The 60948-nt window shown below is 43.9% G+C and overlaps 1 protein-coding gene and 1 long non-coding RNA gene across 9 annotated transcripts; one reads left to right on the plus strand and one right to left on the minus strand.

Moving 5' to 3' along the window:
• Positions 1-11822: 11822 nt before the first annotated feature.
• On the minus strand, positions 11823-29368 carry LOC128331676 (uncharacterized). 5 transcript variants are annotated; one of them, XR_008310394.1, is made up of 8 exons: positions 29024-29368; positions 26927-27081; positions 22987-23080; positions 22765-22898; positions 22023-22103; positions 21745-21872; positions 19036-19210; positions 11823-17220 (listed from the first exon to the last, which is right to left on the minus strand). It is a non-coding gene; the product is annotated as an uncharacterized LOC128331676 (long non-coding RNA). The 5 variants fall into 5 exon arrangements; XR_008310392.1 differs by lacking the exon at positions 29024-29368 and adding an exon at positions 28745-28892 and having other exon boundaries at positions 26927-27064; XR_008310395.1 differs by lacking the exon at positions 29024-29368 and adding an exon at positions 28745-28890 and having other exon boundaries at positions 19084-19210; positions 26927-27064.
• On the plus strand, positions 28329-59941 carry PIK3R4 (phosphoinositide-3-kinase regulatory subunit 4). 4 transcript variants are annotated; one of them, XM_053265382.1, is made up of 21 exons: positions 28329-28400; positions 30988-31750; positions 34566-34589; positions 35243-35376; positions 35488-36070; positions 37246-37380; positions 38021-38242; positions 40151-40324; positions 41694-41839; positions 42329-42532; positions 45214-45415; positions 46227-46426; positions 47047-47257; positions 50576-50741; positions 51962-52126; positions 53162-53373; positions 54690-54821; positions 55573-55673; positions 56972-57060; positions 58544-58646; positions 59293-59941. In XM_053265382.1, exons 2-21 carry the CDS (start codon positions 31021-31023, stop codon positions 59461-59463), a joined length of 4104 nt encoding a protein of 1367 aa, XP_053121357.1. In that variant the 5' UTR covers positions 28329-28400; positions 30988-31020; the 3' UTR covers positions 59464-59941. The 4 variants fall into 4 exon arrangements, with proteins under 4 accessions (XP_053121357.1, XP_053121359.1, XP_053121356.1 ...); XM_053265381.1 differs by lacking the exon at positions 28329-28400 and adding an exon at positions 28840-29123; XM_053265384.1 differs by lacking the exons at positions 28329-28400; positions 51962-52126 and adding an exon at positions 28836-29123.
• Positions 59942-60948: the final 1007 nt, after the last annotated feature.

Genomic DNA, 60948 nt, shown 5'->3' on the forward strand with positions numbered 1-60948 from the left:
TCATGGAGTCGGCGGGGGGCTGAGGGGATTGGGGGCCGTTGGCCCCCCGGAAGTTACAGGATGCCCTGCGCGAATGTTCAGGGCATGCTGGAGAGACCCCCAAGCCTGGGAGCAGCCTCCCAGTGGGGGTCTCTTCGTGTGTCGCCATGTCACGGAGCCCTGCCGTGGCAGCACACAATCAGAAAACCTGGGTTAGCGGAGTGCTTGCTCCGCTAACCTGGGCTAAGAGGAGGGCTACTTTGGCGGACTAGCTGCCAGAGAACCACCGGCTGCCCGCGAGCCTGCTGGTTCTCACATTGGGGAGAAACAGGGCTGGGCTTCTTTAGCCTGGTTTTCCCCCATCATGAGAATAGCCTCAAAGAATACCAAAAAGAGAGCATTATGTGTTTTATTGACTACAGAAAAGCCTTTGATTGCATTGACCATGTCAAGTTGTGGAATATCCTTAGGAAAATGGGTGTCCCAGAACATCTCATTGTTCTCATGAGAAACCTATATACAGGACAGGAAGCCACAGTCCAGACAGAACTTGGTGAAACAGACTGGTTCCAGATCGGCAAAGGAGTAAGAGAAGGCTGTATACTTTCTCCTTATTTATTCAACTTATATGCTGAACATATACTGAGAGAAGCTGGATTGGAAGAAGATGAGCATGGTTTTAAATCCTGGAGCACAGTGAAAATCAAGGAACACAGTGAAAAAATGGGACTACGACTAAAGGTAAAGAAGACTAAACTAATGACACCAGATACAGCAACCAGCCTCAGAATTTATAATGAAGACATTGAAGTAGTGGATAGCTTCTGCCTTTTAGGATTGACCATCAACAGTAAAGGATCCAGCAGTCAAGAAATACGCCGCAGACTAGCACTTGCTGGGTTGCAATGAAGGCCTTTGAAAGGATATTTAGATGCTGTGACGAGTCTATACCTACAAAGAGAAGAATCGTTCGGACAGTGGTTTTTCCCGTGACACTCAATGGATGCGAAAGCTGGACTTTGAAGAAGCAAGACAGAAAAAGCATTGACGCTTTTGAACTTTGGTGCTGGAGAAGGCTTTTGAGGATACCATGGACAGCCAGGAAAACAAACAAATGGATCATAGAACAAATCAATCCAGGATTTTCACTCGAGGCACAAATTACCAGGCTCAACCTATCATACTTCAGACACATTATGCGAAAACCCAACTCCCTTGATGTCTCGGTCCATAATACTGGGAAAAGTTGGAGGAAAGAGGAGAAGAGGATGACCAGCAGCAAGGAGAATGGACTAGATTACGACAGCAATGAATGCACCACTGAGAGACCTTAAAGGCCAAGTTGAAAACAGATCATCCTGCAGAGAATCTATCTATGTGGTTGCTTAGAGTCGACACCGACTTGATGGCACTTAATCAATCAATCAATCAATCATTGTGTATTTATTGAACGTTCAGCTGCACCTCTCTACTGATGCTGGCTCCTCCTGCAAAATACCCTTTATCTCCATGGAGAAGCTAGAGTGGAGAGGATTGGGTTGTTTCTGTACCTTCCTGGTTTGATTTCTGGTGCTTCCTGCAGGAAAGAACTCACAAGAGATAGACCAGTTCTCTTTCTTCCCACTACCAATTTTCTATAGATTAAGCATTTATGCTACTAATTTTTTCAAAGCATATTAAATTAAGAGTTTTCCCCCTTTATTGTTATCTATATGATTAATAGAAGTACGTAATGCACATTGTGTTAAACCATATTTTACTCTTATCCATGTTTTACAGAAATTCAAGTAGTATTTCTTTTAGCCATTCAAGATTAATATGTGATAGATGCTGTATATATGCAGTTGTTCCATTAATTATTCTCTGTTCTTCCAATTCAATAAAAAGTTATGTTAGGAAAAAGTGATGGTTTCCCTTTTCTATCATCCTCAAGGTGACAAATTGTGTAGTGCTGGTGGCAGTTTGTTACGTATATATTGTTACCAATATAATTTATAACCTTATTACCAAACATGTATTCTAGTACACAAGCCATTAAAGCTGTTGTGCAACAGACCACAGTATCAATTAGGACTGCATCTTTTGCTATCTCATTTCCTCTGGGCCTTCGCAAGACCATGCCCTTGCAGGAGGAGAGGTCTTGAAGTGCTCCAGTGGCATACAATTTGATGCTAACACATCAGCATTGACAACACTGCAACACTCCCTGCTTTCTTTGGTTTACTTCCATTCAGGCCAGCCATGCCATGGAGCTGCTGGAAAGCCATACATGGCTTGCTTCCTGAAACAATGTCACATCATTGCAGAGAAAGAGACTGTCAGGGTGAAAGGGTCCGGTGAGGAGCTAGTAAGGTGAGAATAGGACTTCCATGGCAAAAAGGAGTTTGGATTTGAAAAGGCTTGGCCAAGGCTTTTGGACTTGGGAAGACTGGACATGAAAGCCTGTCAGGGTCCCACCCTGATGCCCCTCTCAATTCCAGAGAGGTGACTTGTTTTTATTTTCTATGTCAGTTTACTCTCCAGGTTCTGGGAATTCATTCAGTTTTTACTTTCCCTCACTGCCACCATATACATTCTTGTTACCCTGCTCTCAGTACTCAACACCTTTGGCTGCGTAGCCTCATGAGCGCAGGTAGGCGTATATGTTCAGGATATAAAATGAAATGAAACTTGAGGTATAAACTGAAAACAAGAATAAGTTTATTATTTACAGATTAGAATAAAGATCTCTGCAAAGCAGGGCACACAAGTTTCTTTACCAAGTTACATCAGCTGTTCTGGATAAAATGTAACATATAGGAAGGTGAGATAACTGGGACAGAAGTAATTAAACTTGGGCTTGTAAACCCAGTGAATTCCTCCTTCTTGTCTGTTATTATGAGCTGCCCAGAACACTGCTGGTTCTCCAGCCTCCACACATTCACCCTTCAAGTTCCATACAACCTGCCCCCCGAACAATCACACCAACTGATCTCTCAACCCTCCTCAGCTCAAAAACACCTCCTACTCTCACACAACTAAATCCAACTCTCTCTCTCTGACTCCACTGCCTTTCTTAAATCCCTCCCCTTCTGGACCTTTTGTGCCTGGTTACTAGAGTAACCCACACTCATGCACTCACTCACCAGCTCCTATTTACGTTTCATCAGAGCCATTTTGTGGGATAGCCTTCATTGCTCTCTCAGAGTCAGAGATTTGTGAATGGTGATCATTTAAGACCTCTCAAATAGCTTAGATTCAAGATGGGGTCAGCAACTTGATTCACACATTGCTGACAGTGAAACATTTACAAAAAGGTCTACTGTGACCCTTATTGCTCAAAGCAGGTTTCTGCATAGACATGGTGGACATATCATGAGAATGGATGATTAGCCTGAACAGCTTCGAAATGTCTTTAAAAGATCTTAAAGCCTACCAGCTGAATTTTAAAATAAGTTTTCAAACATTCTGTCACAAAGGCTCTGAATGTATTTCTTACCCTTCACCTTGCTTGGTTACTATGCAAGTATAGGATGTGATCAAAAGGCAAGAGTTTGCCTGTTGGCACAGGAGCTGACAAGAAAGAATATGGAGATTGTCCTGGTGCATTGGAGAAGCCTCTTCATGGCTAGGAGTGCTCACTCATGGTTTATTTGGGAGAGTGTTAGTGAGGTCACAATGTTGAGGCCACCAGGATAGGTCTTCGGTCAGGGCAGAGTGGAGGTTCAAGCAGGAGTATTGACGAAGGCTGACACTGGGCAAGACAGGGTATGGAGCCTGGTAATGGGTGGAGACAGGAGTGAGACTGCAATTTTTAAACAGCTTGAGAATGTGAGCAAAATTGTATGTGGACCAAATTCATAATGCATATTAACAGTTGACATGACCCTTTACAGGCCTGTGCAGCAATGAATAATGTATAAGGAAGACCTGCATGGGTTGGATCTTGTGTCCTGATGAACTGCATGTTTGCTTTGCAGCACATTGTGCCATTGGCTTCTTCACCGATACAAGAGGTATTTCTGAGATGTGCAAGGTTTTGTACTGTGAGAGCACAGTGCATTAAATCCTCAAAGGGCATCACTTTCAACATGCTGTTGAAACTCACACTTCTTGCACTACAAGATTATTACCCAGAGAGGTGTTTTGTTTTGTTTTTGAGAAATACACAATGTGCAGGATGCAGTTTTACAGAAGGTTCCAGATCTGCAAGCTGTCAGAATCTCTCCTGACTCAGACTCTGAGTCAAGCTACTCCAAAGAAGGGGAGGAGGAGGATACATCAGAGGAAGAAGTGGCATCAGAGCCCAGCCCTCCAGTAACCCTGGAACAGGGAACCCCAGGGGAAACCCCATTATGCAGCCCTCTGGAGGAGGACATGGTACTCCCAGAGCCCACAGACTTCAGAGACACCTTACCACCAGGTTCCTCCACCCCAGCTGACAAGGAGGTGCCAGTGGACCAGCCTCTTCCCACCTTCATGCCATACTTCTAGGCCAGGCTTTCTTAACCTTGGGCCCCCAGATGTTGTTGAACTACAACTCCCATCATCCCCAGATATGGCCTCTGTGGCTCAGGATGATGGGAGTTATAGTCCAAAAACATCTGGGTGGCCCAAGGTTAAGAAAGCCTGCTCTAGGCTGAGACTCCAGCCTTCCTCAGGGGATGATTTTCAGAGCCTATTGAACCCCTAGGCTTACTCCCTAGCCCCCAGGAGAGAAGACGCCAGCATGAGGGAAGAAGTTCAATGCAGATGAAGGCGTGCATGACTGAAAGTTCATCAATTGTCCTCAGAGCATCTACTCAGGAGGAAGGTAAGCTTGTTCCTCAAGAGTAAAACAGGCCTGGGTTGGAAGAGTGTGTCTGCCTGAGCTATATAAACTGCAATTTTAGAGCTGTACCCTGCTGGTTCAACAGCTCTCTCTGAGGGACTCTCCCATCTGCTACCTTGTTCCTGATCTACCTCCTATGACCCGACACCTTGCTGTTATCAGAGTGCTGCCTTGCTGCTCTATGATCACATCAGAGCCCTTCAAGCCCAGCTGTGCCTCACCTGCTAACCTGTGTGCCCGTTCCCTTTGGTCTGCTGCAGTGCCAGAAACCCAGATACCCTTGGGGAAGTGAGGCTTGTGTCATCCAGCCTCATCTGAGGTAGGTGTGTGTGTGTGCGCGCCCTAGAGCAAGGCACAAGTTCACGTTCATTCATCTAGTGTCTGTGACACTGTGACTTTTTGGCTGCAATGGAAGTATGGAACAATACAATCTGTACAACTAATGGAACAATTTGACTTACTGGAACAAGAAGGGAAGCCAGTGTTCCGAGTGGTCTGCCAATACATGAAAATGGTTGAGCGTTTGTTCCTGTTTATTAGGTCTGTCAGCACTGGTGATTGAAATTTACACATTGGTTCTGTAGAACAACTGCTAGTGTACATCTTTGCATTATATTTGATAAATTACTCCAGTATGTTAATCTGGTATCTTGTTGAACTGAAAGCACTGACAGAGTCTCACCTGACAGCCTGGGATAATTTTGAAAAAGAAAACTGGCTGATCAAACCAAGAGTTCTCTTTTGTGCACTTGGTGTCAGGGAAGCTCTAGAGCAGGCCTGCTCAACTTAGGCCCTCCAGCTGTTTTTGGATGACAACTCCCATAATCCCCAGCCACAGTGGTCAATAGCCAGGGATTATGGGAGCTGTAGGCCAACATCTGCAGGAGGGCCAAAGTTGAGCAGCCCTGCTCTAGAGCAGGGATTCTCAACGTTGGGTTCCCAGATGTTATTGGACTTCAGCTCCCATAATCCCCAGCCCCAGGGGCCTTTGGTGGGGATTATGGGAGTTGAATTGGACTTCAACTCCCATAATTCCCAACCAAAGGCCACTGAGGCTGGGGATTATGGAAGCTGAAGTCCAATTACATCTGGGGACCCATACGTTGAGAAACCATGCTCTTCTAGAGCACCAAAGGTTGCTAGTCGATTAGGAGACATTGCCCAATAGCCTAATGCTCTTGCCCAGAGTTTCTTAACCTTGGGCCACCAAATGTTGTTGGACTACAACTCCCAGAATCCCCAGCCACAAAGGCCATGCCTGGGGATTCTGGGAGCTGTAGTCCAACAACATCTGGCAGCCCAAGGTTAAGAAACCCTGCTCTTGCCCATTTCTTTCCGCATTGCCCTAGAGTTGCAACAAACAGAGCACCATCTCAACTCCTCGGCTTCAGTCAATAGCCAAGGAAAAGCAATTTCAAAGTTCTATTTGGAACTGAAACAGCTTAGCAACCTGTTCACATACTGGGGTCCTGGCCTTATTAACTTGTTGGCAAAGGCAGTTTTTAGTGATGACGTTACAAGAGATATCCATGGAAAGGAAGATCTTAGAAAAACATTGTATGAAGACCTTAAAACAATATGTAATGAAACCATCAACCTATGGGCACCATACAAGAAGAACTTGAATACCATTTCAGTGTTCAGTGCCAAGAAGAAAGCTAAAGTATTAGTAAAGGTGGCAGGGACCGTTACAGAGTTAATTACAGGCCATTCACTACTTGCATATCATCTTCTTGTGACAAGACGGCAGTATGATGTCAACTTTTGGGAAATGTTGAGCCATTAAGAGCTATGTGTTGTACCAGGATTAATGTTTCAAGCAGAAGGAACAATGCATCAACGTCAATCAAAAAGTCAGTTGATTAAAATCTCAAAGTCTCTTCCATCAGTAGACAACACAATCAATAATTTGATACATCTTTCTGAGTAGTTGTCTTAGTATGGAAGAACATCAGCTATTGAAAAAACAAAGACTGTTCAAACTTGTGAGAATATGGCTGAGGTCTTCAAATCTACAGTGAATACTGGAAACTGCAGAAAATATTGGAAATATGATGTTCACTTGGTCCTTGATACATACACTACAGAGTCCATAAGGAATATTACTAGAGATAAGAGTCCAGAGTGTTTAATTACTTCATTACAAAATCAGTGAAAGTACCAATATCTCAGACATTACAATGAAGAAGCTTTCACCACACATGTACATTAAAGATGAGCTGAGTATTTAGAATACAAGATGTTATCATTTGTCCATAATTATAGAAAGGGCTTTATTACTGCATGACATAATGGCGGCTGCCTCACACTATTGCTTTGACTCAATTCAGAGTATACAAGGAGAGGATACTAAGATAATCCTGCATGCTATCATTGCAAAGGAGAAAGATGCTACAGTTCTTATACTTTGTACAACACAGGTATTTTAATCCTTACTGTGAGATGGTAAATCAAACTTCCTCCTTTCTCCTCTGCCAGAACTCTGCCCATATACTGCTGAGGATCTTGTCCACATCCTCAGGCTGTACTAACTGAAAAGAATCCAACACAATAGAACCAGATTGTACCTGAGGCACATCTGCCAGAACTGCCAAAACTCTGGAGTCCAAATCAGCCAGTGTTTGATCGGATTTGTCACAACACTTCCTCCAGCATCGTTCCAGCCATTGCCCAGGTTGTTTAATCACCCTAAGCTCCAAGGAAAACCAAGGGGCAATACAGTCTCCACCAAACCGGAGAAGGTGTTTAGGAGCAACCATGTCAACAGCCTGGGCTGTTGCCCGTTCCACAGATTCACCAGAGCCTCAACAGATTCACCAGCTCTGGACACTGGAAACTTATCGAGGGCTGTCTGGAAACTGAGCTAATCCATAAGCCTCTGGGGGTGGACCATTCTAATTGGTCTATCACCCCAGCAGAGGTCAGATGGAGCAATCAAACTAAACCCCACCAGATGGTGATCTGTCCATGACAAGGGAGTTGCCTTAAATCTCCCCACCTCCAGTTAATTTATTCCCCAGCTGGCAAAAACCAGCTCCAGAGTATGTCCTGCAATGTGGTAGAGCCAGATACCAACTGAGATACCATGGAGGCCATGAAATCCTGAGCTGCTCCTACTGGGGTGGGTGGGTTCAACATGGACATTGAAATCCTTTAAGACAATAAGCTTGGGGGTATCAGCAATCTGGCCACCCAGAAGGGAAGTCCAGGAAGATAGTCTGCAATACAAACTGGGCTGCAGAAACAAAACACAGCTCGGAACACTTCTTTATATCAGGCTCGGGCTGAAAGCTGTCAACACGAGGATTGACAAATGTTGCCTTCCAGCAGCTAACAGAAAGCTGCTGACGTACTTTATAGTCCAAGCTGATAACTCTCAGCCGGCAGGGATTCAAGGCTTATCAGCCCTCTGCAAGAGGCATTTACTCCTCCTGATAGTTTCCAGCTGTGCTCTCCGCCTTGTGATATGCCGTTGTTGTGGAGTCAGTGGGGGTTGTCTGCACTGCGCATCTTCTAGTCTGTCCGTCGCTGTCTCTGCTGCCTCAGACTGCTGTGCCTGCTCTGAAACACCAGCTGGACCTTCCTCAGCCGTCTCTTGGGAACTGACAGCTGGGCTCTGCCCCTCAGGCACCCCTGCATCGGCTGAAAAGCTGTCAGTTTCCCCTTCCTCCTCGCTATCTGAGATCGAGGGCGTGACAGGGGGAACCCAAAGCCACCTCAGAGACCACCTCCACCAGCTCAGGTAGGGAGACTGAAGTACAGTGGGGTGGTTGGTACATCAACAGAATCTTCAGCCTCTCTCCAAAGCCCACCCTCAAGGACAAACACTCAAAATTCTGAGGTTGCCTAACCAAAATGGGAAAGATCTCACAATAGATTACTGCAATACCTCCTCCTACAGCAGGTGGGGCTGCTCAAGGATCAGGAAACCTGGAGGACAAAGCTGAGAGAGACCAACCCCACCTAGCTATCCAACCAGGTCTCCGTCACACATACTATGTCAGCATGCTCATCCACAATCAAATTGTGGATGAGATATGTCTTGGTATTTACCAAGACCTGGAATTCCACCAGCAACACCCTAATCCTTGAGGGAGTTTTCTCAGAGCTATCTGGAGCTGCAGGATTGGGAGAAGAGATGGAAAAAGGCACAGGCCTCAGTTGCCTGGACCTTTCCCCCCTGTAACGGCCTGCCCAACTCCCACTGCCATACCTCCCTCTGCCCACTACCTGTGATATCCCTGCCCCCAGACCATCCCCATTCTTCTGCTCTCCCAGACATTTCCCCAGCCCAACCAACCACAGCTCCTCAGTTTTGATAAAAACGAGGCCCAAGGCTTGTTCTGTCATACAGCTCTCAATGAGCTGGGTGGGGTTTGTCTCTCTCAGCTTTGTCCTCCTTGATGGAAAAATGGAGGTCTTCTGAGGCCCCAGGCCACTCACCCCAAGGCTGAGAGCCACAAGAGCCCTTGTGCTCTCACCAAGAGGCTTGCATCCCTGGCACAGCCTGATTTTCATAGCAGCAGCAGTGATGGTAGCACCAGGGGCGTAGCAAGGTTGGAGTGGGCCCAGAGACAAGATTTTAAAATGGGCCCCCAGCGCCTCAAAGTCCAGGGCCTCCGCACACCCCAGGCCCCCAAGGATTTAAGTCTGATATTCCAAAATAAGTATGCTGCCTGCAAATACATTTCACTGAATACACACACACATGTCACAATATATAGTGATATACATTGAGTACTATACATTTGTATTACTTTTAATGCCTAGAACACACTAGAAAGATGAATTATTAAAATGGGCCCCTCGCTGCAGATTAGCAAAGGAGACTTTCAACCATGCAGGGTGAACCTATGTTTGTTTTCCCAGAATTCTGAACAAATTCAGTCAAGTTTGATTGCAGGAGGTTTTTCACAGGAGGCTTTTAAAGCCCTTTAAGACACATCTCCTCTGGAATGGAGGTGCTGCATTCACATGTTGGCCAGATTGACCCTGAAGTCCCTGCAAGTTATTGGGGAGCAGTTCACACACAAGAAAAATAAAATAAAAGCACCACACATGCTTCACAGTTCTCACTCAGACTTTCTGGGTTACAAAACAACTTGAACATAAGTGCATTTATAAATGAATGAATGAATAAATAAAATTAATAAAATACTGTTCCAGAAGTTTTTGCAATTTTCTGCCATGAAACAAGCCACTTATAGGACTTTTTAGATAGTTTTTTTTAAGTCAGCAAATTTTCCAAGCTGTTTCAAAATAAATATTCAGAGACTTCTCGGTCCCTCCCCCCACCCATATCCAAGCCCTATGGCAAGCAGATCCCTATATATGGGGGGGGGGGGCGGGAAAGGTAACCACAAAAAGGAGTTCACACTCTACCTGGCAAATGCTGGTCTGGGTTAAGCAGGGCCGCAAGGGGTCTTCTGCTGCAGAGAACACTCTGGCTGCCTCCTCCTTCCTGGCTGGCTTGGGCCCTACTGGAGTTCAGGCGTCACTGCGGCCTACACAGAGGCCTCCGTGGAAGCCCCGCCCACCCGCCGATCAGCTGAGAGGCGGGAGAAAAGGAGCTCTTTGCAGCTTGCCTGCTGCTTCGATTGCGGGCCAGCAGAACAAGCAGGAGAGACGGCGAAGAGGGCAAGTGGCTGAGGAGCCTTGGGGCAGGGCAGGGGGCAATGGGGAGTCACATGAGGTGCCTCTGGGGTGCCCCTCCAGGCAGTGGGGCCCCCAGACAACTGTCTCCCCTTGCCCTATCATTGTTACGCACCTGGGTAGCACATCTAGAGGTGGGTGGGGCAGAGGCAAGCAGATGGGCAGAGCCCCACCCAGCTGACTCTCTTCCTTCCCCCAGTCCCTGGCTCAGGCTGATTTTTATAGCAGCAGTAGTAATAGTCACACACCTGGAGCAAGGTGGGGCAGAGGCAAACAGACAGAGCCCCACCCAAGCTGACATTCTTCCTTCCTTACTGAGATGAGGCTTATTACCTAGGAGATGGTGGCCATCTTAATATCATCACAGAAATGCACCACTCATGTCAGAGTGGCACTATGGAAATTATTCTTCTAAAGAGGTTTTTGAATCAGACAAAACCATCTGTATTAGCTTATCATTAACTTGCCACAAAAAGTCCACATTCCCCGATTAAATCATTGGACAAACATGCAACCATGAATAATTGTTGACAAAAGGGTTGGACAAACAACATAATTTAGCATTACTTTAAAATCTGCAGTGATCTATTTGGTGTAGATACTTCAATAGCATATTAATCATTTCTTGAGACTTGCTTGGCTGTAGCATAACCTTTTAGCCCCTTTTCTGAAGGGAACACTTAGGAGACCACCATGTCTGTGTGTCTCCCCTCTAATAACATTTGTGTTTACATGATGTTTGGTTTGAATCAAATCAAATTCACAGCACATGTGAGGAGGTCCTATAGGACCCAGATGGGGATATTTTTTGCCAATCCACCATGTGGTTTCAAGATGGCAGCCACTCAAAGTATAGGCAACACCCCTTTCTGATCCACATGCTGACAGTTGGATACAAACCAAATTTATGGAACATGGGAGGGGATCCCAGAAATGATTTACCATGCCAGGAAAATAGCCTCAATTAATCATACTTAGAACTCCTTGTCCTTCAGGATGCAATATAAATTCAAGATCAAGAGGTAATGCATGGTTTTGAAACTCTTGGCATAACCATCTGTAACTGCTGCTCTTGATTCAGTTCATATATTTGTATTATTTCTCCTCCACCTTTTAACTGAGATCAGTTCTCATGCAAGAAGGAATTTTATCCAGTGAATTTGAAGGGACCTGTAGACTGTGACAATTTTTGGATGTCTATGCTGCATTAGCTGACCAAAGCCATAGCACCTTTATTTTAAGATCCAAACCACTATATTGAAGTTCGAGTCTGGTAACTTTTGCTCACAACATGAAGTTTTAGTTGAGAGGGTTCCAACTTCCTCTTACTGCATCTGAACCTCAAATAAGAGACAACAAGATACATTGTATGTATCACAACTTGGAACACAATATTTAATTAAACATATTTTTATACCGCCCCAAACTTACATCTCTGTGTGGCTTACAACAAAGCAAAATAAATAACAGAAAAGTTAAAACAGTTAAAATAAAATAAGTGATAACCAAAAAGGTTAAAACATTAAAACAGTTTAAAATTTTAAAACTATTTTAAAACAATGTTAAAACTATTAAAACAACAACTACTACTACTACTTATATACTGCTTTTCAACAAAAGTTTCCAAAGCACTTTACATAGAGAAATAATAAATAAGAAGATGGCTTCCTCTCTGTCCCCAAAGGGCTCACAAGCTAAAAAGAAACGTTAGATAGACACCAGCAACAGTCACTGGAGGTACTGTACTGGGGGTGGATAGGGCACAGTTACTCTCCCCCTGCTAAATAAAGAGAATCACCATGTTTAAAAGGTGCTTCTTTGCCCAGTTAGCATGGGTCAATTAAATTAAATTATTTAATTAAAACAATATTTAATTAAAAGCTTGGGTGAACAGATGTGTCTTTAAAGACTTTTTAAAAGTTGTCAGAGATGGGGAGGCTCTTATTTCATCAGGGAGCATATTCCAAAGCTTCGGGGAAGCAGTGGAGAAGGCCCGTCCCGTAGTAGCCACCAGACAAGCAGGTGGCAACTGTAGATGGACCTCTCCTGATGATCTCAATGGGCGGTGGGGTTCATGACGAAGAAGACATTCTCTTAAATACCCAGGGCCCAAGCCATATAAGGCTTTATAGGTTATAAGCAGTACCTTGTATTTTGCCCGGAAGCTTAGCTGCAGTCACTGTAGCTCTTTCAATATGGGAGTAACATGGTCTCTCCGAGATGACCCAAGAGACCAACCTGGCTGCCGCATTCTGGACCAACTGTAGTTTCCGGACTACATACAAGGGTAGCCCCACATAGAGCACATTGCAATAATCCAGTCTGGAGGTTACCAGCACATGTACCACTGTTCTGAGGTCGTTTATCTCAAGAAACGGGTGCAGCTGGCGTATCAGCCAAAGCTGATAGAAAGCACTTCTGGCCACTGCCTCAAGCTGGGACACCAGAGAGAGGCCTGGATCCAGCAGCACCCCCAGACTGTGTACCTGTTCTTTCCGCGGAAGTGTGACACCGTCCAGAACAGGCAGTTCATACTCATCTCTCGAGGTTTGACCCCGCACAATGAGTACCTCCGTCTTATTTGGATTCAGCCTGAATTTGTTATCCCTCATCCAGCCCATCACCACCTCCAAGCAAGCATTTAGGGAGGATATGCCCTCTCCCAATGATGTTGACATGGAGAAATAGATTTGAGTGTCATCAGCATACTGATAGCACACTGCACCAAATCTCCGGATGATATCTCCCAGCAGTTTTGTGTTTTATGTTAAACATCGGAGACAATAAGGAACCCTGAGGGACGCCATAGGAAAGTTCAGATTTTGAAGAACAATGGTCTCCAAGGGACACCATATGGAACCTACCCGAGAGGTAGGAGCGGAACCATCGCAAAGCAGTGCCTCCCACTTCCAACCCCCTCAGATGTTCCAGGATACTATGGTTGTTAATACTGAAAGCCGCCAAGAGGTCCAAAAGGACCAATAGAGTCCCACTTTGTCAATTGCCAATTGGAGATCATTTATCAGGCCGACCAAGGCAGTCTCCACCCCATAGCCTGCCCAAAAGTCAGTCTGAAATGGGTCTAGATAATCAGTTTCCTCCAAGACTTCCTGCAATTGGGAGACTACCACCCGCTCAATTACCTTGCCCAACCACGGTAGGTTGGAGACAGGCCTGTAGTTGCTAAACTCTGAGGGATCTGAGGTAGGCTTCTTCAGAAGTGGTCTATTAATTGCCTCCTTAAGATAAGGAGGCATCTTGCCTTCCCTCAGAGAAGCATTTATAATCTCTACCAGGCCTTCTACAACAACCCCCCTGCCAGATTGTATAAGCCATGTTGGGCAAGAGTCAAGAGAACAGGTGGAAGGCCACACCATTCCAATCAGCTTGTTCACATCCTCAGGAGTCACAAACTGGAATTGATCCAACCTAACCACACAAGAGAAGTCGCTGGACACCTCCACATCAGACACTGAAGTAATTGTGGAGACATAATCTAAGTCGGCCCGAATACGAGAGATTTCCCCCACAAAGAATTCATTAAACATGTCAGTGGTTAATCGATGGTTCCTGATTCTGATTCAAGGGAGGAGGGGCACATACTAGTCCTCTCACAACCTTGAACAACTCTGCTTGACATGAACTTGAGGATGCAATATGGGCAGAAAAGAACCGCATTGCCACACGTATTGCCTGAGCATAGATCTTCAAATGCACTCTGTTGCAATCTATCAGATTCAAGTTGAATCTTTCTTCACTTGCGCTCCAGTCGTCTACTTCACTGCTTCAGCCCCCATAGTTCTTCTGTATACCAAGGGGCCAGTTTTGAAATGGGTCAGAGGATGCTTAGGAGCAATCATCTCTACTGCCCCGGTGTGTTTGCTGTTCCAGTTCTCCACCAGGGCATCAACAAGATTGCCAGCAGAGCCAACACTAAAACCCTCCCAAGCTTCTTGAAATCCTATTGGATCCGATAACCTTCTCGGGAGGATCATTCTAATAGGTCCCTCACCCCTGCGAAGGTGGGAAGTGATTGTGAGTCCAACCTTAGCCAGATGGTGGTTCATCCATGACAATGAGGAAATCATAGAGTCCCCACCCACGGAACACCATGCTGATCAGAGTGAAAAACCAAATCAAGCATGTGACCAGCAATTTGCGTTGGTCTCGAGACCACTTGGGATAGGCCCATAGTTGTCATGGCCGCTATGAACTCCTGAACTGCCCTGGACATATTGGTTCCGAAATGAAGCCCCCCGCCTCACCACCAAAAGCCACAAGCCCAAAACCAAGTCCATCAGCTCAGTTAGTGACTCCATTGAGCAGCGGGGCGATCAGTACACCAACAGAAGACCCAGTCTATCCCTGGTCTCCAAACTTAAGTACACATATTCAATACGGTCTGACACTTCAACAGGGATCCTGGTAAGGGAGATGTTATTCTATAACAGCCACTCTGCCTCCCTGCCCACCGTCCCTCACCCACTCCTCAACAGAGTACCCTGGAGTGAGAAGCTGGGACTAGACCAGGCCACCAGCCTCCCCCAGCCAAGTCTCTGTAATACATTCCAGGTTGGCACCTTCATCCAGAATCAGATCATGGATGCAATGGTAGATTAAGGCATAGGCAGTGTTCCCTCTAGCAGGGATTCCCAGATGTTGTTGACTACAACTCCCATAATTCCCATGCAAAAGCTATTGCAGCTGGGAATTCTGGCAGTTGTCGTCAACAACAGCTGGGAATCCCTGTTAGAGGGAACACTGGGCATAGGCAGAGGAGGCATCTGCCTGTAGTGGCAAAATCTGAGGAGCAAAGTCGTTGCCCCTTAAATTTTGCCATGCCTCTCTGGGGGCTGCGTGTGGTAGCTGTGGTGTATGTGTGTGTCGAAACCCCACCCCTTTTGTCTATAAAAATCATCACTGTCGTGGAGGGATGTGGTGTGTTGTCAGTGGCTGACTGCAGGGAGGGTGTACAGGGTCGAGGAGGGAAGGGTACCCCCCCCTTACCTTTTAACGTGCCGCCCATCCATGATTTCTCCCAGCAGCGGCACCTCCCCTCCAGTAACACTCGCCCCTTGCAAAGGGGGCGTGACCTGGCTTGTGCACCGCTCGGCTCTGGAGAGCCCGAGCAAGCTCTTTCCCCCTCATTTCAGGCTGCGTTTGCTGCCTGAACAACATTTATTTCGCTTTCTCTCCCTCCAACAAGCAGAACTAATTAAAACTAATTAATTCTATAGCAGGACTAATTAAAACAGAATCACCCAGGACTAACTGAAACAGAATCCACACTATTAAATACCCACCCATATGTAAATTCTTGGGCCAGGAAACCCGGCTCTCACTTCCGCTGTCCCCCGAAGTGGCTCCCCCAAAGGGGCAACCCCTTTTGGTGTCACCCCACTGCCACAAGCAGCATCACTTTATAGGCCCGGAGATGGCCACTCTGGTCAGATGGTATGCAGGGATTGCTGAGTCACTCCAGGGTCCCGATCCTGCACAGACTCCCCGCAGAGCAGCCACAACCAGAGGCCACAGTCCCACAGGTCAAGCAGGGGCTGGCAGGTGGTCTCACCCACTCCCTCTCCTCTCCCAGGGGCTGGCAGGTGGTCTCACCCACTCCCTCTCCTGCAGGCCGGCACTCAATAGCAGCAGCAAGAGACACAACTCCAGCCTCTCACCCTGGGGGCTGTCTGGGAAGCACTTGGTCTCTCCCTCCGCTGCAGGGCTTCTCTGCAGATAGATGTTTAAACATATATCTGAAAAGTCAGTTAATCTACAGTGCAGATACCATTCTATGGCTGAGACAAGATCTGCCTTACAATTACTACCCCTTTCTTGGGTGAGCAAACTAGGCCCAAGAACAGCAGCAATTGTCCTTCTGCTGACCTAATCCAGTTGGTATTAAGGGAGACTTATAGGCAGTATCCCCACCCCTCTCCCAGCCTTGCAACTCTGAGTGGGTGAGACAAGCACAACTCTAAAAGGATCTGGCTCTGCAGGAATTTGCCATCTTTCAATCTCACCCATGTTCCACACGCACACACACATAGATAAGGGGAGAGAAATGGGGGGGGGGATTTTGTCTTCCTAATGTCACTGTGCTCTGTTTCCTCTTATCGCTGAAGTTGCTCTCAATTTTGCCTTGGTGACATGTTTGAAGCCGAGGAAGCTGTGTGATGGGAGCCATAGAGAGGGAAGAAGTGCTTACAACACAATAGAAGAATTGCAGTCACCATGAGATGATTGCAATCACCAGTGAGATAATTAACAGAGTGTGTTTGCTTTTCTTTCCCACATGATGATCACAAAAAAACCTACAGATGCCTCTGAATACCAATTGCAGGGCAGCAACAGCAGGAGAAGGGGCATACCTTCATCTCCTACTTGTGGCCTTCCCAGAGGCATCTGGTGGGTGTTAAGAATGACTCCCCTTTTGCAGCCCAAACTTTATGCTTATGGGTCTCCCAAGCAGGTCTCATAACACAAAAAATGAAGTACCTGGTAGATGTCAAGATATCTATAATATCAATAGTAAGGGAATATATACAGGTAAAGAATGAGCATACAATGTAAAGTGACCCAGTGGTCAATAACACAATAATCAGAATGCTGAAACAAATAAATGGCTGAGCAATGTAAAATAACTCAATGAGTGATGACACAATTATCAGAATACAAGTTAGACAAATGGCTGAGACCTGCAGTGCTCATGCAAGGTTTCGAATGCTTCTTCAGTGAAAAATGGTGCCTCTCAATCTTCAAAGGCTTTCAAATAGGTTCTTGAAATAAAGGATACAGAATGATAATGTAACCATTTAAAATCCCAAAGAGCAAATACAAATCGATCTTTTTGCCAACACCTACTCAGTTATCTATTCAGGGAGCAGAGCTCAGTGATGCCTTGTGCCTCCAATGGCTCTCATTAATCTGATACTAGGAAACAAAATGCATATACTGGAAAAGCCATTTCTGCTATATTACCCCTAGCAATTGTATAACATTATTTGTTACTTCTTAACAGAAGCAAGCTTACAGCTCCACCACAAGAACTAAGTTGTCTCCAAGTTCCTTATTGTCCAAAGCAATGCTGCTCCCAGTAAGTTGAGTGAATGCAACTACTTGTGGCAGTATCAGCCATGGTGTTTGTGGGAGCAAGAGGCTATACAAACTGGCTCTCTGCCCATTTTGGCTCCTTTCCAGGCTTCTAGCATACTCAGCTTACCATGAATCCTGACTCCTATCACCTCTCTCTTCTCTCCCCCGTTCCAGAACACACATTTACATAAATATTGTGTGTGTGTGCGCCTTTCATTTCAGAGTTTAACCCCCCCGCCACACACAAACACTCTACTTTGTGTACAGCCACTTCCAATCTAATCCACTTGGTTCACTTGAAATATAGCTGCATTGATGCATTTAGACTATCCCCTCCTTTTCTAACCCATCTATTCCTCTAACTCACCATTCTGTGTCAATTAACCCTCCACCTGTATTAGAACCATCCCAGCAGAGCATGGCTATGTTAAGAACACTTAGGAGACTCGCTCAGAGTTACGCTCCCAGTAACTCTGTAGATGCCCCATTTGTCCCTATGAGTGTAAATGAATGCATTGCTTTTCTTTAACATTTTTACATTCAAGAAGGTTTAGTCTATTGAAATTCCCCACATTAACAAATGGATTTGCTAGCATTACAATTAGGTACCTATTGCATTGATTCCACAAATGAGAATGTATATGTTGATTATTAGTTAATGAATATCTGTTACTTTGAACCAGAAACATGTGGTCTCCTCTTTGTATTGTATGGTCTCCTCCGGCAAGCCCTGGCTGTAAAGATCCCATGACACACACATGCGAGCAAGCAGGAATCTTCTAATCATTCCCTGTCAGCCAGCAGGAATCTCCTCTATTGGCAAGCAACGATCTCCTATTGTTCCCTATTGGCATGCTGTGATGTCCCTTACTGGCAAGCAGTCTGAAACTCATAAGTGCTGTTCATGAGATCTGGAATATTGGGCCCCTGGTCTAAAACAACAGCAGCAGCAATGTGGTTGTGTGGTGTTGACACCAAACAACATACATTGTTTTTTGTAAAATAAGAGATTTGGGGAGTCATGCTTCCTAGGTTCACCAAGGTGTATCAAGTCAGAGCATGGGCAGGACTGTGAAAATGGCTGTTCAGGCAAGACTAGGATAAGGCAGTTGACAGATTGCAATATGCCACTGCCAAATCTGGGGAAAGGGATTGCATGGGTTTCCAAGGAACTCGTCATTCTTGGTCACTTGGGATTGTGTAGCTTCTGCCTTCCCTTTAGGAACATAGGAAACTGCCATATACTGAGTCAGACCATTGGTCTATCTAGCTCAGTATTGTTTTCACAGACTGGCAGCGGCTTCTCTAAGGTTGCAGGCAGGAATTTCTCTCAGCCCTATCTTGGAGAAGCCAGGGAGGGAACGTGAAACCTTATGCTCTTCCCAGAGCGGCTCCATCCCCTGAGGGGAATATCTTGCAGTGCTCACACTTCTAGTCTCCCATTCAAATGCAACCAGGGTAGACCCTGCTTAGCTAAGGGGAGAAGTCATGCTTCCTACCACAAGACCAGCTCTCCTTTGCCTTCCATCTGGCAGTCTTGTTCTCACCCGTCATCTGAGGAAGGCTGACGGCTCTCCTGTGACTTCTTGTGGGAGAGAAGAAGACCAGAAGTGTGCAAGTAGGGCTCGGGAATTTTGGCACTTTTTGCACTTCTAAAAGGGCATCCAAGTGTTGCTGCAGAAAAAGGAGCAAATATTATTTCCACCTGCGTTAGGTTGGAGCATTCTGTGTTGGGGACACCCTGACCCCAACATTAAACCCAGAGTTACCAAGAGCCAGCATGGTGTAGTGGTTAGAGTGCTGGACTAGGACCGGGGAGACCTGAGTTCAAATCCCCATTCAGCCATGAAACTAGCTGGGTGACTCTGGGCCAGTCACTTCTCTCTCAGCCTAACCTACTTCACAGGGTTGTTGTGAATGAGAAACTCAAGTATGTAGTACACCGCTCTGGGCTCCTTGGAGGAAGAGTGGGATATAAATGTAATAATAATAATAATAATAATATGGAATCCAGGCCTGTGTCTGGTTCCATTTTATTAAGGAATCAATTGATGCCTGAATTCAGATGAACTGACCAGTACATGACACCCAGGTCTCATGACTGCCTCTGGTAATTGATTTCTGAAGGCAGGGGTAATCTAGCATTGTTCTCAGTGTTTGTGAAACTCACAAGAGACATAATGGCCAGGCTCGATTACCTGTCTCACACATATCCAAATGCTAAAATTGACTTGCTCTCAAGTAATCCCTTACCTCCACTGACAGGATGCTTCTGCCTTAGTCAAATGTATTGATTAACTAGCCTCAAACAATGCACCCCTTTGCCGTGACTTTAAACATTCTTTTGTCATAATTACACACTAGGTAGATGAACACAACAAGTAATTTAACTGCTGTCTCACACAGATAGATCTGATTCTTTCACTAACTCCTCTGACTTTAACATTCTTGGGACTAAGAGAGGCAAATTTTGCTTTGGAAATGACAACAGAACAATACTCTGCTAACAGGAGATGGAACTCAAATCCTGTTTTGACTTAATATCCTGAGCTAATTTTGATAATTAAAAGACAATGGAGATCAAAGGACGAAGCAACTATAAGAATTGAACTCACTGAACAGAGAGCAGCAAGCTTTGCCTAACCAGCAGATCTTTGCTCAAGAATGATCCTAGAGTTTGCTGCTCAAAGCCGTGGGACTAAACCAGGAACTCTTTCCAGGGAGAAGGGACTGTCTGTGACCTCTGCTGCGCAGTGAGAAGTCAAGACTTCCTCCAGCCATGATGCTCTTGCTCCCCTCTTTACTCTGAGCATCTGCCACTAGCCTGCTTGAAGCTTGCATCGCTCCCCAGGCTCCTGTTCTCCAGCACCCACGTTTCTCCTTCATTTGAAGCCTCACTGCTCTCAAGCCTCAGACCCTGGTAATATGCTGCCTCTACAGCCTTGGATCCCTCTTTCCTTCCCCCTTCTTCCCCTCCACTAACTCCTGATTCCCCAAACCATCTCAATCCTGTGCCTTCCTTACCTCCCCCCCCCCGCCCCTTCTCTTCCATCTATATCTGAATTGTGTTAGGCTTTAGGAAGATTTAATGCTGATCTCACCAATCCACACACATGATAGTTAGGAACACTGTTTTAATGCTATTACTAGCCAAGATTGAAATATTGCTAGCAGTCAGATGGACTGTTCTGCTCAGTTAGATGAATGCTGTTCTCTTTCAATACTCAATAAAGCCCACTGAATTATTTAAGAGTGTTTTTTGTCTTCTTTCTGCCTTCGTGCCCAGACTATAGATGGTCACCAAATAAAGAACTGGCCACTTTGTGACACTGGTGGAACAAGTCTAATTTCATATGCTAGCTCTGGAGCATACAGTGGTCCCTCTACTTACGAAATTAATCCGTTCCGAATGCACATTTGTAAGTCGAAAAGTTCGTAAGTCAAAAAGCGGTTTCCCATAGGAATGCATTGGGAACGGATTAATGCGTTCCGGAGCCTAGAAAAAAGACCCAGACCCCCAGTAAGGCTTGCAAACTGCACAGGAACATTTCTTTTCAAGAATAAACAGGCAGTAAACAGGCAGGCAAGTCAAGGAAACCGCATGTAAAATTCGTAAGTCGAGGAAACCCCATCTAAAAATTTGTAAGTCGAAAAAACCACATCTAAAACCGGATCTAAAACTGCCGTTTGTAACTCGAAAAATACTTATGTCGAGTAGTTCGTAAGTCGAGGGACCACTGTATCTAGTATACAAATCAGGCTTGGTTGACTTCTTGTGGGAGAGAAGCAGAGGCCAGAAGTGAGCAAGTAGGAAGTCAGCAAGTAGGGGTTGGGAATTTTGGCACTTTTTACACTTCTGAGAGGGTATCCATGCATTGCTGCAGCAAAAAGAACAAATATTATTCCCACCTGTGTTAGGTTGGAGCATTCTGCTGCTAACATGTTCTGCTGTAAGACAGGCTTTCTCCACTTAAGATGCTGGAGGTGCTTTTCCATCTGGCACCCTCGTTCTCACTCTAAATTTTCCTGCTCAAGCTGAAACTTGTCCAACTAACCATTGCTGCCTGTATTAGGTCAAAGCATTCTGCCACTAGCATGTTCTATAACTAAGGGCCTCTACCCTGCACAGCCATGAAAAAGGGCTCCATATGACAAAGTTCCTGTTTGGTGAGGAATGTAAACTACCGAATTTGGTGAAAGGGAGTTACCTGTGTTTCCAAGAAACCCATCCTTCTTGGTAGCTGCAGATCGTGAGGTCTCTGCCTTCCTTTTGCTTTCCATCAGGCAACCTCGTTCTAACTTGTCTGATTAAGCCTGGCAGTTTTTCTGTGACTTCCTGTGGGACAAAAGGCAGGAAGTGTGTTAAGACAGCAAGTATGGGTCAAGACTGAAAGAGTGGGGCAGAACTACCAAATTCCCCACTGCTCAAGATGCTGGAGGAGTGTTTGGAGCAAGATGGTGGGCCTCTCCCTGCTGCAAGACTTACTTTGGTAGCCAATTGGGGTTTCCCTGGAGATGGCTAAGGATCCCAGGTTCTGCAAGGTCCTGAGGGCACAGGCCCTACCACCTAGAGTGGAGCAGAGATGGGTTAGACTGCCGCAGAAACAGCAGATATTCCCACCTGCCTTAGACTGGAGCATATAGCTGACTGCATGCTATATAGTCTATATGGACTATATACTATGTGTTAATATAGAAGATATATAATCAACATATAGAAGAGTAGATACCAGACTATTCCCTTTCCAGGTGCTGGATATCTAGTCTTGCAAATGGCCCACCAGATGCCTCCGAGAAGCACACAGAGGTGGTTTCAATGTGGGCTTCTAAGAGGCAACAGTGTGTCTCCCCACCACATTCTGAGGAGAGATACACACACACACACGTATATAGTATACACATATGTGTGCATGCACACTCACGTGCACCTGCCCACACACACTCACTGTTCCTACTCTAGTGGGAACTTGGCCCAGCACATATACACACGTGTACATATATATATCTAAGGGGGGTGCAAGGAAAATATATCTATTTCCCCACAATTTTATTTATTTATTTACATCCCAAACACACACATATATGCAAGCTAGCATTTCAAGAAATTTAGTTCCTTCCATGGGGCTGAAGTGTCAATAACAGGGGCATTTGCAAGTGAATTGCTCTCAGAACAGGAGCCTCCTAAGAGGCATCTCAGCAGACCAGCAGCCGTCAGGTTGGCACCATACCCTACTTGTTCCATTTAGGATAAGCCCCTCAGCACAGTGGAAGGGACACGCTGATTCATAGTTGAAGAGGCTCCAAGGATGGAAGCTGTTCATCTCCATATATTCCAGGATGCCCAGGTGGGGACACTTTATGGCTGCAAGGGCAACAAAAAAAAGGGGGAAACCCTAAACCTCAGCTTAAGACACAGTGCCCCAACCCGGCCTGCAACGGAATAAACCTACTTGGGGAGCTTGATCTTTCTGCTGTTGATTGACATCCTCCTTGATCTCATCCTTTCTGCTTCATGCCTATGAACCCCGCAGCTCATGACTCAATCTATAAATACAGAGATTCAATTAGCTGTTTCTTTAAACACATCCACAGTAACATAGACCTTTTGTGCTTTTCCATATGTACAGCTCTTTGTAAACTAGATGGCTCAGAGGAATAATCATAAGACCACAGTCGATCAGTTCAGTACTTTGAAGATCCAAGGAAGTAGCAACTGTGGTAGCGGGTCTGGATTCAGACCTCCAGTACGTCGTTTGTTCATTCGTGCCATACAGCTACAATGCCCCAACCCATCCCAGTGCCCCTACCCATCATGGCCTTCTTCTAGAAAGCACCTACAAAAATGAGTTCGTTTTTCACCAAGAGGGGGAGATATGTATATAATATCATGAACTCTAGAGTCCATACATAAACATTCTTTAAAAACATTTGTCACCTGTTTCTATATGTGGGTCTTAAATAAATAGAAAGATAGAAGCTGAAACTGATCCCTCTTGTACCCCTTAGAATGGGGCTTTATCCCAGCCAACAAACCATGCCTCCCAATTCATGAACTGTTCACATACAGGTGAAACTCAAAAAATTAGAATATCGTGCAAAAGTTCATTAATTTCAGTAATGCAAATTAAAAGGTGAAACTGATATATGAGATAAGACGCATTACATGCAAAGCGAGATAAGTCAAGCCTTAATTTGTTATAATTGTGATGATCATGGCGTACAGCTCATGAGAACCCCAAATCCACAATCCCAGAAAATTAGAATATTACATGAAACCAATAAAACAAGGATTGTAAATAGAACAACATCGGACCTCTGAAAAGTATAAGCATGCATATGTATTCAGTACTTGGTTTGGGCCCCTTTTGCAGCAATTTCTGCCACAATGTGGCGTGGCATGGATGCTATCAGCCTGTGGCACTGCTGAGGTGTTATGGAAGACCAGGATGCTTCAATAGCGGCCTTCAGCTCTTCTGCATTGTTTAGTCTCATGTCTCTCATCCTTCTCTTGGCAATGCCCCATAGATTCTCTATGGGGTTCAGGTCAGGCGAGTTTGCTGGCCAATCAAGCACAGTAATCCCATGGTCATTGAACCAGGTTTTGGTACTTTTGGCAGTGTGGGCAGGTGCCAAGTCCTGCTGGAAAATGAAGTCAGCATCCCCATACAGCTCATCTGTGGAAGGAAGCATGAAGTGCTCCAAAATCTCCTGATAGACGGCTGCGTTGACCCTGGACTTAATGAAGCACAGTGGACCAACACCAGCAGATGACATGGCTCCCCAAATCAACACAGACTGTGGAAACTTCACACTGGACTTCAAGCATCTTGCATTGTGTGCCTCTCCATTCTTCCTCCAGACTCTGGGTCCTTGGTTTCCAAATGAGATGCAAAAGTTGTTCTCATCAGAAAAGAGGACTTTGGACCACTGAGCAACAGACCAGTTCTTTTTTTTCTTGAGCCCAGGTAAGACGCTTCTGACGTTGTTTGTTGTTCAGGAGCGGCTTGACAAGAGGAATACGACATTTGAAGCCCATGTCCAGGATCCGTCTGTGTGTGGTGGCTCTTGATGCACTAACTCCAGCCTCAGTCCACTCCTTGTGAAAGTCCCCAACACTTTTGAATGGCCTTTTCCTGACAATCCTCTCCAGGCTGCGGTCATCCCTGCTGCTTGTGCACCTTTTTCTTCCACACTTTCCCCTTCCACATAACTTTCTATTAATGTGCTTTGATACAGCACTTTGGGAACATCCAACTTCTTTTGCAATTACCTTTTGAGGCTTTCCCTCCTTATGGAGGATGTCAATGATGATTTTCTGCACAACTGTCAAGTCAGCAGTCTTTCCCATGATTGTGATTCCTAATGAACCAGACTGAGAGACCATTTAAAGGCTCAGGAACCCTTTGCAGGTGTTATGGATTGATTAGCTGATTGGAGTGGGACACCTGGAGCCTACTGTTGAACCTTTTCAAAATATTCTAATTTTCTGGGATTGTGGATTTGGGGTTCTCATGAGCTGTACGCCATGATCATCACAATTATAACAAATTAAGGCTTGACTTATCTCGCTTTGCATGTAATGCATCTATCTCATATATCAGTTTCACCTTTTAATTTGCATTACTGAAATTAATGAACTTTTGCACGATATTCTAATTTTTCGAGTTTCACCTGTACGTTTGTGAGGTGCTGGCTGGATATCAACAACTGGCAGCTGCTTTGGCAGTGTCAGGAGTGTGACAATGGCTTTTGAACACCAAGGCTGGTCCAAGTCTCCCGGAAGGCAGGCAACAGAGGTTTGGGCTGAATTGAAGGTTTGGAAGCTACTAGGCTACATTGTTGGGGTGTCACTGAAGATCCATTTGCTGGGGAACAAAATGAGACTGTAGTGAAATAGAAATGCTCTTCCAAAAAGTATTAAAGTCACTGTCCCTCTCTAACCTAGACTTATATTACCATGAAGGTGACAAGTAATCACACAGCTCATTAAAGTGACAACATTTACCTTCGAAGTACTGGTGGGTGGACGGGGTGGTGGAGAGAACCCAAAAAAGCAATTCCATCAAATCAAGGGGGTTGTATAACAGAGTACAAAATGTGCCTTAAGGCTTGGCAAAAACTTGAGGTTTTGCTTATGATTAAACCTATTTTAAACACGCGCACACAAAACAGCTCTACATATTTATTTTTTAAACTAAGAAGGCAACCGTCTCTTACATTTAAGGGGTTGCATTAGCATGTTGGTGTCCTTGAAAGACGGAGGAGCAGAACCAGCTGCCCTGCACTACCATTTTCCAGAGAGAAGCTGACAGAGAGTAGCGCCCAAGGGGGTAGTCATGAAGTATCAAAGGTTTCAGTCATGCTCAGTGCACCCAAGGTTTCCTCTTTAACTAGAGATGCCCACGACTTAATTTATCCAAATTACAGGCACCTTGGTGCAAGACATTCAATGCAGGAGCCTACTTATCGAATATTTCCCCAGTCTTTATTTATACTATCTGCACGAGGAAGAGAAGAATAGCCAAGAGGACAGATTCAGGGACGCATTTATTTCTGTAGAAGTAAATTAAATAACTATAATTTTAAGAACTGGGGGATGTAAAGACTGGGAGTGAACAACACTTCCATGTAAGAGTGGCAATATGAGTAATGGGGAAAGGAACTCTCTGGGTTGCAATGTAAGAGACACAAAATTACAGGAGAATTTAACACTGCAGAATTAGTTCCATACACCCACGTTTTGTACTTGTGTTTCTTAATTAGTTGAGCCCCTTAAGCTATATGGCAAGCTCTTTTTGCAACTGAGCAGGCTTTTAAAAGCAGTTTTCGATCAGGCGCAGAGACTTGATACTGTTCCCTCGCACACACCAACCTCCAGGCCCCCACGCAGCAGTTTCTGGCAGGTGCACAGTCTCTGCTGTGCCCTCCACCACCGCCCAACTGCCTGGTACTCTGTTTCCCCCTCTGCCCAGCTGGGAAACATTGCCTCGTTTCCCCCTCTCCCTGACTGGGTTGTCACCACGCCTCCTCCTCTTCCCTCCTCCAATGGGTGGGCCTCTTCCACCTCCAGTTACTGCTCTTCCACCACAAGATGGAAGAAGAGAGGCAGCTCCCCCCAGCAGCCCAGAGCTGGGGTGCAGGAAGGTAAAAAAATGTTGTAAGAAGTGGGCCCTATCCCAGTTTAACATGTGCTGCCAATATCTGACTGGCGTGCGCTTATTATTGGAAATCCCCCCTCCCTTATAGCTTTTCTTATGGCTGAGATGTTTTTCCTTTTCTTGAAAACGAGTATGAAAATGTTCGTATTGGTGCTTTAACCTCCCCACCCCCACCCAATACCAAAAAACCAACTACCACCACTTGCAAAGCACATGATTAAAGAAATTTGACCTTCGGAAGCAGACTTGGAGTGAAGCAAAAAGTCTGGAATCAGCCATGGGGAATGAATGAATTCTTTCGGCAAAGTGTACCGTTGACTTATTCTGCATAAGTTATTCTGATTTCAAGATTCAAGCTTTTAAATAATGCCTTTATCGAGGAAAGGACTGGAGAGAAATAGGAAGGGAAATGAGAGAAGTTATGGCACAGCAACATCTGTGCTGTATTGCAACTTAAAATGGCTGACAATCTATAGGCCAAACTAGACAAGCAACAGCCTTTAGATCTAATTAGATGAGGTCACGGGAGATTCAGTCCCAGATCTCCTGTGCAGGTATGTTGTTTTTGTTTTAAATACTTTAGAGTGGCCACAGGGGAGGGGGCACGGCATCGAGTCAATTCTACAGAAGAAGAGGTTAATGATGTTCTTGATACAATTCCCCTGGAAACAGCTATTTGCTTTGAGAAGGAAACATGTACACTATGCCAGCATGTGGTGGTTAGAGTGTTGGACTAGGACTGGGAAGACCAGAGTTTGAATCCTCATTCAACCATGAAACTCACTGGTTGACTCTGAGCCAGTCATGTATCTGTCAGCCTAACCTACCCCACAGGGCTGTTGTGAGGATAAGAATAATCACGTACACCACTCTAAGCTCCTTGGAGGAAGAGCAGGATATAAATATGTTAAAAAATACCTCTTCTTAAGAACAGACGACACTATCTTCTGATGGATTTTTGATCTGAATCAACAAGGCACTTTCTCACATACCAAGTTCGACTTAAATTTAAGCCTCACTTATTTAAGGACCTTTTAAGTTCCATTTGGTTCAAGTAAACATGCTTAGTTGTAACTCAAGAACATATATTAACCAAGAGTAAGCAGAAGAGAGGACGTCTCCGGTTCAAAGTTCCCCTTAAGCCACCAAGGAAATTTAGGGCTTAAGACAAGCCACTCTCCTGGGACCAGAATCCATAGTGCCTCCAGTCCCTAAAGCTCCTTAAGGACCTTCAGTTATGCACTCTCAGCGTAACCTAATACAGAGGTTTTGCTAAGAGGAAGATTTATTTATTTATTTATTTGATTCGATTTCTATACCACCCTTCCAAAAATGACTCAGGGCGGTTTACACAGAGAGATAATAAATAAATAAGATGGATCCCTGTCCCCAAAGGGCTCACAATCTAAAAAGGAACATAAGATAGAAACCAGCAACAGTCACTGGAAGTACTGTGCTGGGGGTGGGTAGGGCCAGTTACTCTCCCCCTGCTAAATAAAGAGAATCACCACACTAAAAGGTGCCTCTGCCCAGTCAGCAGGGATCACGTTTATTTAAACAAATTGTAATAAATAAGGTAATTAAACCACCACCCCACCCTCTCCCCTTGAGCCGCTTCTGCCCCCTGCACGCAGCTACGGGGCTCGGCGACGCCAGGCTCTCCAGCCTCCCTCCAGGGCACTCTCCAGTGGACTCGGGACTGCCAGGTAAGCGCTCCCTCCCGCACTACCTCGCATTACCCCATTCCCCACTTGAGACGGGGATCCCCCCGGAATCCATCCGGCAGCCGGCATCATTACACAAACAAACACACGTGTGCTTCTTGACAACGCCCCACCTAGCATGTCCCCGAAAAGCGCCCATTACACCAGCAAAAAAGCTTTTCTACTCCGCATGCGCTTTAGCTCCTGACATAGACCTACAATCAACAGACTCACACTCATTTTTGCCAGGTGTAGTAACAGTCGCTGCTATTTGTCAACGTCTCTTTTCCCGGAGCCTTTCCCTTTTTGTATGTTTCGGCGTTATTTCGATGCAAAATAATACCTACCACAATATCTGATGTTTTTTTGAAGAATTTGGATATCCTTTATTCGACATTCTAATAAAGTATGAAAATTCTATAAGATTTGTGGGCAGAAAACAGAAAGGAGCTTCCTTCGAGCATACTGAGCATGCTTCAAAGCTTTTGAGCATGCTCAGATGCACAGAGAAGGAGGCGTTAACAAATAGCAGGAACTGTTCTTCCACCTGGCTTCTTTCTCCTCCCCTTGCCTGGATGTGAGCTCACAACAACACCGCCGCCGCCTTCCTCTTGTGCAATGATTACCGGTTCCGTGCAGTAGAGAAACCGAGACTTCTTGAACGATCCTGGCCCTTCTCCCCTGCTCGGGACTCCCTCCAAGACAGGAAAGGAGGGAAGAGAGGTGGTGAGTTATTACCGGGGGGCGCAGAGGCTGCTCGGCTCCACTCGCCGTCGAGAACTGTTGGCTGGTGTTTGCGTGTCTTCAGTGTTAGGAGGCTGTAGACGCCGTCTCCTGTGTGGGGGTTCCCCCTGCTGCGTGCCTAGAGCGATGTGCTATGTGGCAAAACCTTGCAGCTCCACTGGGTATCTTTTCTTCATGCGACGCTTCACTAAGCCCCGCAAACATAGCTGTCACCCTCTCCCTCATACCTCGGCTTCGATGGCTATTATTTTGATGTGTGTGCAGATTGCACGCAGCTGGTGCTGAATCTTTGCAGTAGGGGCATGCTGCAGAATAAATGTGTGACGCCGCACACGGTATACTCGCGCTGTGCCTCACATTTTGAAATGGGAGAAGTGGGCCTCCAAACACACACCCTTTCAGTCCAGAATGACGACAGTCGCAATCGCAAAGGATGCAGTGTCGGGGCAGAAAGCAAGCGAGAACTGTTTTTCAGTCATGTATGGATTTTTTGCAAGAAAGAAGAGAAGTTTATCTCCCCACCCCACCCCCAGCAGTTTTATGACATATGTAAACTGCCTTAGAGAGCAAAGGCAGGATAGAAATTGGCCAAGAAAATGATAAATACATTCGATCCAGTGCAGGATTTGTATCTGAGTGAAACTGGTTATTGCATTTTCTGTATACTGTATCACTTGTGTTGGAGGCCTCCCATACTTTTTGTTTCCCCCATTCTCGAAAAGCCTTTGAAAACTAGTGAGTGAGAGTTCATGCAGCTACTTTGATGTGCAGAAATGATGGAGGCATTTCAGTGCCTGAAGGAGTGGCTTTATAAACCCATTGAGCTTGCTTAGTTTTGTGACTCAATGCAGGTAGGATTTTGGTTGTAGCATTCGTAAGTTTTAGTTCTGTGAACCTACTTGTGGCATGTAGTCCTACTGATTTTAGTTGGACAGCGCAGATGAAAACATCAGAACCTTGTGGCATTGTGTAAAAAGAGAGGGAGTTCTCAGTTTCAAGGATGGCCACTTATTGAAGGAGCCAAGTGGTACTTGGTGATTAACCAGAATATTTCTTTTAAAGTCAGTGTTTTATTATCATAGAAATTCAGCCTAGTATAGGGGATAATTTAAGGCCAATCAATTATCATAATGTGTACAGTGGCAATGATTCTAATTTTGTTTTTGTCTTTTGGCACTAGCAGTGGTGTAAAAATTGAAGGCCTACCAAAAAGCCCGTCCCCATTAATGGAAATTACTTTCTTCCTTAAAGATAGAGATTAAATGGGCTTTTATAATCACTGTGGAATCATGGTCTATTTTTATTGCTTAATTGTTGACATCTATAAATAAACTTGAGGCTAACGGGCCACAACTAGGAGCTTATGCAAAATAGTCTTATGAGATGGGATTTGTCTTCTGGGCTGTGTACGAGTTCCCTTGGGGTAAAAAAATCTAGTTTTTAAAATCAGTATTTGAAATCACATTAGTACAAAGATGGGCTCAGTCTGGTAGTATTGATAAAATAACAAGGGATTCATAAACTGATAGCTGCTCTTTATCAAGAGCCACATTTGATAGCATTTTGTGTAGCTTGAAATGAAATGTTTCATTGTGTGTCATTAGTAAGCAACATGTTGATACTTTGAAAAGTGAAGACTGCCCTTTTTTATTCATACTTTTGACCAATGAGCCAAAATGAGCCCTTGCCATTTTAAAGTTTTAGCAGCATTTGTTCTGTTTTAATGTTTTTATTGAATTTTTCAATAAGAGGGGTCTTAAGATGAATGGTACTCAAATATAAATATATGTAAATAAAAGAGCAATGCAGTCAAGATAAATAAATAACTGTTTAAATTGTGTTTTAGGTGGAGTTGTGACATAGAAGCAAAGGTGCTGCTATGGGGAATCAGCTGGCTGGTATTGCCCCCTCTCAGATCCTTTCTGTGGACAGCTATTTCTCCGATATACATGACTTTGAATATGACAAAAGCCTGGGCAGTACTCGTTTTTTCAAAGTTGCTCGAGCCAAGCACAGAGAAGGCCTGGTGGTTGTAAAGGTGTTTGCCATTCAAGATCCAACGTTGCCCTTAACTAGTTACAAGCAGGAACTGGAAGAACTGAAAATAAGGTTGCATTCTGCACAGAACTGCCTTCCCTTTCAGAAGGCCACATTGTCTGAAAAAGCGGCCATGCTCTTCAGGCAGTATGTACGGGATAATCTCTATGACCGCATTAGTACTCGGCCATTCCTAAACAATATTGAGAAGAGGTGGATAGCCTTCCAAATCTTGACTGCCGTGGACCAAGCGCACAGATCTGGAGTCCGCCATGGAGACATCAAAACTGAAAACGTCATGGTCACCAGCTGGAACTGGGTCCTCCTAACAGATTTTGCAAGTTTTAAACCGACCTACCTCCCTGAAGACAACCCTGCTGACTTCAATTATTTCTTTGATACATCGCGAAGGAGGACTTGTTACATTGCTCCAGAGCGTTTTGTTGATGGCAGCATGTTTGCCACAGAACTGGAGAATATGAGAGATCCTTCCACTCCGCTGGTGGACTTGGCCAACAGTAATCAACGAAGCAGGGGAGAATTGAAACGTGCAATGGACATATTTTCCGCAGGTACTGTACTTGGAATGATCAACTGGAGACCGTGTATGATCTATGTATGATTATCCGAATGCAAAAAAATGGGTGCTGAAAATTTCAGCTTTTGAGTATTAATCTTAAAAAGTGTTGCTCTTGGATTTGGGGCAGAAGAGAAACCTTTTAGAGATTTGTTTGTACATTATAACTGAGCTCCCTTGGAATCAGCTGCAACCATCTTTCTTCAACATCTGTACACAACCCGTATGGAAATTATGGATGTTTCATTCCAGAGTACTTTATTCACAGGCCATTTCCCTAATGCTAGATCAGGGGTAAGCAACCTTGGCTCTCCAGCTACTATTGAAATACCATCATTTCCAGAAGAGTAAATTTTGGTTGGGGATGATGGGAAGTATAGTTCAACATCTGGAGAGCCAAGGCTGCCTGCCCAGTATCAGTGTTCCCTCTAACAGGGATTCCCAGATGTTGTTGACTACAGCTCCCAGAATCCCCAGCTACAATGGCTTTTGCTTGGGGATTCTGGGAGTTGTAGTCAACAACATCTGAGAATCAGTTAGAGGGAACATTGCCCTGTACTAGAAGAAAATTACAATCACCCGTGAATCCCCAGGCCATTCTGTGATATGATCAATGAAGTATAATGTCTAGCTGTCTCCCACATGAGCCCTCAGCCAAATTATATATTTCCAAATTGTGTGGTATGTCATAGAGTCACAAGAGAGATGCACACTTTTAGAATGTACAGGAGCAGATATTATGTTTGGATGCTTCTTTGTGTGGAAAATAGCAAGTAAAAATAGAAAGTAGCAAGTAAAATAAAGTACTCTATATATTTCTCCCTTATATCTTATCTTTCCGCATGTAGGCAGTTCTTTTATATGGGGAACAATTCCACCATCTTTATTCTAAAATGGTGCAGTCCCCGTAAGGTTATGCTATATGGTATTTATGAACATGTAATTAGTCTTGAGTCCTATATATATTTAATAAAAGTAGCATTTCATTATTCATACTAGCCTAACTTGCTAGCTGTCTGAAAGCTGATTTCACAGAGGCCTAGTTCAGATGTCACATGGAGTCAGGTCAGAATTCTGATTCTTTGGAGGTGATATCCCATCCCCTTGGGCATGCATGCTCTCCCCTCCCCTTCGTGCATGAGCGGAGAAAGAATTCTGCTTCTGATCCTGGCTTATTCTAGCCAGAGTTTGTAAATAAAACAGTAAATGAAGCTGGGATACAAACCAACCTTCAGATGTATGTTTGTAAACATTTAAGTTATGATCGCCTGGTTCAGACATCACAGCAGGTCCTGGCTTGTTCTAAGACAGGTTCAGATGTAGAATCCTTCCTCTTTCACACACACACAAGGGGAAGAGGGGAGCATATGTACCCTAGGTGGGGACATCATACAGTAACTGGATTCAGTCCTAGCTCTGAGTGACATCTAAATCAAGCTATTCTCAGTCTTCCCCATTTGGATCCATACAGATTTTCCAATGGGTCTCCCGCAGGCCGCAGTGGGAAGATTGGTGATGTGAAGCAGCTCTAAATACATAGATGGTAGAAATACACTCACATTAAGACTGACATGTCTTAATCATGATCCACAAATATGGGGTTCAGTGCCTTCTCATTGTTTACTTTTTATATGGAGATCAGACAGTAGGGATGTTCACGAATCTGTTCGGAGGCCCTTTTACGGGCCTCCAAACAGGTTCAAACATGGGGCCAGTTCAAAGTTCGACAGGGGAGCACTTTAAGGGTGGGGAGGGTGCACTTACTCCTCCTGCTACTTCCCCCCCGCCAGCACTCATTGCTGTTAAAAGCCTTTGGGGCAGCAGCATACGTCCCTGTCACCCCATTGCCCTCTTCGGCCAGAAGTGGCCAGAAGTACCAGGAGCATGTGCGCCCATCGTGTGTGTGTGCACCTGTCTGCCATGCACACGCATGTGATGGGCGCGCATGTGCCTGGTACTTCCGGCCAAGGAGGGCAACGGGGCGGCAGGGACATATGCTGCCGCCCCGAAGGCTTTTAACAGCAACGAGCACTGGCGGGAGGAAAGTGGCAGGAGGGGTGAGTGCACACTTCCCCTCCCTTTAAGACTGCACCCCCGCTGCCTTCAAACCACCCAGCCGGGGTTCCATGTGCATCCTTACCAGACAGCTTGCTCAAATGGGAAAATTGTGGTTTCATATAAGCACTGTGAGCTTGGTTGTTGGGCAGTCTTTGGTTACTTTGCCTTAGGCAAGCAATGGTGTTTGCTTATGCCTTAATTAACTGATGAAAACAGGCAGGATCTCCAATATGTATTGAGAGGAACACCTTATTTAACCTTCTTGACTCTACTTGGTGGCACATTTTTCTTCTCCAGTTGCCAGAGAATGATGTGGGTGATTGTGCTCCAGATGTTGTCAGGTGGCAATGATGAGCTAGCTCATAGGGGTGTTGAACATTTCCATTGCAATTGGAAGAAATGTGCATGCAAACAAGCGCTGCATGTGCCCGTACCCAATCCACAAACTTGGGGCTGTGTGGAACTTTGGTCAAATTGTGTTCATTATTACTGATCACACTGGGCAATGGAATGCAATCTCCAGTTGCGGGCTTTTTGCTTGCACTACCTCTTATTGGTGGAGATCACTACTTCCAAGATTCTTTGGATACTAAAGGAAAAGGATATGGTTCTCACCCCTCACTCCTTATATTTGGATGGGTTTGTGGGGGGTTCTTTAAGAGCTACAAGGTTAAGGAAGAACTTGTTATGCTACACTTCAGACTGAAGTCTTCACTAATCATCTCCCTTTTGCTTGCCTGGCTGCGGGAAAGGATTCTGGTTCTACATTGCAACAGGTAGATGGCCCACTGAGGAGTTAAGCCTGAACTATGGGGTGGGAGAAAGTGGCTTCTCTTTCTTCTGTCTTGAATTCCATCAAATAAATGTCTGTCTTGTCAGAAGATTTCAGTCTTCGAGTCAGGCTAGCCTGACCAGGATAATTTTGTGTCCACTTCAGGTGAGAGGGAGGGTCATATGGTTGGAGGCTCCCTCACATATAAACTTACTACATGTAAAAAACAAAGATTCTAGCTGAGCCATCTCCCTGACATGCTGCTTCTCTATGTGCAGAGTGTTTTTTTCAAATGAGCATTCAAACATGCAATACCCTCATCAACAGTCTGAAGTAGAGTAACACAAGCTGCAAAGCTTGACTACCCTGTGTGTGAAAGTTGGCCCCTAGACATGGAGAAGTCTTGGTTTTAAATCCCTGTATTTATCAAAGTTTCTTCAGATGGGGGCAAGGAGTGGAGAACAATTTTTCATGATAAAAAATAAAGTTATGTTGCTTTGTCTAAAGTCACATCTGTCACACCCCGTGCTAATTAAACTGAACCCATATCTGTTAAGCTCCTATATTTTATTCTGTTTTATAATATGGTTGATTTTGGTTATGTGTGCTCAAGATAAGAGATTCATCATTCTCAGCCATTTGTTTTGTATTTTCCAGGCTGCGTAATAGCTGAGCTCTTTACTGAAGGTGTACCTCTCTTTGACTTGTCACAGCTTTTGGCATATAGGAATGGCCTCTTTGCCCCGGAACAAGTGCTGAACAAAATTGAAGATCGTAGTATCAGAGAACTGGTAAACAAATCTAATGTCTTTGCAGTGCAATTTTCAGACTGGCTTAATAAGTTACTTTGCATTCTCATTTTTCTCCTTCACTCTGTTCTTTTTGCTCCCTTCTGTCCTAAGGTAACTCAAATGATCCACTGCGACCCAGAAAAACGTTTAGCAGCTGAAGACTACTTGAAACAACAACGTAACAATGCATTTCCTGAAATATTCTACACTTTTCTTCAGCCTTATATGGCTCAGTTTGCCAAGGAAACCTTTGTATCGGCAGATGAGCGCATCCTTGTCATACGTAAAGATCTGGAGAATATCATTCACAATCTGTGTGGTCATGACCAAACAGAAAAAGCAGAGGGAGAGACGAAGGAAAATGGTCTGGTCATTTTGGTGTCTGTGATTACTTCATGCCTACAAACTCTCAAATACTGTGATTCAAAGCTGGCTGCCTTGGAACTGATTCTCCAGTTGGCACCCAGGTTAAGCGTGGAAATCCTCCTGGATCGTATCACGCCTTATCTTTTGCATTTCAGCAATGACTCTGTGCCAAGAGTGAGGGCGGAAGCCGTTAGGACGCTAACTAAAGTCCTTGCTCTTGTCAAGGAGGTACCACGCAATGATATCAATATTTACCCAGAGTACATCCTGCCAGGTATAGCGCACTTGGCCCAAGATGAAGCTACCATTGTCCGACTAGCATATGCTGGTAAGCTATTGGTGTGTGTCCGTGTGTAACAGGGCAAGTTTGAATGGCTGTTTGAAGTCATTTGAATTTCTCTTCAAAAACATAAAATAAGTTATATTCACCCCCTGGAGGCTTGTGTAGTATCATCCTTTGTGCTCTTCCTGTATCTGGCAAAAGCTTGTCTGTTCCATTGGACTTTGAGGATTAAATGAAACTGGGGCATTGTTGCTTCTGATCTTTTCTTACTGTGTTTGAACTATTTTTGTTGTCCTATGGCGATTTGTAACTTCTGTTCTAACTACATTGTAAGCCTCTTCGGGGCCATTGCAAAAACCAGGATACAAATCAGATGTAATAAAAGATGACCGTTAAGTGTATCCAAATATAGATTTGGAGAGTTGCTGTAGTATAGTGGTTAAGAGACTGAACTGCGCATCAGGACTTCCTGGATCACCCCTGCCATAAACTCACTAGGTTGATTTAGGCAAGCCACTCCCTCTCAGCTTCACAGCATCAACTGGGAGAGAATATTTACTTATAGGATTGTTGTATGGATTACAAGCAGATAATGCATATGAAGTGGTTTGTATTCTTAAAAAGCACTATGAAAATACTGAATATGATATGGTGCTGGATTTGATTTTTCTTGAGTTAAAAGTTGACAGAGAGCACACAGAACTAGAAATTGTCCATATTCCAGAATTTCAACAGCAAGAACATATTTGTTTGGGTCCTGCCTACCCTTGTCCCGTTGCGATCTTTAATCAAACAAAAACATCAAGCATGTGCCCTCTTATGTTTGTGACATAAGAATGAGAATTGCCTTGCTGGAACTAAATAACACCTGTTTAGCCCAGCATTTGGTTTCCAGAGGTGGCCATCCAGGTGCTCTTACAACACATACAAGATGGTGGCGACCAGGTGCATGTGGCCTAGACATGTAAAAAGGTGTTCTTGGTGTGGCTTCCCCAACACTGGCAAATTTCTAAAGCGAGGAATTCTACAAAGTCTAAATCCAGAAGAGTTGCAAGACGTGGTTTGACCTGGATTTCTTTGGCTTGGGTTAAGCCAGTACGAGATGTTTGTTTTTTCACATTTCAAGCACATATCCACTGTGCTTGGTTATCGCTGATGTTATGGCTGTAAAGAAGTTCTCGAAATATTTCAACACAATCTATTTTTTTTATTCTTTGCAGAGAACATAGCACTGTTAGCTGAAACTGCCCTGAGATTCCTAGAACTTGTTCAGTTAAAAAACTTGAACATGGAAAATGATCCAAACAGTGAAGAAATGGATGATGCATCACACCCTAGTGAAAATTACGACACTGGTGATGTACCTTTCACTTTTTAAAAACTGTTCCAATCAGGTATTCTATTGCTATGCAAATACACTTTTTGGCTGGTTATCATCTTTTGTTTTAATGTTGTACATCTTCTGTATCTTAATCCAAGATTGCTTGTGAGATTCTGGACATGGCAAGATTCTGCTACCCATAAAAGTTCTGAGCTGAATGGAAGCTCCTTTTCAAATCAGCAAATCATTTCTCCCACCTCTTTCATGGTGGTCCAGCTCATGCTTTTTCTCCTCTTGTGTCTGCTGTCCCTTGACCCCTGCCTTCTGTAATTTGGAGTCTGAGCTCTGTGTATCACAAGATGCAAGAGGCACTGAGTAATTTCAAGGTGATCAGGTAGTCTTGGGTTCCTACTTGCCAATATTAGTGGCAGGTAGGGATGTGCACGGAACTGGCAATGGTTCTGTTCATGTATGCAACACTGAAGAGACAGCCTAGGGTGTAGGCTCATTCTGTGTCATCGCTAAGCTAATGTGTCCATCTTTTCCTGTCCAGATGCACTGCAGACTTCTGCTGCATGTGATATAGTTTGGCCACCCACAACTAACTATAAGGATATGTTTGATGGACATACACACTTGTTCTTCTTGACTCAGTTTCTGTGATACTCTTGCAGAGCTTCAGGCCTTGCATGAAATGGTTCAGCAGAAAGTTGTCACTCTGCTGAGTGACCCAGAAAACATTGTGAAACAAACTCTGATGGAAAATGGAATCACACGCCTCTGTGTCTTTTTTGGACGTCAAAAAGCCAATGATGTTCTCCTGTCCCATATGATCACTTTCCTCAATGATAAGAATGATTGGCATCTACGGGGAGCCTTCTTTGATAGCATAGTGGGTATGTACTTGACAACACACAACTTCTTTTCATTGTATTAAGTTTATCATTTAAGGGGTTTTAAGCTCTATAAATGAATCATGTCCTGCATCTAAGTAGTCCTCTATAATAAAGAGCTAAAGCGTGATCCCGTGTCCCTGCCCGTGTCTTTCTCGGCTGTTCTCGTTCTTTCTCGGCCGTCCGAGAAAGGTACGGCCGCAGGGACACGGCGGCCATGTTGAGGGAGCAGTGGGCCAAGAAGGAACTACGGGGAGGGAGAAGCTGGGATCGGGGAGGACAGAGGCGGCAGCGGCGGGTACGGCCGAGCGGCGGCGAGACTGGGCCCGCTGGCGGCGGGGGAACTGAGCCTGCTGGCGGCCTCTGGCAGCGGCGGCCGCTGCAGGGCGACTGGGGCCAATGGCGGCGGAGGGGAGAGGACTGGGCCTGGCCCGCTGGCAGCGGACTGGGCCCGGCCCGCTGGCAGCGGACTGGGCCCACTGGCAGCGGACTGGGCCCACTGGCAGCGGCGGCCACACTCGGCCCCGCCAGAGACGGAGAGAATGGGAGGCGAAGCCGGGTGGGGGAAAGAGGACCGGCGGGGTAATGATGGGCGGCGGCGTGGGAGGAGGAAGTGGGCGGCGGGGAGAGAGGGAACCCACCACGGCCGGCCATGGAGGTCCCGGGAGCAGGCAACGGCCGGAGGAGCTAAAAGCGCGCCCAAAAGGAGGAAGCGGGCGGCTCCGAGAGAGAGCTACTCCCGGGTGGGCTCCTCCTCCTTCTAGCGCCGACCACAGAGAGGAGAAAAACGGCGGGCGCAGAACGGACTACGGAGAAGGCAGAGACGGCAGCAGGGGGATCGGGTGGGGATCGGGAGGACCGAGGGAGGAAGGCAGAGAGAGAGAGAGAGAGAGAGGAAGGAGGGAGGGAGAGAGGGAGACAGGACAATAGAAAGATGGAAAGAAGGAAGGAGAGAAAAGAGAGAGAAGGGAGGGAAAAGGACAAAAGAAACAAGGAGGGAGGGAGGGAAAGAAAGAAAGAGATAAGTAATGAAGTAAGGAAGGAAGAAAAAGGAGAAAGGAGTGAGGGAGAAGGACAAAAAAAACAGAAGGGCGGGAGGAGCAGCTAGCCCCAAAGAGCGAGCCCGTTAAAGAAAAAAAAGAGGAAAAGAGAAAGAAAACAGAAAGATGGGAGTGAGAAGAGGTGGAAGAAAGGAAGGAAAGGAAGGAGAGGGAGAGGGAGAGAGAAGAAAGTAAGGAAAGGAAAGAGTGGAAGAGGGAGAGAAAAGGAAGGAATGAAAGAGAGAGAGAGAAAAAAAAGGAAGGAAAGGAGGGCAAGAGAGAGGGAGAAGGAATAAACAAAAAAAGGTACTAGCGCCCGTTATTTTAACGGGCTTAAAAATACTAGTTAAGGAATAAGCCTGCTCCTTAAAACTGTCAGATCTGATAAATCATTCTGTGTTTGAGTGTCCACCATAAACACATAGACCCAGCAGAGCTATTCCTACTGTCCATCTAGTCCAGCACTCTGTCTCCAATAGTGGCCAGTCAGATGCCCCGAGAAAGCTTGCAAGCAAGACATGATGGAGGTAGTCATATGCCATTTCCAGCATGTGGAGATGGTAGTCACAGATACAGTAAAGTTCCATTCTTAGCTCTTGTGGCTAATAGCAGTACATAGACATCCATCATGAATGTGGTTTCCATAAAGCATATCTGCCACTATTGACTATTATATCATCTTACAGCAACAGATGTTATATATGTTAAATAAAAGAAGCTGGGGCTGTGGCCTACTTATTAAGTATTTTCTTGCTTGTCCTGTTTCTTAGGCATTTTTTCAGAATGTGAGTTGACCTTGTCATTAGTGTTGATGGTACCTACTTGGTTTGCTTTAGAGATCCTAATGTGTTTTATTTTCCATGGATTCCAGGTGTTGCTGCTTATGTTGGCTGGCAAAGCTCTTCAATCCTAAAGCCTCTGCTCCAGCAAGGGCTCTCTGATGCTGAAGAATTTGTCATATACAAAGCCCTCAGTGCCCTTACCTGTATGTGCCAGTTAGGGCTTTTGCAGAAACCACATATCTATGAATTTGCCTGTGATATTGGTAAGCCAGCTTTCTTGGAAGCAGTATAGTACTGTTTGTACCGTAGTTGTGTAGTTTTTTTTTTACTACCATTGGAGCTAGGCATACAACTTTACTCAGTTAAATCACAATGGCTTTAACTTCCTTTTGTCAATCAGTGTCTGTTGATTGACAGTCCAGTTCTGTGCATGTTTACTCAAGTAATGCCCATAATGCAGTATGCCATTTTCAAGTAACTGTGTTAACACTTTTGATGTCCACTTAGTTAATTTTAGGTCCCGCTCAAATTGAATCAGAAAGGCCTCATTCTGACTACATTATGTATTCAGTATACATAATATAGAACCCCTGCTAACTTGGCAAAGAGGCACACTTTAACATGGTGATTCTCTTTTATTTAGCAGGGGGAGAGTAACTGGCCCTACCCACCCCCAGCACAGTACCTCAAGTGACTGTTGCTGGTGTCTATCTTATTCCCTCCCTGGCTTCTCCAAGATAGGGCTGAGAGAGATTCCTGCCTGCAACCTTGGAGAAGCCGCTACCAGTCTGTGAAGACAATACTGAGCTAGATAGACCAATGGTCTGACTCAGGATATGGCAGTTTCCTGTGTTCCTATGTTTCTTTTTAGACTGTGAGCCCTTTGGGGACAGGGATCCATCTTATTTATTTATTATTTCTCTGTGTAAACTGCCCTGAGCCATTTTTGGAAGGGCGGTATAGCAATCGAATAAATAATAAATAAAATACATGTGGGCGCACACTGCCTTGATACTGCTGCCCAGAACAAAACTCATTCTGTGGTCAGATGAAAAAAATTAGAGGGAACGCTGATAGGGATATGCCTGAACAGGCTCAAGCAGCTGTGGGGGGAGCGGAGTGGTTTCCTTAGGAAGAATTTAATTTACCTGCTCTGCCGCTGCCCCACCACTTTTCCAGTCACGGCACTCGCTCTCCCAAAGATTGCATGCAGCTGCGGCGCTGTTCCCTTCAGCCTGCGTGCTGCATGCTTGCATGCGGAAGGTTCCAGGTTCCCTGCTTAGCATGTACAGAAAGGGCTGAGCTAGACTCCTGCCTGTAACCTTGGAGAAGCCACTGCCAGTCTTGGTAGACAATACTGAGCTAGATGGACCTATGGTCTGACTTGGTATATAGCAGCTTCCTATGTAGTATAGTTCTCTGCTACAAGAGAAGGGATGCGAAGGGATCTTAAATAGGTTGATGCTTTATTCTTTTATGTTGGATTATTATTTTTTTTAGTTTGAGTTGAAATTTGTTTGTCTGAACTCATGTAGGTCCTATCTCTTAACTTGATTTCTCTACATGTGCAATGATATCTATTGCAACTTGAAAATCCTCTCTCTAAAAACAAAACCATTTCTTTCCTCCCAGCACCATTCCTGTGCCATCCTAATCTCTGGATACGCTATGGAGCTGTTGGGTTCATAACTGTTGTAGCACAACATTTGAATATTGCTGATGTTTATTGCAAACTCATGCCTTACCTCCACCCGTTTATCACTCAGCCAATAATACAGGTAATCGGTTGGCAGCATCTGTCCTGTTTACTCATTTAGAATTGCAGCATGTAAGGGACATTTTATTAGAAACAGCCAAGAAAGTTCAAGCAAGTCCTGGGCCAAGTTATAATTGGCTCTTAGCTTCAGTTTTTTATTTGTTAAACAGGAATAATAGAACTGTTGTATAGGCAACACAGCAACAATTGTACAGCACTTTGCATAAAGAAGTTCCATATATAGGATAAGCAGGGTTATAAAATAACGATTTTAAAGCTGCTTTTTTCTCACTGGGGAGAAGTAAATATGGTTCTTAAAGTTATAATTGGTCTGTTCTCAAAGCTTAATAGCACTTCTGGAAGCCCATGTCTTTCCAGACCTGCCACCAAGATTAGTAACTAGACCTCTGTGAACATGGTGAACTGATTTCTCTCCATAACGTTTCTAATTCGTGTTTCTATGGTTATCTGATTACTTCCTTGTTTCCTGTAATTCCTATCTGAATTACAGATAGATAAAGAAATAGTCCTGCTGAGTGTTCTCAAAGAGCCTGTAAGCCGCTCCATATTTGATTATGCTCTACGATCAAAGGATATAGGAAGCCTGTTCAGAACTCTGCACCTTCGTCAAAAGAAAAGGAATGGGACTCTTCCAGACTGCCCACCCCCTGAAGATCCAGCAATTGCACAGCTGCTAAAGAAGCTTCTTTCTCAAGTAATTTACTTATGGTATCTTGGTAGTTCTAGAATCCAAGATCAAGGAGAAGAATATATTGTGCTAGCATCTGTGCACCTTTAGATATCGCTGTGGCATGCATTGCACTAGTTATTTCTCTTGTGCCATTGAAATGAATCAGAGTTGTGAAAGACCACCTTTGCAGGCTTTCATTTCAGGACATGCAGGAAAATTGCTGATGAACTGAGCCCATGAGCCTTGTATTGTTTTGGTCTTTCAGTCAATGGCTAACATCCTGACTTTCTCACTAGCTGAGGAGTAGTCTAAAAGACTGCTCAATAGAACTCTCATTTCAATAGGACTTCCTTTAGTAAATTTAGGGTGTCGGCCAGTATGTTCACCTGAGTATTCCTGTTCTTAGTCTATTTTTAATTGATACTGGGTTTTAATATAGAACAGTATCTTTTATGGTTCAAACTATCATTCTTGGGAGAGCATAAGAATTAGGTTAGAAAACCTGCATACAAAGGAATTGGGAAACCCATTCAGGTGACCAGACAGCTGTACTGTGAGCTCTCTCGCCTTGGGGTAGTTTAGATATCATCCTGCCAAGTGGCAAGGCTGATCTTGACAGACTGCAGATGTGTGGTGAAATGGTCTTCATGTCAGCTCAGAAACATGCTTTTTTCTGTGCAGTAGGGAAGTGATACGTGCAGAGAAAGCTCTTCCAAAGAGCTAATTGTGGAGGAGACACAATGTATTGGATTTATTACCTTCTCATCTTAGGTCAGAGGTGACATGAACTCTTGAGTTTTGATTCTCTTACAATCAGTGATGTGTCTAGATCTTATAATTGTGGTGGGGATCAACACACCTGTATTAATCTCTGCCCCTCTAAGCCAGTTGTGCCATCTAGTAGAATTAATCCTGTGAACTGGGGGCTTGGGTCCGTTGGGTAGTGAGTTACCATTTGACATGGCAACACACCAGAGCAAATATGGCTTCAAATATGAACAAGTCCATAGTTCGTTCATTGGAGAGTCAGACTTCAAAGGAAGTATAGGAGTTATTTCAATTGAACACTGTTTCAGTTGTCTAACGTTCTTATTACTAGGGGAAAGCCATCATGGTTTCACCTTAAAATGCAACATACCTGCTAGTTTAGAATACTAAGCAGAAGGAAAAGCCACCTTTAAATTTATTTACCATCAAATTTTGTGGATGTGGAAAGGAATTGGCACATCTGTGCATTCTAATCTCAGTCAATCTGGCGGGCCTTCTTTAATCTGAGATTAAAATTTGGTTACCAATTTATTTATTTTATTGTTAAATTTCTATACCGCCTTTCATTAAAACAATCTCAGTTTAAGCTTGTAGCCCTTAGCATTGTTGTTGAATTGGCTATATGAGAACCTTCCATTTGTAGAAAAGCAAATTGTATTGTCCCTTGCTAGTACAACTCACACTCACAATTTCTTTAGCAAAGTACTTTACAGTCCTTACTTTGCTTTATATATTGATATATTTACCCTCCCTACAGCCTTGTGAAATAGCTTCGACTGTCTGAGAGATAGTTACTTGCTAATGGCCATGTAGCTGAGCAAAGATGTAAACCTGGGTCACTGTTATACATTCCATTGTTGCCAGATTATTCTAGTTTCTAATTATTCTTCTTTCAAAGACACATGAAGTTAACAGCAACAGTGGGCCCTACCTGCAGGCTGACAGTCTGATGAAACAAAAGGGGTGAGAAACAGGAGAAGAGGAAAATAAGCAAATTCATTGTTATGAATTATACAGTTTTAAATAATTGATAGAATGATCAAGTGGAATAGTCACATGGAGAAAGGACCTGGGCAGGGAGGAGCCCAAATGCAGTTGATCCCAACCGAGGCAATGGAGTGTGCAAGGCAATAGACCATGTCACCACTAGAGATGCGCATGAACCAAGGTCCGTGCACTGGTTCAGTGCCACGGCAAGTGGGATCTTTAAAGAAGAGAGCAGGTCCTTACCTGCTCTCCGCCGGTGCATGCAGCTTCCTGCTGTGATGGTGCTACCCCCAAGAACCTGTCCACAGCGCCAACACACACACGGAATCCATGCAGGCACCATTTGCATGGTCAGAAACACCATGCTGACCATGTAAATGTCACCCGCACATGCACGGATGCAGGTTCTTGGGAACAGTGCCATCACAGCAGGAAGCTGCATGCAGCAGCGGAGAGCGGGTAAGGACCTGCTCTCCTCTTCTTTAAAGATCTCACTTTCCGCGCCCCTCCCCATGGTGCTGAACTGGTTCGGACCTTGTCCGAACTGGTTTGGCACCGAACCAGTGGTTACCACTCATTTAGAGGCAAACGGGTAAAATGCTATTGGATGCAAAGAGGTAAAATGTCTACTGATGGAGATACTGTTGATAGCCACACTTCTTAATTTTTGCTTCTAATTCAGTAAGGGCTCTTTTACCACAGTTTCATTTCCCAAAGTGTGTGTGTTTTGGGATGATCCACAACACACCGTGCAACTGTGATCATTTTTAAAAATGGTGCACTGATGCACTGTGATAGCTACAGTTGAACAATTCCAGAGCAATGGGTAAATATAATATTTTTCACCCTTGTCTGGTATGAATCAAATTGTTGCAAGCAGTGTAAAACCTGCAATCCTCCTTTGTGCTTTCTCTGTCTCAATAAATAAATTTTGTTTTGCTTTGGGATAGGGGATGACAGAGGAAGAAGAAGACAAGCTGTTAGCCTTGAAAGACTTCATGTTAAAATCCAATAAAGCAAAGGCCAACATAGTGGACCAGAGCCATCTTCATGATAGCACCCAGAAAGGAGTGATTGACTTAGCAGCTCTCGGTATCACTGGGAGACAAGTTGACCTTGTCAAAATGAAGCAAGAGTCTGATGACAAACGGGGTTAGTATAGTCTTGCAGTTCACATCCTGTTGATTTTTTTATCATTATGTTGAAGCATTAAAAATGCTTATACATGTGGGAGATATCATTAGCTATGCATGTGTCAAATTCCACATCTGTTTGCATTTTACTTTTCATATTGGGGGTGGGAATGTCTTGAAATGTTAAAAAAATGTGTTTAAAAAGTTAAATACACACTGATTAATCACTTGATTTGATCAGGTGATTATTTGCTATGGAAGCAGTTCATACATTCAGCTAAAAGTGACTCAGTGCTGGGTTACAAAGTAATGTACAGGCACTTGTGAATTAGCCTTTGGTAGGGATGTGCATGAAACTGATTTTCTGCCTTGTTTCGAGCTCAAAACAAAAAGCAGATGGCCAAAATATTAGTCGAAACAGCAGTTTAAGTGTTGGTTTCAAAGAAACACAAAACTCAAAACGTTTTGAGTGTTTTGGCCATAGGGAACAATGGGAAACTAGAAACACCCCATTGTTTCCCATGGGTAGCTCCTAGGAGCACCAAAGTTGGTTAGGTGGTAGGGCATGCTGGGTGCTACCTACCACCCAACCAACAAAAGAAATGGGCAAATGGGCAATTAAAAAAATTTTTTTAACCTCTCCCCTATGGAGTCTATGGGGGTTTGGAGGAAAGGCTAAAAAATTGTTTGCCATTATAACAGAAAGGTTAATAAATTTGTTTGCCATTATAAATCAGTATGGATGCTTTGGTCTCTTCTTATGTTTGTAAGGTCACAGTTACTCTCTCTGTGTTTATAATAAATCATATTCTGTTTTTTGGGACTTTTAGCTAGAAAACATGTAAAACAAGATTCAAATGTGAATGAAGAATGGAAAAGTATGTTTGGCTCTCTGGAACCTTCTAACATACCCCAGCCGATTAGCAAAGGCCATGGCCAACCGACTGATCCAGAAGCCATCCAGACGGGGAAACCTCTTCAATCAGAGTCCTCAGCCGGCATTTGTGCTCCTTTGTCATCCTCACCACAGGTATTTCTGAGGATTTTTAAAAATTTTCTTGATCCTTAATACTGGAAGAGCTGCTAATTGCTTTTGACACATTATTTTATATAAGTTGTTAGGCAGTCTTGAATGCTATTTATGGCAGAAAGGTAGCATGCCTACATTTACACGAAATAATAGCTAGAACTATTGTAAAACTTGGGTTTAGTATACCCACTCTTCACAAAGGTGCTGATATTGCCAATAGTGTGCTACTTTTTGACATTGTTTATGGCATTCAGGGTTGTAGCTATAATTGAGCGAATGGGTTCAAAGAAGCCGGGCCCCCCAGCTCCACCCCTCCCTATCTTCTTCGTTATCTCCTTCACTCTGAGGGATTACCGGGGAGAGGTGCAAACACTGGCCCCTTCCTTAGCTACGCCCCGATGGCATTGGTAGTAATCATGGATATTTATTATGTGCCTCAAACATTAGAGCTGTTCCTCAACCATGACTTTAATGTTAAATTTGATTTTTGTTTGGTAAAATGTGTGTGATGAAGTTGAGTGAATTTCTCACTTAAAAGTTAGTTTTGCCCTAAGAAATCTTCTTGTACTTTGTAACACGATTTCTAAACATGAATGTGTGACATGATTTCTGGCTTTCAGGCAGCAGATGGAATAGTTGTCCAAGCGAGGAAACCAACCATACAAGTTTTAAGCAGTATAGCATCGCCCTCAACATACCAACTACGTATCACTACCTGTAAAACAGAACTTCAGCAATTGATCCAGCAGAAGCGTGAACAATGTAGTGCAGAAAGAATTGCTAAGCAGATGATGGAGAATGCTGAATGGGAGAGCAAGCCACCACCTCCAGGTGATCCTTGGCATACCTTTGGCAAAAGGCCAGCGTTGCTAGGAGGGCAAGACCAAAGGGGCTGTTTTTCATCCTGCCGATGCCAAGATCTGCTAGCATCGAATTGGGGATGGACAGGAGATCAGGATTGGGGATCTACTTTAATGGTGTACTTTTAGTATTTGCAGGGTGTTGAATATCACTTGTGTATCCCTGCAGTATTTCCACTAGTAGCAATACTGTATATTCTTTTAATAGTGATGGCCTCTCAGGAAAGGTACATGGAGCAGGATAATACAACTGCATGTGATTTTTATTTATTTTATTCAGTTTTTATACTGCCCTTCCTAAAGTGGCTCAGGGCAGTTTACATTAAAATAACAAACACGTAATAAAACAATTAATTAAAAAACCATTTACACCAGATTAATATTAAAACTAGATTTCATGAAAAGAAAGGCTAAAAAGACGGATCTTTGAGGCTCTCTTGAAGGCCTTGAAGGAAGATAATCCTCTCATATCCACGGGGAATGCGTTCCACAAGCCAGGGGCGACAACTGAGAAGGCCCGATCCCAGGTTGCAACCAGATGAACCAGTGGCACCCAAAGACAGACCCCTCCTGATGATCTTAATGAGCGGTGGGGATCTTGTAGAGAAAGGCACTCTGTCAGGTAACCTGAACCTAAGCCATTAAGGGCTTTAAAGGTAATAACCAGCACTTTGTACTTGGGCTGGAAACATATCGGCAGTCAGTGCAAATGTTTAAGAACAGGCAGAATGCCCCTGAGACCAATCTGGCTGCTGCATTTTGAACTAACTGGAATTTTTGAACTACTTACAAAGGCAGCTCTACATAGAGCACATTGCAGTAGTCCAACTTGGAGGTAGTCCAACTTGGAGAATGTCTTCAGGCCATTCTCCTCAAGAAATGGGTGGAGTTGTTGAATCAGTCACAGCTGGTAAAAAGCGCTCCTGGCCGCTTTCCTTGCAGGGGTCAGATGTGATGTGAAACTAACCCTAACCTTGAAGTGTGGTCCGTCCACGACAATGGGGAAACTACAGGGAACCCCACCACAGAAGGCTGCCCTGATCTGAGCAAAAGACCACATCCAGCAAGTGACCAGCAACATGTGTAGGTCCTAGGATTAATTGGGATAAGCTATTTGTTATGGCCACTGTGAACAACTGAGCAGCATCAGACAAGCCCATCCCAAATTGGATGTTTAAATTACTTGGTACCAAAATCTTGGGTGACTCCAACACCAACTCAGTGACTAGCTCAGTTAGGGAGTCTGTTAGGCAGCAGAGTGAACAGTACATCAACAGAATCCCCAGTCAATCCTGAGTCCCCAACCTAAGATACACACATTCAATATAAGTCACTTCTCTCACAGGGATTCTGGTAAAGGAGATGTTGTTCTTGTGAACCACAGCCACTCTGCAAACCCCCCCCCCACCTTTCCCTAACCTGATCAGCAACGGAGTACCCTGGGGGGAAGAGGTTGGAACCACTAAACTCCCCAACCATGTCTCAGGTATACAAGCCAGGTTGGATCCTTCATCCAAATCATGGATAACTTTGATTTTGTTTTGAACCGACCGGGCATTACAAAGGGGCATGGTTAGGTTCAAGGGGAGTTGGAACTACACCCCAAGGCCTGAGAGCTGACAGGGCAGCTGGATTAAATTAAATTACTGTACTCCCTCGCTCTGTAATGGCATATTAGCCTGCCAACACTCAATGCTCTATTCCCCAACTTTAAGTTTCCTTTCAAGCTCTGATGAGGTGATATGTGACTGTTCTGCCCTCATTATGTCCGTTAGCTATTTGCTGAACTTTTTAGCGCTTCCATGGACTTTGCTTTTGGCCGTGTAGCAAAAATATTATTTAAAAACCCAGATTTCCTCATGAATACTAGTGGAAGAGAGTATAAAGGAGCAGGATAAAGTGTTCTGGAGCATGTAGGCAGTTGGATAAGGCAAGCTTGAGCAGGAACATGAATTGTAGGAACTTCAGCGAGAGAAAGAAGCACAGGGGGAAATCACTCTTCTTAATGTTGCTGAAAATGACAGCTAGTACTTGCATTCCCTTTTCTAAAGATCTACAAATCCATACTCCTGTTGAAAACCAGCATATGTTAAGCCGTGCCATAGTCATGACTGTATGAGTGTGTATCCTGCTTATGATACAGGTTTCAGAAGGCTAATGTGAAGGCTCATAGTTGTTGGCTTCGTAACATGTCTGTCATGGTTAAACTATCTATGGATACTTTTGAATTACTTTATTCATGATTATTTTTGTATGCATTTTTAAAAATAATCAAATTGTTACCCCCAACTTCTTGTAATAGACCCTTACATTTGTTTACAGAAATTAAAACAAGCTTGGTATTGTCCCAGAAGCAATATTGAAACCCCTTTTAGACACTTTAAATCTGGCTTTAATTGGTTTTCTGGTTTGCCCAATGTTAGCCTCTGCATTCGTTCTTTTAATATGTATTTCTGCTGATGCCTGTCTGCTATATCTGTGTGTGTTTGTAAGTGTGATGTTTTTATTGTAAGCAGCGTTGAGCAACATTGTGTTGGATAGAACGGTGTTAAACCTAATTAACTAAACATGCAGCTAGTGCAAAACGCGGCAGCTAGGGTTTTGTCCAGAGCTGCCCGGTGGGAGCACATCACACCCATCCTGAAAGAGCTGCACTGGCTGCCAGTTCGTTTCCGGGTCCAATTCAAGGTGCTGGTTTTGACCTTTAAAGCCTTTAATGGTTTGGGCCTGGGGTATCTGAGGGACCGCCTGCTCCCAAGGGTTGCTGCTCACTTGACAAGGTCATTCATCTGAGGGGGGCTCTGCTCCCTCATTTCATCTACAATGAAGGAGGCTCGGCTGTCATGCACTCGGGACAGGGCCTTCTCTGTTGCTGCCCCCGGACTTTGGAATGCTCTCCCAGTGGCCATTCGCTCCTCAGACTCCATCACAGTTTTTAGAAAGCTTCTTAAATCTTAGCTTTTTACCCAGGCTTTTACATGACTGTTTCTACTGCTGCTTCTATGTGTTTTTACTCATTTATAGTTTTTATGCTTGTATTTTTATAGTTTTTAAATTAGATTTGTTTTATATTTTTAGCTTAATATTGTAATTGTCATTTTTATTGTATGTTTTTAACTTTTGTAAACCGCCTTGGGGTTGTTTTTAATGAAAGGCGGGATAGAAATTCAACAATAAATAAAATAAATAAACATCTCACATGACAACTTTCTAGGTTGAATGAAGGAGGAGGTTGAGGAGAACCCTTTGTTTCACTTAATGAAAACACACCCTTTGCTGCTTTTCCTAGGATGGCATCCTAAAGGGCTGCTAGTTGCTCATCTTCATGAACACAAGTCTGCTGTGAACCGCATTAGAGTTTCTGATGAGCATTCAATTTTTGCCACATGCTCAAATGATGGAACAGTGAAAATCTGGAACAGTCAGAAAATGGAGGGCAAGACGACTACTACTAGGTGATGTTTAATGTTAAATAATGTTTCCACTGGTAGGGTTGCTAACTATAGAGTAGGTATAAATTTAGGACCACAGCTGTTGCACCTGAGAGATCATAAGACATTCAGCTGTCTTGTTTCAAAGTATCTGAGTAAAGGCATGGTATACGGTATTTTAAACTGCTTCCTTTTACCCTGCTTCATGGGTTCTTATCCCAATATTCCACCCCTTTCTTCACATTTCATATACTCATCCCTTCTCTAGACTCTAAAAAGAAAATCTGTGAAAAGGAATTCTCAAACACGTGCTTTTTTATCTCCTAACCAAATGAAAAACTACTGTACACATGTGACCTACAACTTTTGCCCTGAGTCCACTGTGCCCCATTTTTACCCATTCTAATCCATCTCTGCCCCAGCTGACTTTATATCACTTGATCAAGTTTAACTACCATGACTTCTCCCACAAAATCCTGTGAATTTTAGTTCTGTGACAGGAGTAGGGATTTCTTGATAGAGTGCTTATCACTCTTGCAAAACTATACTCCCAGGAGTCCATGGAAGAAGCAATGATAGTAGACAGTAGGCCTATGCACCACCAGAAATATTGAATCAATGCTGAGCTGATAACAGTACGCAAAAAAAATATCGGGAGGCCAATATAGTCTCTCTGCCGCTATTGGTGTTGGGAGGACATTGGCCCAATACTTTAACCAATAATAAGGATTATTGGTTATATAATATATAATAATATAGAACCACCCTGAGCTGTTTTGGAAGGGTGGTATAAAAATCAAATAAATAAATAAATAAATCTGGGTGCTCCTAGGGGGGTTATGTTGGTACCCCCCCACACCCTGAGTTCAGGGGTGCATTCCTTTAAAAATCAGACCTGAGAGAGCTTGGAGAGACTGTGTCTCTAAGCCAGTTTCCGACCTGATTTTAAGCACTGCACCTCCGAAATGGGTGGTGGTGGTGGTAATGCCCCCCAGAAAGTGTGAGTATTGGAAATCCTTCCGATAATGCCTGCTAGTGGGCCTATTGGTCAGATATTCCTATTGAACCGATACGATTGCATAGCCCTCGTAGTCAGAGATATGATACTCATGCAACTCACCTTTTGGGGAAGTTATTTTCTCTGGGATATTTTATTGAGTTTTAATGTCCTAACCTTATATGGTGTTTTAGAATGGTTAGAGAACACTGGTCTTGAAAATGTTTCTTTTTGTTTTCTAAAACAGATCAATTAACACATATTCTCGAATTGGAGGGCGTGTGACGACACTGACTTTTTGCCAGGGCTCTCACTACTTGGCTATAGCTTCAGATAATGGAGCTATTCAACTTCTTGGGATTGAAGCTTCAAAATTACCCAAATCTCCTAAAATTCATCCAATACAAAGCAGGTGTGTTATCAGTCATTTGCTGCTTTCCATTGGATATCTTTAGCAGACTCGGATTAGCAATTCCTTCCTACTGAAGTGAAAGGGGTTTAAAATCTACACAATGGAGTTAGAAGGTCTAAGCATGCCGTGGAATGAGGTGATAGAGTCCTGAACTGGTAGAAGGGACAGTACTATTTCAGACTGCAAGATCATATTTTTGAATCTTCCCCTAGGAAAGAAAGGCTCCTTGCATGTAGAAAGGAGGCTTTCTTCTTGACATATTATCTTTTACGTGAAGAGATTTTTTTGACATGGGAGAACATTCAAAATTGCTCCCCAACCTGCTTTCTGAAGGGTTACAATCCACTCTGTTACTTCAAGATTCTGCCATCTCATTCTCCTGTGTGCAAAGAGCCATGAGATGTAATAGCTTGTTATACATCTATAAAGCCTGGGGTTTTTAGTTTGGATCTTTTATTTATTTTTGGCTGTGAGGGGCATATTTTAAGAGGCCATATTGCTCATTTCCCCCCATCCTCTCCCTTTTCTTTCAGGATGGTAATTCTCTTCTAAAATCTGTGAGAAGACTGAGTGGAAACCTGGGAAGTAAGAAATAGCAGGGCCAGATAGGGAATTGGCAGCTCTAGTCAAGTATATACAGGTGACCCTCATTCACGGGGGTTCCATTCTCGCCTGTAGGTGCGAATACAGAAACGGCAAATAATGTTTCTTATTTATTTATTTATATTTTTACATTTGATATTTTGCTCTTCCTCCAAGGAGCCCAGAACGGTGTACTACATACTTAGGTTTCTTCTCACAACAACCCTGTGAAGTAGGTCAGGCTGAGAGAGAATTGACTGGCCCAGAGCCACCCAGCAAGTATCATGGCTGAATGGGGATTTGAACTCAGCTCTCCCCAGTTTTAGTCCGACACTCTAGCCACTACACCACACTGATTCTCTGAAATAATGAAATCTTTAGTGAGTGGGAATTGCGGGGTTAGTTTCCAAGAGCACTGAAATATCCATCTTTTCTTTGCTTTATTCTGTCCAGGTTTTTAGATCGGAAGGATGATGGCTGTGTGGTAGACATGCATCATTTTAATTCAGGAGCCCAGTCTGTGCTGGCTTATGCCACTGTGAATGGTTCCTTAGTTGGATGGGACCTGAGATCATCTAATAATGCCTGGACATTAAAGCATGATTTAAGGCTGGGACTTATAACCTCATTTGCTGTGGACATTCATCAGTGCTGGCTCTGTATTGGTAAGATGCGTTTTGTTGGGTTTTTTAATTATATCTTTGAAATTACTGTGTGCACGGGGAGGAGAGCTGGTCTTAAGAACAGAAGAACAGCCCTGCTGGATCAGGCACAAGGCCCATCGAGTCCAGCATACTGTTTCACACAGTGGCCCACCAGATGGCTCTGGGGAGCCCACAGGCAAGAGGTATGTGCATGCTCTCTCTCTCCTGCTGTTGCTCCCCTGCAACTGTTATTAAGAGGCATCATGTCTCTGAGGCTGGAGGTGGCCCACAGCCATCAGACTAGTAGCCTTTGATAGACCTGTCCACCATGAATTTGTCTAAGCCCCTTTTAAAGCCATCCAAGCCGGTGGCCATCACCACATCTCATGGCAAAGAATTCCATAGATTAATTATGCACTGTGTGAAAAAGTACTTCCTCTTGTCTGTCATAAATTTCCCAACCTTCAGTTTCATGGGGTGACCCCTGGTTCTAGTGTTGTGAGAGAGGGAGAAAATTTTCTCTTTCCACGCTCTCCATTCCATGCATAATACTATACACCTCGATCATGTCCTCCCTTAGTTGCCTCTCTTCCAAGGTAAAGAGCCCCAGATGCTGTAGCCTTGCCTCATAAGGAAGCAGTCTTGTGGTAGCAAGCATGAATTGTCCCATTTGCCAAGCAGGTTCTGCCCTGGTTGCATTTGAATGGGAGACTACATGTCTGAGCACTATATTCCTCTTAGGGGATGGAGCTGCTCTGGGAAGAGCACTTGCATGCTTGGGTTCCAAGTTCCCACCCTGGCATCTCCAAGATAGGGCTGAGAGAGACTGCTGCCTGCAACCTTGGAAAAGCCGCTGCCAGTCTGTGTAGACAATACTGAGCTAGATGGACCAATGGTCTGACTTGGTTTAAGGCAGCTTCCCATGTTCCTATGATTGCCCTTTGATCAAGAATTAGGTTGGGATGATTATTGAGCTGCTTGCTTCTAGAGTGCCAGTGTAGCTCAGTGGCTGGAGAGTTGGACTTGGATTGAATCCAAATTCAACCCCCTCCCAATTCTGCCAGGGACTTTCTGTGGTAAAATCACACTCTCCAACATTAGGTTTCCTTATTGTAAGGTGAAAATTAATAGTGACTTCTTAAGACTGTTGTCAGACCAAAGACAATATAGACTCTAAAATGCTGTGCAAATAATAAAGTCCTGCATAAATCATAAGTAACAGTAGCAGGGAAAGATGTCACTGATTATAGTACATATTGATATTGATGTCCTTTCAGGGTTGCTCAGGATGTTGCTTAAGCCATAAGTTCTGATCGTGATTACCTTTTCTTCACAAGGTACAAGCAGCGGTACCATGGCTTGCTGGGATATGAGGTTCCAGTTACCCATCTCCAGTCATCCCCATCCTTCCAGGACACGGATCAGACGCTTACTTATGCATCCCCTCTCTCAGTCATGGGTGATTGCAGGTAGAACTTATCCTCTTTCCTTTAACACAGTGCTTCCAAAAGTATGACTATTGCCATTTATGTATGTATGGCTATGTTCCCGCTAGCATCTTATATCCATTTTAACATGGTATTTACCACTATATAGACCTCTGGTCTGGTAGCATTCACATATGGCAGTTGCAGATTGCTTTTTTAAAAAAGCTGTAGGGAATCCAACAGGAAAACTCCTATCTGGGAGTCTGTGTGGCTGTCAGGGGAGAATCAACATGTGGGGCAGTTCAGTCCCAAGGGAGGGGCTGGCCATTTTGCCAGGGAGAACAGTAAATCAGACTGAGGTGGGATTTTCCCACCTTAGTCTGAATGAGAGGAATTGCAAGGTTTGGATGGTTAAGGCTTAGAGTATAAGACAGGGGGAAAAACATCTGGCGAGGGTGATGGTGGTGGGATTTGGTGGTGTTCAATTTGACCACTGGGAGGCGATGTGCTTGGCTGGAGCTTTCTCTCAGTAGGAGAAGGTGCTATAAGTGAGTGTTGTACACCTGTTCCATCCTCTAGTCTGAGGCCAGAATAAGGTCTTGGGGAGTGAGGGCATCCCTGGGTTTACCAAAGGACAATTATCACAAGAATAAATTTTAGTTAATGCTCTGAGCAGTTGAGGTAACTTTTTTTTGTCTTCATCTTTTTGAATATGTATTGATTGGGTTTGTTTTGGCATTGTGCTCTAAGCTTTGCGTTTTTTGGCTTGTAACTTTTCATTGCTTTTCCATAGCTGTTCAAGGCAATAATGAAGTCTCCATGTGGGATATGGAAACGGGTGACAGACGCTTCACATTATGGGCTAGCAGTGCCCCTCCCCTTTCAGAACTACAGGTTCGGCTTTGTGACTTCAAACTTGTAGATTCCTACTTTAGATGGACGTGTGCTTTGGAAGTGTCCAAAGCTTGCCTTTCAGTAGAGTAGAGAAACATAATGGCTGGCATTCTTCGCAAAGCAACTTTTGACAGGTGAGAGAGGTGCCTGTGTTTCTGTGAGGCTCATCAGCACTATTGTGGAGGTGGGCTGTTCCGTGCTTACTAAGTATTGTGCAATCCCAGTTTTGACGCTTCTCCCATTGGGAATAATGGCAGTAGCATTGCTTTGTGGAGAATGCAAGCCAATATGTGGAACAGAGCAGCGCTTGCTGTCTTTAAAACAACTTCACCCTATATCTCCTAGGTGCAGTTCAAAGTGCTGGGGTTAGTCTATACTGCCCCATACAGTATGACATCAGGGAACCATCCACTCATGTATGAACCTTGCCCATGATTTAAGAATGTCTGGGAAGTATCTTCTTTGATACATCTGCCTGAGAAATGTAGGTTGCCACAGAGTAGGTTTGCTTGATGGTAGCATTCCATTTCGGGAAGGGAATGTTACTAAGCCCGTATACTTAGTAGCATTCCTCTCTAAGCCCATATGCCTGATGTCTGTTCTTCTTAAGTTTAGGTGCCAGAGAAATATTATTTTACATAGGAACGTAGGAAGCTGCCTTATGCCGAATCAGACCATTGATCCGTCCAGCTCAGTATTGTCTACGCTGACTGGCAGTGGCTCACCAAGGTTTCAGACAGGTGTCTTTCCCAGCTCTGTCTGGAGATGCCAGGGATTGAACCTGGGACCTTCTGCATGCAAGGCGGATGCTCCGCCCCCATTGTCTTGCCCAGGTCTCTTAACTCAGTACTTCTGTTTTCAGGATTTTAGTGATTTTAGCTACTGTTATTTTAGGACTTTAGTTTAATGTAATGCCTGTTTTATTATCACTGTATTTTATTTTATTGCTTGTGTCAATGTTTTAATGTTTTTCTCTTATGATTTGTAAGATGCTTCAGTTTTTTGAGGTAGGGTATAGATAGATTTTAAAAAAAATATAGACAACTGTAAATGTTTGGATACTACATTTCAATTTTGTGATTCTGAATTTGAAAGTCTAAGGAATAATTTTAGAACAACCTCTATTTTGAAGTCCCTTTGAATCCAGTAGAACCAGCAGCCATCCGAATGTGTACAGGATTGCTGCCTTGACATGATTGTTAATTAGAATAAACAGGGTGTTTTAAAGTGTTGAGAGAGAAAGTACCTTTATACACCAGGCTGCAAACATTTAAAATACTTGCTTTCCCACCCATTAGCCTTCACCTCATAGTGTGCATGGAATATACTGCAGCCCAGCTGATGGGAATCCGATATTATTGACAGCAGGTTCAGACATGAAGATAAGGTAAAAATCCAAGAAATTATTATTATTATTTTACATTTTATATCCCACTCTTCCTCCAAGGAGCCCAGAGCGGTGTACTACATAAGTTTCTCCTCACAACAACCCTGTGACGTAGGTTAGGCTGAGAGAGAAGTGACTGGCCCAGAGTCACCCAGCAAGTGACTGAATGGGGATTTGAACTTGGGTCTCCCCGGTCCTAGTACAGCACTCTAACCACTACACCATGCTGGCTGTCTTATATCAGCTCTGTCTTATCATTTCACATGCTTCAGTTGTCGTCTGCATAAAATCACACTGGGAGGCTTTGAAAAATCCTACTTATCCCTCTTGTGAGGTGCAAAGATTCGCAGATATTGGTAGAAGGGTGAGGGGAGGGGAACATATCAGATTTCAGGGGGCCAAGGAGGGAAAGCTCAGCTACTCTGTAGATACAGTATAAGCACTTCTGAAACCTGATCATATGGCCTGAAACTTGTGATCTAAATAGTACTGAATTTAATCCAGTTTCTCTTCAGTGAGTTTAATAACCCAGTCCTGATGCTTGTTGCTCCACCAAATGTGAGCTTAGGATGAGGGAGCCTGTATGTGTGAGTGAGAGAGAGAGAATAAGCTGGCAATCGCAGCTTATTCTTCCTTCCACTCAAAGGCACAACCTCCCAGTGTGGACTAATGTTGAATTTGCTCACTTTAAAGAATTCATTATCAAGATTCTTTATTTTAAGCATATGCAAACATAATCAATTAATTGTTTAAAACTCTGCCAATGACTTGACTAAAATGTTTTAAATCAAGTGATAGCCCTAGATTAAACTCAACTTTCAAAATCAGCTTGTATCTTTATATTATGTGCAAGTTCTATTTTTGTCCTATTTTGAACACAAAAAATACATTTCTGCACGTCACACATTGATTTTGAGATCTGTTGTAGAACTGTTGACATTAGCAACAATAATGGCTAATAGTGCACCTAACGTTTAAAAAAAACCAAAAACTTTCATTGAATGCATCCAAGCTGGAATATCCAAGAACTATTGGGTGTGATGCTCAGTGTATCTACAATGCTACCTAAAATAGACCCAATCCTACACACACATACTTGGGCTTAAATTTGATTGAATTTGGTGGAAGTTGCTTCTGAATTATAAATGTTTAGAATCGGGCTGCAAAGGTTGAAAATAGAGTACACTGCGGGTAATTTTTTAGAATTAAACTTTCATAAGACACCGAGTTTTGACAACCAGTAATGACTGGATGCCAAGCTGGAGTGATACTTGGTGTGATTTTTGTGGCTGTTCTTATGATAGAACAATTTTAGCAAACAATTTCAAGTTTTAAACTTTTGAATGTTTTTAAACTTTTAACTTCTATTGCGCATTAAAGAAGGTCATTGAAAAAGCTTAACAATTTTGAAAGCAAGAAAACACAAACCCCTAAGTTCTTTAAAAAATAAAGGCTTTTCGGTGTTGGCTTCTTTCCCCTGCAGATTCTGGGATTTAGCATACCCTGAGAGGTCCTACATTGTTGCTGGAAGTTCTAGCTCTGTATCTTATTACAGGAAGATCATTGAAGGAACAGAAGTAGTTCAGGTATACATTTCACTTTTCTACCCAAATCTTGATTCTGAGAACAATTTCACATATTCTTATATCTGTTTGTGGCCCCTTTATAACTTTTATAACTCCTCTATATTGCCTTGTCTGGGTTAGGATTTAAGAATGCTCTGAGCTAAGAGGGTTACTGCTCATTGAAGAACTACTGCAGTCGAAATGAGAATTACCACACAGTTTTTTATTATGTCATACACCTTTTGGTTTAGCACTGAATCATACAATCAGCATTGCAAGAACATAGGCTTTCACTGCTAATTCTTGTGTATTTCGACTGTTTACCATCAGATTTGTATTCCATTATTTTGGTACTGGGGACATTAAAGAAATGTCTCTCTTCCCTAACTGGTTTTTAAAGTTCATAACATGACATAGGCATGGGCAAGTGGGAGTCATATCACTGTCATTGAGATCAAAGCCAATAAGGATCTGTAAGCAAAATCACATTCCACCACAGAGCAAACTCAACAGCACTGGACACACTAGTTATCTTCCATTGACTGCATCTAGCATACTGCATCCAATTTGTATTTATTGGGCTAAAAACTGGAGAACCTCTGCAAGTTAGAACGTTGGAATGGTTCTTAGCCATCTACATTTCATCATGATTTTTCCTCTTCAATAGGAAATTCAAAACAAGCAGAAGGTGGGTCTTACAGAAGAAACCCCCCGAAGGGGTCCTGAGTCTTTACCAGTTGGACATCATGACATTATCACAGATATCGCTACTTTCCAGACGACTCAAGGGTTTATAGTCACTGCATCACGAGATGGCATTGTGAAAGTGTGGAAGTAAAGGCCGCATTGATCTACGTGTACTGTAAATACTTGTAATAAAACCAAATAGTATGAGACTGCATCTTCTTAAACAACTTCTTCCAGAACATATAGCAATGGACTCTAATGCTCATGAAGGTGACCAGCAGGCCTCTTACAAAGTTAATCACTGTAATGTTAGTGGCTCTTTCAGAGCCTGCTTGTTGGCTGATGCAGCACCTTCTAAAAGCACCAAGCAAAAGCAGTTGAAATGAAGAAATTGTACTTATTCTCTAACCATGATATTCTTTGAAATCTCTGAAACATTGTGTGTTGCATATTATAAACATGATGAAGGCTGTTATATTCTACATGAATAGTATTTATGGAAACTTATTTTGTAAAAAAAGAAAACCTGAATTAGAAGGACTGATAAAATACAACTGTTGCACTTTCCCCCACTCTTATATTCAAATTCCTGTATACTTAACATAGAAAAATAAATAGTTTAGATCATTTCTCTGTCTCAGGGTTGCAATAAAAGGTTCATATCAATCCTGTTGCCTATATGTCATAGGCTTTTAGTGGAATTGCCCCGTTCTTTTTCTTGAATTCCAATAAAAGGCAATGACATTCACTATGAAAACACAGGGGAGAGAGCATTTGAATTCTAGTGTGCTTCTGAGCTTGAGACGGGATGATTACCTTCACCATGCTCAGAACAAAAATGCAGTGGCATAGAGCATCCCTTGCCCTCTCCAGAGCTGTCTGCTAGACTGTGTTTACAGAGTTTTATGCATATGACCCTAGTGTGCCTTAGATCTCATGTTCTCTGGGCTGCCCTTTAAATGTGTTAGGATTGGCCTTGGGAGAAGTTCTTCTGTAAATTAATTCCATGGTGCTCATGAAATGTTTAAAGACGTGCAACCATGTAGGCAGGACTGTTCTCACCATAGTGCTGATTCTGTGAGAGAGACCTACTTGAATAGATGAAAAAATTCCTTTCCATAGTAAGTACACCTGTAATGTTTTAAGAGTCCCTGAGGTCATGCACAGGACCTCACCTACCTTCCCTGACAGACGAGCAGCTGCCTTACCTCCACTGCACTACGCACCCACCCAAGTGGCAGTGCAGTGAAGGGAGACTCTGGGAGTGGGAGGACTCCCTCCCCCCATCCCATTTCCCCCCATCCCATGGTGCCCTGGCTCACTGCCAGAAGTGGCAGCAGGCCAGGGGGAAGCCATTTAACTCGGCGGCGATTGCCCAGATGATCACCCGCTGAGGTTAAGTGAACAGGTTCACTTAACCTCGGCTAAAGGCTGGGTTTGTAAGTGAGGTTTGGTGGAGGTGCAGTGCTGGGAGTGACCTTGCTCCCGGTGCTTCACATGCACAGTCTAACCCCGGCTAGGCTGCACATTTGTATACCCTTCCTGTCTTAACCACTTTGATGGGCTGAAGCCTGATTTTTCAAGGACAACACTTGAATTGAAGCATGCTTCCTTCTTCAGCTTCATTTGTCAGAAT

This window comes from Hemicordylus capensis, chromosome 6 (assembly GCF_027244095.1).
Source record: "Hemicordylus capensis ecotype Gifberg chromosome 6, rHemCap1.1.pri, whole genome shotgun sequence".
NCBI lineage: Eukaryota > Metazoa > Chordata > Lepidosauria > Squamata > Cordylidae > Hemicordylus > Hemicordylus capensis.

What these genes read in the sequence shown, in the direction of transcription:
- PIK3R4 (XM_053265382.1), top strand. Translation starts at nt 31,021, where the DNA reads ATGGGGAATCAGCTGGCTGGTATTGCCCCCTCTCAGATCCTTTCTGTG. An exon ending in TGAATTTGCCTGTGATATTG is followed by an intron (nt 40,325 to 41,693) that starts GTAAGCCAGCTT and finishes CTTTCCTCCCAG; the next exon opens with CACCATTCCTGTGCCATCCT. An exon ending in CTTTGTCATCCTCACCACAG is followed by an intron (nt 46,427 to 47,046) that starts GTATTTCTGAGG and finishes TCTGGCTTTCAG; the next exon opens with GCAGCAGATGGAATAGTTGT.